The 72,089-nt window shown below is 41.9% G+C and overlaps 1 protein-coding gene and 1 long non-coding RNA gene across 2 annotated transcripts; both read right to left on the bottom strand.

The window, feature by feature from the left end:
• Positions 1–10,988: 10,988 nt before the first annotated feature.
• LOC139158425 (uncharacterized) lies at positions 10,989–43,025 on the bottom strand. Its single transcript, XR_011557690.1, has 3 exons — positions 42,943–43,025; positions 20,603–20,674; positions 10,989–11,252 (listed from the first exon to the last, which is right to left on the bottom strand). It is a non-coding gene; the product is annotated as an uncharacterized lncRNA (long non-coding RNA).
• LOC139158423 (tigger transposable element-derived protein 1-like) lies at positions 39,337–41,771 on the bottom strand. Its single transcript, XM_070735731.1, has 2 exons — positions 41,548–41,771; positions 39,337–40,763 (listed from the first exon to the last, which is right to left on the bottom strand). Exons 1-2 carry the CDS (start codon positions 41,723–41,725, stop codon positions 39,343–39,345), a joined length of 1,599 nt encoding a protein of 532 aa, XP_070591832.1. The 5' UTR covers positions 41,726–41,771; the 3' UTR covers positions 39,337–39,342.
• Positions 43,026–72,089: the final 29,064 nt, after the last annotated feature.

The raw sequence follows: 72,089 nt of genomic DNA on the forward strand, positions 1-72,089 counted from the left end.
CTCCTGAACAAGAAACCTAATCCTCCCCTCTCCTTTTAATCACTTGCTCGCCACATGTCAGCATTTCTCTTTCAAAGTATCTGGGCTGTAGGGTTGATCATTGATTGTGATCTCAATTTCCCTACAGAGTTTCTCATTCCTTGTTGCATACGTATTCCAAGAAACAATTGCTTATCATCTTCTTTATGAAAAAAAAATCAGGAGCCTGGTCTGCGACCACAATTGAACCCCATATTTCTGTTTGCTGAGCAAGACAGCTGTTAAAGGAGCTTTGCCCCATTTTTACCATTAGTCTCCAACAGTTGTTAAATGAATCACTGCAGTTGTTAAGTTAGTAACACGATTGTTAAGTGAATCTGCTTTCCCCCTTGACCTTGCTTGTCAGAAAGTCCCAATAGGGGATCACATGGGGATTCCGGGGAGCTTTGCAATCGTCAATTGTCAAGCATCTGGATTTTGATCACATGTCTGTGGGGATGCTACAATGGTTGTAAGTGTGCTACATGGTCACGAGTCACTTCAAACAGTCACTAAATGAACTATTGTAAGTCAAAGATAATCCTGTGTCACCTTTTTTGTGAAAAGGACTAAGAAATTTCCTTAATATTTGATTTGATGTAGGCTTTCAAAAACATTCCAAACTACTACTACCACTATTACTACTACTACTACTACTACTATTAATAATAATAATAATAATAATAATAATAATAATAATAATTTATTTTATAATTATTTTATTCGAAAATAATCTTTATTAAATGATTTAAAAACAACATGAATATATACATATATATACATTTATAACTTAGCATACGTCTAACTCTACATGACATCAACCTCAACATATAACATATAAACAAAAACCATAAACCATCAATATTAATATTTTTGTAGCATTGCGCACCGTTATATCAGTACATTTTTTCATTTATCGTTTTGTTTGGCTTTTGTAGTCTAACCAATTGTACCATTTTTCTCAGATCTTATAAAATTCCGTTTCTTCTTTGTCTTGTGGTTCAAAAGTCAACTTACTTATTTTTGCTATTATTATTATTATTATTATTATTATTATTATTATTATTATTATTGATATTATTGTTGCTGTTGTTGTTGTTGTTGTTGTTATTATTATTATTATTATTATTATTATTATTATTATTATTATCGTCGTCGTTGTTGTTGTTGTTGTTATCTCCATACTAACCTACCATGGTCTTTCGAGAGTGAAGGATGCCAATGCAATTATTATTGCTACCATAGAGCAACACTGCTTTTGTCCATGATATACCTTCCTCTTAGCCTGCATGTAAATCCCCCTATCTAGGAGTCTCTTCTCCTCTGCCTTTGGTTTGGCTCTGTAGATGCTTTATAGCTGAATCACTGGATAAATAATGATTCTCTTGACAACATCTTTCTCATATTAGCCCTCTAGAGAACACTCAAGCAGCTCTTGGCTTCTTCTTAAGCCTTTTGAACTGGCAGCTCTCACCATTCTCAATAGACTTGGGTAAACAAAGGTAAGTAGAAACCAAAATGCCAACGCCCACCTCAACTTTCCTCCTTTCCAGGTTCTCTTGCCCAAGTCTTTTGAGCCTGCAATTTGCTAACATGCTGCCCGATCAAAAAGGCAGTAAACTGTTATTCTCACATCCAGTAATATAAGGTGACTTTTTCTCTTTCCTTTCCTTTAACACAAGAAACATTTTATTCACCCATAAATCTAGAAAGGAATTGAAGATTATCATCCAGCTACAAGCGTTTTTAAATATTGTTAACATGAGTTGAAAAAATTACAGATGTTGCCAAGGAAAGATCAAAATAAAAAGAGATCATACTGAGGAGGTGGGGGAAAGTCCTGAGATACCATTTTGTAGCAAAAGGTCATCCAAAACAACATTGTTCTTCACTGCTGATAGTTACCACAACTGGACCACCCAAACATTCCTTTCCTTCTTGAGTTAAATTTAGTTGGTTCATATTTACATTAAAGCAATGCAAAAACCTTTATGGCAATTTCTCAGACGCTTCCTTTGATTGAGACAAAGACACCTGTTTCTCTAGTTCATTCTCACAGTGCTTGAGAATTTATTTACTCTACTGCTGGTGTTTTTTCAGTGGTTTTATTGTGGGAAATATATTTTCCAGGCTGCTCTTTCTTCCAGAAGAATTCTGGAAGGGTTTACAAGAGAACAGCTAAAACAAACATGACTCTAATGGCTCTTATGTGCTACCAGGTGGACAGGTACATCTTGCACCAATTACCTATTACAAATGCTCTTCAGAGGCAGTCCCGTGGAGTTTAAACTAAAGTAGTCCAAATTTGAAGTGATTAATTTGTGACACTTGCTAGTGGCTCCATTCCAAAGGAAGTCACAACAGATGTACCAGTCAATAATGAGAGGAAGGGATCACTTTATTCTTCAGGGCACCAGAGGGCCAGACGAGGAACAACAGCTGGAAGCTGACCAAGGAGAGATTCAACATGAAGATAAGGAGGAACTTCCTGACGGTCAGAGTGATCAACCAATGGAACAACCTACCAGCGGATGTTGTGAACTTATTTATTTATTTTATTTATTTATTTATTTATTTATTTATTTATTTATTTATTTATTTATTTATTTATTTATTTATTTATTTTGTCCATTACACAATGAGGGTTTTAATGGGCATATATCTATATACACATAGTAAAATACATGATGAAGGTTATAGAGGAGATACTCATAGTAAAATATATCTAAGAAATAATAGAAAAGGGGATATAGTAATAGAACATATCAATGAAAGAATAGAAGAAGAGATATAGGAATAGAAGAAAGGTAGAGGAGATATAAGAGAGCAATAGGACAGGGAACGGAAGGCACTCTAGTGCACTTGTACTCGCCCCTTAGGGTTAACTTAACTCCAACACTCTGGACATTTTTAAGAGAAGATTGAATTGCCACTTGACTGGTGTACTATAGGGTTCCTGCTTGCGCAGGGGGTTGAACTTGATGGCCTTCATGGTCCCTTTCAACTCTAACAATAAATGAATGAATGAATGAATAAATAAATAAATAAATAATATTCAGCAAGGCTGTTTTGGCCATGGCTCCCATCTGTTCTTCTATCAGGGGCCAATAGTTAGAAGTTTCTGGACCTGCTTCTTTAAAGATCTCAGTCAGAACCAAAGGTAGAATTAACTTCGGATATGATCACTTGTGAATCAACAGTTACTCCATTTATGGTGGAATTACCTTTCGCTTACTTTTCCCCATCTAAACCAAGTTAACTTTTCCACTTGCTTCACCCCTGGGTGCAGATATATAATGTTTCCTACCATCTCCATCTGTCAGGTGAAATCAAGCTTACCTCAGCTCCCCATCAATATAATAATATCATGTTATGGGATCCATGGGACTTGCCTTGCTAGTGGTGGTACCTGCACCCTGGAATGACATTCCCCCAGAGATTAAAACTCTGGAGAAGGTGCAGAAAAGAGCAACAAAAATGATCAGGGGACTAGAAACCAAGACTTACGAAGAGAGACTGCAGGAACTGGGCAGGGATAGCCTAGAGAAAAGGAGGGCCAGAGCGGACATGATAGCAGTCTACAGGTATGCGAGGGGTTGCTACAGAGAGGAGGGGAACACTTTATTCTCCAGGGCACCGGAGGGCCGGATGAGGAACAACAGCTGGAAGCTGACCAAGGAGAGATTCAACCTGGAAATAAGGAAGAACTTCCTGATGGTCAGAACGATCAACCAGTGGAACAACCTACCAGCGGGCGTTGTTAACTCCAATACTCTGGACATTTTTAGGAGGAAATTGGACTGCCATTTGGCTGGCATGCTATAGGGTTCCTGCATAGGCAGGGGGTTGGACTTGATGACCCGCATGGTCCCTTCCAACTCTAACAATAAATAGATAGATAGATAGATAGATAGATAGATAGATAGATAGATAGATAGATAGATAGATAAATCTCTATTACTTCCACTTTAAAGACCTTCTAAAAACAATTAGAAACTTAGTTATTTTCATTCAAACCTGTGTAATCATGTGTCTTTCCCTCCCTTGATTCTCTGAATTTGTCCTATCCTCAACTACGTGTGGATAAAGTCTGCCAATCTTGTAAGACATACACAAGCACACTCACACACACACTTTTGCTAAGAATTTTTAATGACAAATGTTGTGGGAATCAAACTATAATAGAAAGATCCCCTAAATCCCCTATGTTATATGATGTAATAAAAACAGCAACACATCTTTTCTCTACTTTGAGAATAGGTTTTAGGTTTCTTTTTGACTTCACCCTAACCAAAACAACCATATTTCTCAGCCTGCCAGTTTCCAAGGTCTTCTGAATTAGCACTCTTAAGTTCACCACATCCTTGTGTAATGCTTTTAACTGGAAGTGAAGTGATTTGCCTTTCGCCACAAAGTGAAGTTTATAATGTAGAATGGATTAGAGTCTAAATTAACCACACCCAGCTTCAACAGTCGGTTCCCTTTTTTCTCTCTCTACACACACTAATAATGCACAAATACAAAGACACAAATACTGTAAATATGCACGCACACACACAGTCACATACACAAAAGAAATGTAAGCCATTTTGTGTGCTGGCAGTGAGTTAAATCTATACCTTTTCTATTTAAATTTATTTATTTATCGATACCTTTTCAATTTAACCTCCAAAACCTTACCCTTAGACTGTCCACCCGATTCCTAAGAGGTCAGTAAGGGGCGTAAATAAGCACACCAGCATGCCTACCATCCCTGTCCTAATGTACTCATCTTATGTATATAAACAATGTTATGTTTATGTATATTACCAATACATACTTATCAAATAAAACAAACAAACAAACAAATAAATGAAATAGGTCCTTGAAGACATCTTTGTAGATATCAGTCAGTTGCTTATTGAGGGCTGGTGTGCATTATATTTATAATAATAATAGTAATAGTAATAGTAATAATAATTTATTAGATTTGTTTGCCGTCCCTCTCTGACCTTTATTCTTTTTACAAATAATTCAAAGTATTATACACATTTCCAACACATCTATTTTCAAGTCAACTCTTTGAGATGGGTGAGGTTTTGGAAGTAGTTTGCCCTTGCAACTTGCCTAAGGTTAATGAAGAGTGACTGATCCCAGGTCACCCATTTAACTTTGTGCCTAAAGCAGGACTAGAACTTGGAATCTCCAAGTGTCTAGCTTGATGTTTCAGCACTATGTCAAACTGGCCCTCTACAGTGTATAAGAGGTTTGTAGTAATTGAATTGAAGGGGTGAGTACAAGTGCACTGGAGTGCCTTCCGTCCCCTGTCCTATTGCTCTCCTGTATCTCCTATACCTTCCTTCTATTCCTATATCTCTTCTTCTATTCTTTCATTGATATGTTCTATTACTATATCTTCTTTTCTATTATTTCATAGATATATTTTACTATGAATATCTCCTCTATAACTTTCATCATGTATTTTACTATGTGTATATAGATATATACCCACTAAAACCCTTATTGTGTATTGGACAAAATAAGTAAATAAATAAAAATGAATTGTGGGGGGACAGCTGGCTTTATTTTCTGATAACTGGGGCCTGGGGAGGCATTCTAATATCGATAAACAATATCAAGGATGCAGATGTAGAGGTGGTCAATAGTATTAAGTATCTGGGGGTGCAGATAACTAACAATCTAAACTGCAGCATACGTGCAGACCTGCATTTCCTGCGTCAGATGAGTAGAGCACATCTTTCTCCTTCTGTCCTGGACACATCTTACAGAGGCAAAATTGAGAGTATTTTAACAAACTGCATCGCTGTTTGGTTTGGTGGCTGCAATGCCTCAGATAGAAAGTCCATACAGAGAGTGGTAAGGACAACTGAGAAGATTATAGGAAGTTCGCTTCACATCATTCAGGATACTGCTTATGAGCACTGTATGCTTAGAGCTCAAAGCATTGTTAGAGACCCTACACACCCACTTCACAGTCTGTTTCTGTTGCTTTCCCCTAGGAGGAGATTTCGAGGTATTTCTAGCAGGATTACCAGATTCTGTAACAGCTTTGTTCCCCATGCCATCCATCTGGTAAACTCGCAACCAAAATTATCAGGGGTCTAGAAACCAAGTCTTACGAAAAGAGACTGCGGGAACTGGGCAGGGATAGCCTAGAGAAAAGGAGGGCCAGAGTGGACATGATAGCAGTCTACAGGTATACGAGGGGATGCCACAGAGAGGAGGGGATCAATTTATTCTCTAGGGCACCGGAGGGCCGGACGAGGAACAACGGCTGTAAGCTGACCAAGGAGAGATTCAACCTGGAAATAAGGAAGAACTTCCTGATGGTCAGAACGATCAACCAGTGGAACAACCTACCAGCGGACGTTGTGAACTCCAATACTCTGGACATTTTAAAGAGGAAATTGGACTGCCATTTGGTTGGGATGCTACAGGGTTCCTGCTTAGGCAGGGGGTTGGACTTGATGACCCGCATGGTCCCTTCCAACTCTAACAATAAATAAATAAATAAAAGATTCGTTTCTCTTGCCATGTACATGTATACATATGAACTACACTGTGTTGTTTCTCTGGGTCTTATAATATATGTGGGTATATGTATAATTTTGTATTTATTTATTTTGCCATGTTTGTGTATACTGGAGGTAAAGACCCTTTGAGAACTGTATGCAATGAAATTTCATTTTAATGTATTTTGATTAGTGTACATTCAAAGTGACAATAAAATTATTCTAAATCTACCTGTTGTACATTTTCGGCATGGCAATAAGATATAAAAACTGCCCTACATTTAACCTTTGATTTATGCTGCATAACCATGAATTGAAAAAGAGTATTTCTAAAAAATAAAAAAGAATGATTTATTAAAAATCCCTAATATAAAGCAGATGCAGGAAAAAATGTAACATATTTTATTGGTAACAATTAATAATTAAAGCATTGGCAGGATATATACAGGATAAAGATAATGTTCCTGATGTTTCTGAATCTGTAACTTTTGGGAAAAGAGAGAGAATCGAAGATCCTATTTTACCAGTGGTAGGTTCACCACGAATTGGGAGAACTGGTAGCGGTGCTGGCAGGAGGCTCCGCCCACCTACCCGGACATCTCTGTGCATGCACATAAGCTCCTGCCCATGTGCAGAAGCACCATATGTGCAAGCGCATACACGCTCTGCCAATAGCAAATCTATATTTAAAACTCACTACTGTATTTTAAAGCATGAAAATATGGAAATCTGCAGATCTGCTTCCAAATAAAACAAGGTGAATGTATCAGGTATTATTTCCTGCTGGAAAAAAAAACATAATGTTCTGACTTAAGAAAGTAAATTTTGAAAGATTTGGCCTGTGCAAACATCCCCTGGACCTGGCAGGTATCCATCTTTAGAATAGTGATTTTTTTTGTGTCAAATGAATTTCCCGTCATTGATACTTAACAAATAATCAGGTTTCTTTTAGGTAATGTGTTCCAGCTGAATTGCTACAGGTCAATTCTTTTCTTAGATAGGGCATATTGTTAAAAGAGTTCCGTGTGCATTTGAAGCAGCTAATTTCCTGGCTCACGAGAAGCCCAAACAATTTTTAATCTTTTGCCAAGCAAAAAAAAAATATCTGTAAATATTTCATATGAATCTACTTACCATTTGCAAAGAAGAGGGGTAGAAAAATAAATTTCCATCAGGTAAGTAAGGATAGAGGTTCTGGGTGTAAAGGAGAATGAGAGGAAGAAAGGGCCATTTAAAAAATATGATTTATTGATTGTATATATTATTTCTATTATTAAATTTTTGAAGTGCCTGAGATACTTTTCCCCACCCTGCATTAGCTTGGAATGACTTTTGTTGGAGAAGAATCAACTTAATACGGCAGAAATATTTGCACTGTTGGTAGAGGTTGTTGGAATGCAGAGACAGGTTTAAATTGCTTTTACTCCACTGCTTCTGGTGGGTTTTTTTTATTTCTGCTTGAAAAATGGGCTCCAAAGCTCTCAAAGCTTCTATTCTATTTATTTAAATAAAGCAGGGCAAGGAAAGTTGCCATGCTATTAACTAAATATCACTTCTTAAATAACTTCTGCTGAAAAGAGCATTCAACAAGTTGAATAACTCCACTTAACTGGCTTAACAAAAGTAAGGGAAATCTTATAGTGCAAGTATGCACTAAACAGCCTTATGAATATATCACCATGACTTTGACACCATTTCATTCCTCCAATTAGACTGGTCTCTCATAGTAGTTTTTGTATAGATTGAATTTCTGCAAACGCCATCAGACCTGTTTGATATAGATAGAATTATAAAATAAGAATCTGAGTTTGGACTGTTATTGTTGGAAAGTGGAAGAACCTGGGTTTGTGGCTTTACACGGCAATCACCTTAAACTAGACAGTTGGAATACACCTTGACTCTTGCTACCTATTTCTTCATTCAGTTGAAATTACCCTCAAATGATGGCGAAGATCTTGCAGCTCTTCCAAAGTGGGTCTGATCTTATTTCCTTTCCTTCTGTTTTTACTTATACAGTGGTACCTCATGATATGAACCCCTCGTGATACGAACTCCTCGTGATACGAACCTGGGGTTCGGAAAAATTTTGCCTCTTCTTATGAACATTTTTCGGCTTATGAACCCACCGCAGATCGCAAAATGGCGCTCCGCTGGGCAGCGCCGCCCAGCTGTCACCTTTTAAAATAGCCGGGGTCCTTCTCGGCATTCTCCTAAACCCGAACCTGAACTTTTCGCGTTTGGGAGGCCGCCGAGAAGCGCCGCCGCCCGGCTGTCACATTCTGAAACAGCCGGGGGGCTCGGGTTCGGATTCCGGAGGCCGCCGAGAAGCGCCTGGCTGTTTCAGAAGGTTACAGCTGGGCAGCGCCGCTTGGCAGAGTGCCGTTTTTGCGATCGGCGGCGGCGTTTTTGGCCGATCTGGAGGCTAGAAAGGAGGTGGGGAATCCCAATAGGGAATTCCATGGGCGGAGCTTTGACGTCACGAAGACGTCCGACCATATAGATATTTCCCCCCATAATGTTGTATCCCTAACCTGATCATTCGGCTCTTAAAATAATACACCCACCTCCACTGAATCCATCTTGTTACCTTTTCTTCTCATTTCTTCCACTTTTTCCCAACATTAGACATTTTTTCCAGACAGCTAGATCTTTGCATTTGTGCATTGAGTGAAAACTATGTTCAAGGATTCATTTTTTAAATTTTCTGGCCTGTCCATGGTATCGACACCTGTTTGGAGAAGACTCCACAATTCCAAAGCATGAACACACTTCCTATCCAGCTCCTTGAAAGTCCAACTTTTGCTTACATAAAGTATGACAGGGAATATCATAGCTAGTATAGTTTGTAAGTAGGGACATCACAGCATTTGAATATCTTCATTTCTGCTCTACCAAGTGCTAATCTGTGATGTATTTCTTGAGTACCTATTCCTTTGTTGATTATTAATCCACTACTTTGATATTCAGTATTCATTGTACATTCTAAGAAAGGTTGTTGTAATTTATTTATTTATTTATTTATTTATTTATTTATTTACTCATTCATTCATTCATTCATTCATTCAATTTTTATGCCGCCCTTCTCCTTAGACTCAGGGCGGCTTACATCATGTTAGCAATAGCACTTTTTAACAGAGCCAGCATTTTGCCCCCACAAATCTGGGTCCTCATTTTACCCACCTTGGAAGGATGGAAGGCTGAGTCAACCTTGAGCCGGTGATGAGATTTGAACCGCTGACCTGCAGATCTACAGTCAGCTTCAGTGGCCTGCAGTACAGCACTCTACCTGCTGCGCCACCCCGGTCTTCTTTATATTTAATTTTAGTCCCATTTTTCACTTTGCTTCTTGACTTTTACAACAAGGGCTTGCAAATTCTTTGCATTTTTGGTTATCAAGGTAGCATCATCAGCAGACATAGGTTATTGATGTCTCTTCCTCCAATTTTAAAATCCCATTCATCTTTTCCCAATCCATCTTCTCTTAATACGTACTCAGCATACACATTGAATAAATATAGGGGAAGCATATAGCCTTGTCTCATTCTTTGCAAACCTGAAGACAGTATGTTTCATCATGTTCTAACTGTACTGTGGCTTCCTTACTTACCTGTAAGAAGATACATAAAGAAAATGAGATGTTCTGCAATTCCTATTGTTCTGAGCACTTTCTACACCTTGAAATGATTGACATAATAAAAGGCCTTTCGATAACCAATGAAACACATAGTGATTCTTTTTTGATATTCTTTGGCTCTGTCAATTATTCAGTGGGCATCATCTATAATGTTTTGTGTTCCTCCATGTTTTTTCTAAAGCCAGGTTCAATTGCTGGCATCTCTTTTTTCCATGTGATGTTCTAAGCAGTGTTGGATGATCCTAAGTACAGTGGTACCTCATCTTACGAACGCCTCTTCTAACGAACTTTTCAAGATACGAACCCGGTGTTTAAGATTTTTTTGCCTCTTCTTCCGAACTATTTTCACCTTACGAACCCAAGCTGCTGCTGCTGGGATGAAGGGGTTTCTCCCCCCCCCTTTTTTTTTGAAGAAAGAAAACGGAGGGGCCGCTTGGAGGAGGAAAGACTGCATTTTAAAAACTAGAACAGCTGTGCTTGCAGGCACTGAAAGAGTGTCTTTTGAAGAAAGAAAAGGGAGGGGCGGCTTGGAGGAGGAAAGACTTTGCAGAGAACAGCGTGCTTGCAGAGGCACTGAAAGGGTGTCTTTTGAAGAAAGAAAAGGGAAGGGCGCCCCCCTTGCCTTTCTTCCTTCCCACTCACCCTTTAGCCTAGCCTTGCTTCTTCCACCCGCCCCCTTTAGCTGCTCCTCCCTGCCCTCTGTTCACCTCCCTTCTAAAGTTTGGGATTTTCCTGAAGAATTTGCACGCATTATTTGCTTTTACATTGATTCCTATGGGAAACATTGTGTCATCTTACGAACTTTTCACCTTACGAACCTCCTCCTGGAACCAATTAAGTTTGTATCATGAGGTACCACTGTATTATCTTGTTACCATGTGAAATTAAGCATATTGTACAATAGTTTACACATTCAGTTAAGACTCCTCTCTCTCCCTCTCTCTTGAAATAGCTCTTCCAATCTGTTGACCACTGTGTCTGTTGCCTCATTCTCATTCTCTGGATTGGCTGGAGAGTAAAAAAGGCTGATCAGAAATTATTTTTTTCTTTCTTGCCCTTCTCTCGATTCCTTCTGCTGACTCAGAAACCTAAGTGGAAAAAAAGAGAACAATTAGCAGTAAAATGACTAATTCACTCATCTCTTCAGAGAGAGAAACCAGGTATTAGGGGCTCCATCAAGCTTGCCCTACATCTTGCCCAACTAGGACAGGACTTTGTATTCACTGTTTATGCTGAATTATTAGAAAACACAGCTGGAAAAACGGCCTTTCTTTCACTCCCAGAGAAGCTCATTGTCTTAACCAAAGTTATTACATAATTTCCAAAGTTTTCACCATATATTCAATAGGAGAAAACTCCTTTCATTGACAGGGCAGGGCTGCAAAAGTTCAGACTTGTATATAATTGAGGTATTTTCTCTCCATTGTGACAATTAGGGCAGCGCCGGACTTACCCGGCAGGCAGGCTTTGCTGGAGGGACCGGGAGACACGGTCCCTCATGGCGGCCGCCATTTTGGATCCCGGGCGAAGTCTTGCGATGCGAGACTTCGCTCGGGAGAGCAGGGCCTGATTGGCTAAGGCCCTGATTGGTCCGGGCGGGGCCTGCTTGCCCTATATAAGGGCGAGCAGGCCCGAGGCTCTTCCTTTTCGCCCGGACCGATCTACCGAGCAGACGTGCGATCGTTCTGCTCCGGCGGCCATTTTGTTTGGCGACCTCGTGCGAGGCGCCATTTTGTGGCCTGTGGGGGGTGAAAAGCCTGCTTATTCATCAGCGGAGCCAGCATCGGCTGGGCTCCGCTCCGGTTTGGAGCCTCATTTTCCTTTTTAAGGGGGAGGGAGGTGCTGCCTCCTGGTGGCCTCGCGGGGGTCGCTGGGGGATCGAGGCCTGGGATAAAGGCCTGGTGTTTGGGCCTTGTTGCCCTCGGGGATAGGGGGGAATTGGCTTCCCGGGGGGTTTTTTTGGCACCGCTGAGGCCTGCTGTTTTGAGCAGGCCTTGTCCCAGTGGTGCAGGGCCCGTTGGGGGAGGGCTTGGTCCCGCCCTATTCCTTCTTGTTTAAACAATAGATTTTAGTGGTATGGCCCCTAAAAAGCGGCCAGCTAAGGCCCTCCCGGCCCAACCTGTGGTGCGGCCTAGGAGGGCTGCCAGGCCGTCTGCCCGGGCTCGGGCGGCGGCAGAGGGGCCCCCGGGGGGGATCCCGGTGGGGGGGGTGGTAGGGTTTATGCCCACAGTCCCTCAACCCGAGGTGTCCCCTTCTCTCTCCTGGGCCAGGGTCCTGGAGCGGCTCGACGAGTTGGAGAGGTGGCGGTCGGGGGCAGGCCCGGAGGGGCTTTCCTCGGCTGCCACCGCAGCTTGGGGCGCAGACCCCGAAGAGGAGTCGGCCCCAGCTGGGCAAGTGGCCCACGAAGTACAGATGGCGGGAACCGGACAGGCGGGCAGCACCGGGCAGACGGGCCATGCTGGACAGATGGCCCAGCCTGGGCAATGGTCATCTTTCCAGGGCCCAACCAGGATGGGCCCACCATGGATGGCTTCTACCCCTTACGGGGCAGGTGAGGTTGCACCACATGTAGGCACATCTCCGCTACTGCCCATCCAGGGTCCCGGGTTCATCCCGCCAGCTATGGGGGGTGGCAACAGTTTCACGGGGGCTGCTGCAGGCACCTGTGGTCAGGTTTGGTCCCCGCCAGCTCCGCCAGTGGGGGCGCTGGGGGTGCCTGTCCCACCTGGGGCGGGGGTGGGGGGTTGGATTCCTCCTCCACCGGCCATTATGCCACCGGTCCCATTCATGTATCCACCGGGGCTTGGGGTGCTGGGCTCGGGGGCCACCACGGTGTGGGACCCGTTCGCCAGCATCAAGCCTGGGGCCATCCCTTGTGGGTTGCCCGCCACACCTTTAGGGTACCATCTGCACCCGTCAGTTAAGGAGGCAATCTGGCGGGGGGAGTACGTTGATTTGTTCTCCATCTTGAACAGGGAGGTCCCTAAACAAGATAAGGAGGTTGTCCCTGGGGAGAAGGTGAAAAAGACAAAGGTCACGAAATGCTTCAGCTCGTGGCTGTATGCATTTCTGACCTTTGCGTCGGTGGTCATTCAGAGGCAGCCGGGGAGGGCCGCTGCCTTGCTGAAGTACATCGACCTGATAGCGAGGGCCCATTTTGAGTATGGGGGGACCATATGGAGGCACTACGACAAGGGCTTCCGTATGCGTATTGCCCATGACCCCTACTTGCCTTGGGATATGGTGGTTCCGGACCTGTGGTTCCAGGCCACTCATATGTCAGGGAAGGAGGGCTGTGATAGGACCGATAGCGGTCACTTTATGGAGGAGGAGCCTGCGACGCCCGCGCCGGCCAAGGCCGTGGCGGGTGCCGTTAGTAAGGGTGCCTCTTTAATATGTCACGAGTTCGCTGCAAAGGGGGCGTGTTTTCGCCCCATTTGCAGGTTTCGTCACGCCTGCGGAAGTTGTGGGGGAAACCATTCCGCAGCCGTGTGCCCCCGCCCCAAGAAGGGGATTGAAAAGAAAGGCTCGGGTCCCCCAAAGCCTCCCCCACCTGCTGGGGGAAAAGGGGCCCAGCCCAATTAATTTAGGGGTGCTTGAGGGTTGGTTGGGCGACTACCACCCTCGCTCGAGAGCGGCCGCTCTCTTGCTAGGTTTTGCAGAGGGATTTAGGATCCCTTATCAGGGTGTTAGGAAGGCCTTCATGTCTGACAACCTTAGGTCGGTTGTTGGTCATGAAGACATTGTTAGGGAGAAGATTGGGAAGGAGGTTGCCGAAGGCAGGGTCCTGGGGCCCTTCTCGGAGCCGCCCTTCCCGAATCTTCGTGTGTCTCCCTTAGGTGTGGTCCCCAAAAAGGCGAGTGGTGAATTTAGGTTGATTCACCATTTGTCTTTTCCGAAAGGGGAGTCAGTGAATGATTTCATTCCTGACGAGTTGTGTTCAGTCCGGTATGCATCCTTTGATGCAGCCGTGACTATGGTTAGGAAGTGTGGGGTGGGAGCCCTTATGGGTAAATGCGACATTAAGTCGGCATTCCGGCTCCTCCCCATACACCCAGACGACTTTGAGCTGTTGGGCTTCCATTTCGAGGGGGGCTATTACGTGGACAGAGCTTTGCCCATGGGGTGCTCTGTCTCGTGCTCTCTTTTCGAGAGTTTTAGCACCTTCTTGGAGTGGGCGCTCAGGAGGCAAAGTGGCCTGGGTACGGTCGTTCACTACCTTGATGATTTCCTTTTGGCGGGGCCTGCGCATTCGGAGCAATGTTTTGCTTTGATGCGGGACTTCGAAGCCCTTTGTGCTCAATTAGGGGTGCCTTTAGCCTCTGAGAAGACCGAAGGCCCCGCCACCAGGATTACCTTTCTGGGTATTGAATTGGACTCAGAGGAGCAATCTTCCAGATTGCCCCTAGAGAAGTTGGTAAAGATTAAGCGGAAGCTTGATGAGGTGCTGGGCTGCCGGAAGGTGACCCTACGGCAGCTCCAGGAATTGGCAGGCATTCTTAATTTTGCCTGTCGGGTAGTTGTTCCTGGAAGGGCTTTTTCCAGGAGGTTGTATGATGCGATGAAGGGGCTCCGTTTGCCCCATCATCGTACCCGCCTTTGCGCCGGGGTCAGGGCTGACCTCGGCGTGTGGCGGGATTTTTTGGATAGATTTAACGGGTTGTCTTTCTGGAGGCACGAGCTTCTGTTGGAAGCTGAGTTGCAGCTCTGCTCTGACGCCGCGGGGACTTGTGGTTTCGGGGTAGTGTTAGGTGACCAGTGGTGCTGGTCGGCATGGCCTCCGGAATGGAGTGCCTCTTCGTTGGTTAAGGACCTTACGTTCCTGGAGCTCTTCCCCTTAGTAGTGGCCTTAGAGCTTTGGGGGGAGCAGTTTAGGGACAAGACTGTGCACTTTTGGTGTGACAACCTAGCGGTTGTCCATGTGGTGAATGCCCTGTCCTCGAAGAGCGACAGGGTCATGCGGCTTGTCCGCCATTTTGTGCACAGGTCCTTGTCTCTAAACGCATTGTTTTTGGCTAAGCATGTCCCCGGGTTAGATAACGGGGTTGCTGATGCCTTGTCCCGTGGTCAGTTGTCCAGGTTTCGGACCCTGGCCCCGTGGGCCCGAGAACTGCCAGAAGCATTCCCCAGCCACCTCTGGAGTCTGGGAGGGATTCAGAGTGGTGGAGAGGCGAGGCATCCCGGGCAATCTCCTTGTCTGTAGCGCCCGGCACCCTCAGGGCATACCAGCGTGCAGGTAAGGAGTTTGGGGAGTTCAGGCAGGGCAGGGGTTACCAGCTTAGTTGGCCTGTCCCTGTAGAGCATTTGGCCGAGTTTTGCGTCCAACTTAGGCAGCGTGGCCTGTCAGTTAGGACGATCCGGTCCCGGTTAGCCGGCCTCGCCTTTCTGTCCAAGGCGGGGGGGTTTGCAGATCTTTCGGGTGACTTTCGCATCCGGAAGATGCTGGAGGGCTGGCTTAGGGAGCAAGCGGGGGCCCCAGGTGACACTCGTCAGCCCCTGACGGTGGAGCAGCTGTCATCAATCAACGTGGTTTTTGGCAGTCTGTGTTCCTCATTGTACGAGGCCCGTCTTTTCAGGGCAGCGGCTTGTGTCATGTTCTTTGGGGCCCTTCGGGTCAGCGAGGCCATGGCTTCGTCTCAGGCTGACACTTCGCTCCGGGCCTTCCAGTTCGCTGATCTGACCTTTAGACAAGGGGGGGTGTCCCTTGTAGTGAGAAGGTCTAAAACGGATCAGCTGCACAGAGGGGTTGCCTTACACCTTAGTGCGGCCACCGACCAGTCGGTGTGTCCGGTGGCCGCCCTACGGCTTTATTGTGGTATGAGGGGGCCAGGCCAGGGGTACCTGTTTAGGCATTGTGACGGTACCCCTCTGACCCGTTTCCAATTCTGGGCTTTAGTATCTAGGGCGATGGCCCAGGTGGGCATGGATCCCGCCGGTTATGGAACGCATTCGTTCCGTATCGGCGCCGCCACTAGTGCGGCACTTTCTGGTTTCCCGGCCCATCGGATTCGGGAGATCGGCCGCTGGCGGTCAGCGGCATATTTGGGTTATGTTAGGCCCGCTGAGGATCCCAGGCAGGGCTTAGGCTAGGTAACCTCTCTGTGTCTGTGTCCTCTTGCAGGTCCCCAGGCTAACACGAAACCGACGGCGCTGCTGTGTGGCCACAGCATGATTTTCTGGGCCGGCCGCGCGGCAGCCAGGAGCGCCATCGGGACCCACCTGTCCCTGGGGCGGTGGGTCAACGTTACCTGGATGGGCCGGAGAGGTATGCGGTGGGAGGGTCTCCTACCGGCGTTGCTGGGCGGTCAGCATTCTGTGGCTGCGCCCGGCAATATGGGGGGCGGCTCCTGGAGTCGCGCCCAAAGGGGTCTGGGTGGGCAGCGTCCTGTGGCCGCACCCAGGTGGCTGGTATTGCACTTAGGTGGCAATGACCTGTGCATGCTGGGAGGCCTGGCGCTGCTCATCCAGGCACGCGAAGACCTGCGAAGGCTTCGTGAGGTCTGGCCCACCACGCAGGTGGTGTGGTCAGACATATTACCTAGGATTGTGTGGAGGGATGCCTCTTCCCTTAGGGCCATCCACCGGGCTAGGAGACGGGTGAATAGGGCTATGGGGAAAACGGTTAGAGAATTGGGTGGAGTGGTAATACCTCATCCCCTTATATCAATAGATAAGCCATGGCTCTACCGTAATGATGGCGTTCACCTGTCTGACCAGGGGAACGCCATCTTCTTACAGGACCTGCAGCGGTCTCTGCGTGAGCTGGCGCAGCTAGAGGGGGGAGTCGGGGGGCCAAGATAGAGATCTGACCCCCGCTCCTGTGGCAGGTTAGGGGCGGAAAATTGGGTGGTTTAGCAACCGCGCGTTCTCCCTTGGGCATCTTTGGGGATGATTGACAGGTTCTCCGCAAGCTCATGGAGGGAGTTTCTGCCTGAGCAGCTGGGGGGAACCTGTCTTTGGGTCCTACACCTTTAATTCCCCGATTCGGGTTAGCCGGTGGGACCCCCCTCATGCACAGCATGGCAGAAAAGGTCACAGGTGACGGCCTGGCCCTCACCTGGACCTTGCATCGAGATACGCCCATGAGTTGCCCAGGAATGTTTGCTGGCATACGTCATTTCCGCCCCGGAAGTATTTGTTTGACCCTGCAGGTCCAGTTCCGGGTCATAGTTGTTTATGCTAATTTATGCAAAAATATTTGAATAAATTATGCAAATTTATGTTAATAAAAATGACCCAATTTTAAATCCAGCTCTGGTGTCCGTGTCGTTACTCCGTCTCTCCAGCAAGGGCAGCGCCGGACTTACCCAGCAGGCAGGCTTTGCTGGAGGGACCGGGAGACACGGTCCCTCATGGCGGCCGCCATTTTGGATCCCGGGCGAAGTCTCGCGATGCGAGACTTCGCTCGGGAGAGCAGGGCCTGATTGGCTAAGGCCCTGATTGGTCCGGGCGGGGCCTGCTTGCCCTATATAAGGGCGAGCAGGCCCGAGGCTCTTCCTTTTCGCCCGGACCGATCTACCGAGCAGACACCCGCCCGCCCTCCACTATTTTGCAGTGTGCTTCGGGGTCGCCCTTAGGGGGCCGAATGGGAATTTTTTGCAGTTCTGCCTCTTAGCTGGGCTGTTTTTTCGCCCATTCCACACTGGGGTGATGGCTGTGCGGTTAGGGGGTGCTTGCATTAATTAGGTTAATTGGCTTACCTTTGGTCATTTGGGTAGGCAGGTTAGGGGCGGAAAATTGGGTGGTTTAGCAACCGCGCATTCTCCCTTGGGCATCTTTGGGGATGATTGACAGGTTCTCCGCAAGCTCATGGAGGGAGTTTCTGCCTGAGCAGCTGGGGGGAACCTGTCTTTGGGTCCTACACCTTTAATTCCCCGATTCGGGTTAGCCGGTGGGACCCCCCTCATGCACAGCATGGCAGAAAAGGTCACAGGTGACGGCCTGGCCCTCACCTGGACCTTGCATCGAGATACGCCCATGAGTTGCCCAGGAATGTTTGCTGGCATACGTCATTTCCGCCCCGGAAGTATTTGTTTGACCCTGCAGGTCCAGTTCCGGGTCATAGTTGTTTATGCTAATTTATGCAAAAATATTTGAATAAATTATGCAAATTTATGTTAATAAAAATGACCCAATTTTAAATCCAGCTCTGGTGTCCGTGTCGTTACTCCGTCTCTCCAGCAAAAGTTTATACTACAAAAGTTGGTGTGGTATTTTTAAAATGCTGTTGTAGGAAAGGTGACTGTTGCAAATAGTGGGGGAAAGGGTATTTATTTTATAATGCTTTGTGAATAAAATATGTTGATACCTGATCTTAACCTCAGCTAATAGGGGTTTTTTTAAAAAAAAAACAAAAACACAGATCAGGTTGTGTTTTTCAGTTGATTTTATTTTTACTTAATTTATGGAACTGAGGCCGAAAGGCATATGTTTAATTGCTTGAGGTTTACTGTATCGTTCTTTCTTTCTTTCAAAAGTAATAGAAGCAAGAGAAAGGGGAAAGGATATTATTTACATCTCAGAGAAATCCGAGGGATTTAACGTCAGGATATTGTTGCCAACAACTATGTTAACAGGAATAGAAAGGATAAAAGCCTTGCTGTGGGAGTTTCCCACTGCTGACCACCCGATGAAGAAGATGTAGCATTCCTAAAGTAAGCTGCAGAAAGAATTATGAGGTAGTAGTGATGTGGAAGATAAACTCTGCCATGCACAATCTTTCCAGGAAATTCATTACCTGTCTGAACCACAAGCTTCTCCTTCTAAAGATGGAGAAGATCACAAGGAGCTAAACTATCCTTGACTGCATCCTAACCAAACGGGGAGAAAGGGTAGTCAAACCCTAACTTTGGGGGGAAAAAATCATAGAATAGAATAGAGCAGAGCAGAGCAGAGTAGAAGAATAGAATGGATTTATATGCTGAATTTGAGATCACAATATCACAAGCTGCACAATTCGCAAGTGTCTAAGACTATGTGATGTATTTTCGTATGTTGCATGCAAATTTAAGTATGGTGTGGCCTTTTGCAATTGACAGATCGTGATTTTTGTCAATGTTTATTGTTTCCAAATGCCAGCTGAGATCTTTTGGCAAAGCACACCTGTATTGGTTTATGCCAGAGTCATTGGAGTTCGGTTTTAAGATCCTGATATCAGCTACGTTTTTCTTGTTTTTCATCAATAATCCACACTTTTTTCTTTAATAATAATAATAATAATAATAATAATAATAATAATCATCATCATCATCATCATCATCATCTAAGGCATAACACACCAGACATCCTGATTGTGGAGAAAAAGAAAGTATGGATCATCGACATCGCAATCCCAGGAGACAGCAGAATTGAGGAGAAGCAGCTAGAGAAATTAGTGAAATACGAAGATCTAAAAATCGAGCTCCAACAACTCTGGCATAAGCCAGTGAAAGTGGTCCCAGTGGTACTTGCACGCTGGGCACAGTGCCAAAGGATCTCAGCGAACATTTGAAAACCATCGGAATTGACAAAATCTCCATCTGTCAATTGCAATAGGCTGCTTTACTGGGATCGGCAAACATAATTCGCTGCTACATCACGCAGTCCTAGGTGCTTGGGAAACACCCGACTGGTGATGAAATATGAAATCCAGCATATAGCGATCTTGTTTGCTGTGTTGTATTGACATAATAATAATAATAATAATAATAATAATAATAATAATAATAACGATGACGATGACGATGATGATGAAGATGACGATGATGATACAATAAGGAAAATGAAATCAATTAGCAAAAAGAAAGCAAGTGCACAGGAACACAATTGCCTTCCAAACACTGTATGAGAACAATCTTAGATATATAAGATTATAGGCTGAATGCCCACTTAAGCAGCCAGATCTTCAAGAGCTTTCTAAATGTTAATTGTGATGATGTTATTCTTACTTCTGAAGATAGTGGGTTCCACTGGAGGAGAGCTCCAACAGAGAACACTTGTTTCTGAATCCCCTCCAGCTGTAGTTGTAACACTAATTGTTGAGAGACTTTAATCATTGATTGAATTTATCCACCACAATCAGCTGGACTCTTAAAACTAATCCAATCATGCAAAATGTAATAGTACATTTTGACCCAAGAATGTATATTAGAGTGGTCGCCCTTAAATACATATTAAGAGTGTGAAAAATGGAGCTGAACTCTCAGTTCTAATGAACTCTTACTCCCAAAAGTATCATTGACTATTAGTGAATTAAATGCATCAAAAGATGAAGTCCATTTTTAAATATGCTCTGAACTTATTCAGTTAGATTGCCAATCTACTGAAATCAAGAATCAAACTCAGTTGTCTACAGATCAACTACAACAATCCATCATCCATGGGCATATTTATTTCCTTCTATGAATATGCTTTTAAATTAGTGGCAAGGCAACCAAATTTTGATTTCTGAGATCCTTACCTGAAAGCATGGAACTACTGTATTTTTCGGAGTATAAGCCACATATAAGACGCATCAGAGTATAGGACGCACCTAGATTTTAGAGGAGGAAAACAAGGGGGGAAAGTATTTTGAACTAAATGGTGTAGTAATAAAATAGCAGTGTAGCAGAATACTTTTTACAACCATGTACACTTTTTACAAATTTCAAATTTGAAAGCTTTATACTTGTGGACTACAACTCCCAGAATTCCTGGACTTGTGAAGTCCACAAGTCTTAAACTTGCCAAGTTTGAAGACCCTTGCACCCCTAACCTCTAACCCAGGGGTCTTTCAAACTTGACAGCTTTAAGACTGCTTCAACTTCCAGAATTCCTCCTCCAGTCATTCTAGATAGGTAATTAGAAGGCAAAAACACCTCTGTTTTCGTGAAAAATTGGTCATTTTTTAACCTATTTTTCACCAACAAATTGGATGGGCAAAGTGTCTGGGACGCCTACAGAGAACTCCTGGGTGCTGAGGGATGGCAAAAATGCCCCATTTTTGCAAAAAATGAGCCTTTTTTACCCATTTTTCCCCCACAAAAATTGGGGTATTTTTGCCTTCCCCCAATTCCCATGAACTCGCTGCAGGCTTCCAAGACCCACAAAAATGTGGTGCAGGGTTGGGACTTTGGGAGACCAAAAATGGCTGTATTCAATGTATGTGATGCACTGACATTTCAACCCTCATTTGGATGTGTGTGCATCTTGTTCTCAGAAAAATACGGTATATTCTAGCTTGCATGTCATTGATTCTGCAAAATATTAACATAGTTTATTTTGTAAGAACATAACAATATTAGAACAGTTTTCATTGTGGCCCATCCTCATCGGATCCTGAGGACCGAGAGGTGCTGGTGGCATAGTACCAGTGGCCCATTTTCCTGGCACCTGAGACTCAGAGTGAAGAGGATGTGGTGTCAGAGGCTGAAGATTAACCAAGGCTTTCTGCACCTCCCAAGGTGCACATGAGTGAGTCAGGAGAAGAGGAGGAACCTCTTCTTGATGCTAGGATTCGCAGGGCTTCTAAGAGGCAAGAATGGCTACTCAAGAGAAGGTCTCCTCATGAGTAGAACTGCAGGCCTTTAGACTATTTAAGGCTCAGCCACGCCATGCTTCAGTGTAACGGACAACCCTGTTCTTCTTCCAGAATCTTGTTTCAGTTCTTTGTGTTTTCGGCTTGTGATTTTCAACCAACATTTCTCACTTTGCTAATTACCCTCCAGGCTTTCTGCCAAATTTAGTAAGTCTTTGAGAAAGATATGTTTGACTAAATTAGATATTCTTGTTTTGCCTAGTGCTTGGGCTCTGGCCAGTTGTTAAGATACAGTATTTATTAACAGCTCACCAAAAGAATTATTAGGATTTCCTGAACTTTGATAAAGACTTAAGACTGCTAAGAAAATATTAGTAGTAAAACAGTGAGAGTTTCAATCCATTGCGTGTGCATCTTATTTGGTGGGCTTGCCACTGGGACAGAACAAGTTTAACTAGGCCTGACCAAAAGGGAGCATTCTGCTTCCTACAGTGAATAAATGGGGTGCTTCTAAAAAGCTCAAAACCAGGCAGAAGTAAAATAACGCTTTCTCGTGTCCAATTATTTCCCTCCCTTCAAGCTTAGTATTGTAAAGCAAACAACTTTAATCATGGAGGTATACTTAGTCATCCTTTGGGAAATTATTTTGCCTTTAAATCTGTCCAGGTTGGTGGTCTTCACTGTAACTTGAGGCAATAACCTCCCCATGTAATAAAACACTGAGTGTAAATTCTTCTGTCAGCCCAGAATCAAGGGATGATCTTGGATTCTGATACAATGACAAAGGAAGGAAAACATATTTCTCTAAGCATGGATGCATGGCTTTTATTTTCTTTGGAGAGGGGGTTGAATTGACAGCACCATGGAAGCCTTCTGGAATATAGGATGGACTGTATGTGACTGGCCAAGTGCAACATGAATATACAGTATTCCCAAGACAGAAAATTGGGGTGTTTGTAAAGATTGTCTTTTCTTTTCTTTTTTTTTGTAAAATTTATTTATTTATTTCAAATATAACAAAAAAAAGACATACACAAAACATATACATACAACATTTGGGAAATGAAAGTTTCCCCACTTTTTTTAAAATGTTTGATCAGAGAATTTTGCTTCTTTCACATAATATTGGTTCTTTAATTCTTTTATTTGACATGTTGCTTTGCTTGAATTTTTATTTAATTCTTCGCTGTTCTTTCCTTTAACCCGTCGTAAAATTTTGCCCATATTTTATAATAATCTGAATCTTCCTTTCCCTCTAATTTTTTGGATAACCTGTCCATTTCCTCACCGTCCAATATTTTTTTAATTACTATATTTTCTTCCGGTGCTTTATTTAAAGATTGTCTTTTCAAAAACCATGCTTTTGACTGAATATCTAGGGCTTATTGTCCTTTTGCCTATGTGTCCTAATATCTCTTTAAGAATAACAGCAACAACTCCTGGGGCTTTTGTTCTTTTTGACTGATATATCACAAGAAACCCAGATTAAAGCAATTGTTTAACACACTTTTGAAGATACTGACTTTGTCACCTTGCTTTGTTAACACTGAAGCTTTGCCATCCTCCAATGTCCATATTTCTTCCTTCAACAGAGAAATTGGTGGGGGAGTAAAATCGAAGAACCAAGGTAGCCCTGACTATTGAGTTCAGAGGCATGAGAGTGGAAATGAGACTTCAGCTCTTTATTGGTTACAGTGAGCAAACATCAGCCCCTACCTGCTTTTGGCAGGGGTTTAAATAGGGACCCCTTTTGGGAAGGAGCCAATCAGAATTTCCCAGCTGCATTTCCTTGTCGGACTGGAGTGAAAATTTCCCAGCATCTCAGGACATAACATCCCTTCCCCTTTAATTAAGTGCACAAATTAGCATACATAATCATCTAAATACGTAGGATGTTTACTGCATTTATACTTAAGTGCACAGACCCATCACTCTTTCTACTAAATCTGCACTTCTATTCTACTAGTTTTTCTCATCATTCCTATCACCCATTTCCTCCCATGTTGACTGTATGACTGTAACTTGTTTCTTATATCCTAAGATTTTTATTAATATTGCTTCTTCATTGCTTATTTGACCCCTATGACAATCATTAAGTGTCGTACCACATGATTCTTGACAAATGTATATTTTATTTTATGTACGCTGAGAGCATATGCACCAAGACAAATTCCTTGTGTGTCCAATCACACTTGGCCAATAAAATTCTATTATATTCTAAAATTCTATTCTTTAATATTGGCACCATTGGGGTTTCCTATTTAGCATGAACTACCAGTTCTAAGACTCCCTGAGTTATTAGCCTATCTAATTCTTTGTTGATCAATGGCTTAAGGGCAAAGGGGACTCTATGGGGTTTTAGCTTTATCAGCTGTATATTGGGGTGTAAATTAAAGGAAATAGGCCCAGCCAAAGGTATCTGGAACTCCTGTAGCAGGCCATCACAGCTGCCCATAATTGTTGCGTTAATTGTCTCAAGTCACCTTCATTTGGAGAGTTCTGAAGCAATCTTCAGATCTTCAGGGGAAGAGCCTTCTCTGTGGCGGCACCGGCCCTCTGGAACCAACTCCCCCCGGAGATTAGAACTGCCCCTACTCTTCCTGCCTTCCGTAAACTCCTTAAAACCCACCTTTGCCGTCAGGCATGGGGGAACTGAAACATCTCCCCCTGGGCATGTTTAATTTATATATGGTATGCTTGTGTGTATGTCTGTTAGTTTATGGGGTCTTTTTTAAATCTTTAAATATTTTAAATTTGTCAGATTATTTATGATTTGTTCCACGTGTTGTGAGCCGCCCCGAGTCTTCGGAGAGGGGCGGCATACAAATCTAAGTAATAAATAAATAAATAAATAAATCTTGACCCAGTAAGCTTGGAATGCGGTTACAGGCAATTGTCAGCAACAGGCTTGCTTCTTGGTCAGCAGCAGGCTTGCTTCTTGGTCAGCATATTTTATGGTCACCCTTTTGATTCCCAACACTGGGATTCAGTTTCCTTGGCAATATGAGATCATCACCCATTAAAGTTGGCCCAGGGTGAGGTTAGGCTTGGCCCGCTTGGCAGTTTTCCAGGATATGATAATTATCGATGAGCCGTATCTATCTGCATTTCACAGGGAGAACCTTCCACTGTCATAGTAATGCAGATCAGCGTACTGCTCTGATCCCTAACTTGGTTCACCCTGATGTAATTTACCCCTGGTTGTGGAATATGGCTGCTGGCTCATCTGGGCCTCTCTCATCTCTCCATAGCTCAGTTGGGTAGTAGTTTTGCCCAGAACCTCTGGACGGGAAATGCAGTGCCTTGCAAACTCTCACTATGTTTCCAAATTTTCCACATCTGCAGCAAACGGCAGTGCAGAACTGGCAATGTGCTCGGGGGGGGGGGTGTTGCCCCCACAACTAAAACAAAATACTGGCCCTGGATTCTGCGCTTCCCTTCTCTGGTCCATCTGGTGTTGTGGTTAGCTCTGGCCCAGCTCCTGCCCCAAGGACTGTGGATGTGGGGGAGACATCCACATGCTGCAGGCCTGTTTTGTCCCCAGTGGAATCTGCTGATGAAGGCTCCTCTGACCAAGAAGACATGAGTGACAGGGAGGAGGAGAGTGTGGCAGACAGCTCAGAAGGAGATCAATTATCTAGCTCCTCCTTGGATTCGGAACAAGAGTTAATGATACAGCCACGCATGCGGAGAGCGATGCATAGGCAACAACAACTGAGAGATTATTATAAAAGAAAATGAGGCCACCTGTGGTTGGGTGGGGCTGTGGTAATTAGTGAGGCTGCTATAAATAGCAGCCTGTGGGTTTGGCCATTGTGGAGGATTATCTGATCGTTGTGTTTCGTGACTGCTTTACTGACTTTGACTTTTTGTGTGCTGATTTTTCCCCACTTTGAAACTAAACCAGTGTGTTTCACTTTGTGAAAGAAGAAGGACTGTGAATTACCTCACAGCTGGAAGCTAAGTATCACAGAACTGATAAGGGACTTGTACAAATTACCAGTTTGTTTGGAGACGAGTGCTCTTTGCTATACCAAAAGAGGGCTTAATTTAAGTGAATTGTCATTATAAAGAACATTGTTTTGAATTTTCAAACGTGTGTGAGTCTGAAATTTGTACCTGTGAATTTTTGGGAGGAGTCTACCAGAAAGCCCGACAGGACATCTGGTATACCTCTTCATCATTTGGATTGTTCAGCAGCAATGTCCTTTTCTAGAATCTCTCAAACTTCAGCACCCCCTTTAATTGGAGTGGTCCTTCACGCAGTGCTTCAGCAGCCTTATGAGATGTCTCGGCTGCCTTGGCTTCCTCTACTGCTACCTTCAGGGTTAATTCATCACTCTTTGTTAAAATCTTTTTTGTAATCCCATATCATGCACACCACGAATGAGCTGGAAAGGTAATGCTTCATCTAGATTCTAAAATTTGCAATGGATTGCAGCTTTTCTCAGTTCAGCCATGTAGTCATTTGTGGTTTCTCATTCCTGCTGTAAGTGTTCACCGAATTTGTACCAGCTAACAAATTTTGAAGGTGGTGGATCATAGTGCTTCTTGAGTACCTCCTGTAGCTTCATCCACGTAACTAATAATAATAATAATAATAATTTATTAGATTTGTATGCCGACCCTCTCCGGAGACTCGGAGTGGACTGTTTCTATAGTTTTGGGCTCTGTTAATGCTACAGCTCTATCAAAAACCTTGGGCCCGCAATGGCTCAGGAACATGTCCTTTTTCCTGTTATCTGTAAGATTCATCAAACCATTAGCTCCAAGAAAACAGCCTAATCTTGCTATATAGTTGTCCCACGATTCATTTTCTCCATCAAATGGTGACAGCGGATCGTAAGATGACGTTACTGTGCTCTAGTTGGCTGCTTGTTCTTTCATTGGTTTGAATCTGCGCCTCGTGACACTTCCTTCCAGGCAGACTGGATTGCCTTAGCAATAGCATTTAAATTTATATACCACTTCCCAGTCTTTACAGCCCTCTCTAACCGGTTTACAGAGAGTCATCATATTGCCCCCAACAATCTGGGTCCTCATTTTACTGACATTGGAAAGATGGAAGGCTAAGTCAACCTTGAGCCTACTGAGATTCGATCTGCCAAGCTGCTGGCAGCCGGCGATCAGCAGAAGTAGCTTGCAGTACTGCACTCTAACCACTGCACCACTGAGGCTCTATATGTTTAAAAATCTTCTTCAGTATCCCATCCTCGTCGCCAATATTGAGTTCAGATACTGAAGAGGCAGGAGACTAGCACTTAGTGAGCCTTTAGTGGTTATAGTGAGCAAACATCAGCCCCTGCCTGCTTTTGGCAGGGGTTTAAATAGGGAGCCCTTTTAGCCAATCAGAATTTCTCTGTTCCACTTCCTTGTCGGACTGGAGTGAAATTTTCTCAGCTTCTCTGGACGTAACACTGAGGAATACATCTATGCCAAAATGTTCACCTGCACCATAGAATCAGCCTTGTGGGTTGCCACTTAGGAGTTGCACATTTCTGCTGGCTGAAAAATAAACTGGAAAAAATGAATAAAAAAGATACTTCCTGCTAGTGTGAAAGGTTCCATTTGGTGGAAAGTCCCACAAGGATTCAGTGAGACATTTTGACAAGAATCTCTCCACAGCTCAGGAGCAGTTTGGTTTGTCAATTATCAGCTATTTAACACCCCCACTCTATTTCCTTCTTTGTGTTGAAAAGTATTCCAGGGAGCTTTGATGGCTGACAAAAAGAGTCCTGAAAGAACCAGGGTTAATCCTTCCTATTTCCTGCCATGGAATATATCTAAGGAATTTCTTGCCAGAATTGTCAGAAGTAAGAAAAAAAGTATCATTATCACTTTATAAAGCCTTAGTAAGACCACATTTAAAATACTGCATCAATAAATGACAAAAAAGATGTTGGGACTCTGGAAAGATTGCAGAGAAGAGCAACAAAGATGATAGGGGACCAGAGGCTAAAACATCTGAAGAAAGTTGCAGGAATTGGGTGTGTCTAGTTTAGTGAAAAGAAGGCTTAAGGGTGACGTGATAGCAGTGTTCCAATATTTGAGGAGCTACCACAAAGAATGGGTTAACTTATTCTCCAAAGCACTTGAAGGCAGAACAAGAAGCAATGGATGGAATTTAATCAAAGAGAGCACCCACTTAAAATTAAGGAGAAATTTCCTGACAGTTAGAACAACTGATCAGTCAATGACTTTACCTCCAGATGTTGTAGATGTTCCAAAACTGACGGTTTGAGATATTGGACACCCATTTGTCAGAAATGATATAGGGTTTCCTGCCTTAGCAGGAGGTTGGACTAGAAGATCTTCAAAGTCTCTTCCAACTATGTTATTCTGTAATTCTGTTAAGAGCTCCCTACCACACTTTTTTTTCCCTTTCGAGTATAGGCTGTCCTTCAAAACAGGTTTTTCATAAGGGTAAAGCGTATACAGTATTGGCTTTCTGAATCAGAATACTATATTTTACATGAGTCCATCATGATTGAGTTGCAAAAATCTGCATGACTACTAGATGGCAATAGAAGATGTGGAGTGTGGGTTTCTCTTGTAGTCATTGAGTAGTTGTCCAAAGGTTTGAAACCAACATATGGCCATTCATATACACCTGGCTGATGGTTTCTGGGTTTTAGGGTGTGGAAATACACTCAGAACTTCAGCTCTGCAGTGCTTTGAGTTTTGATGCCTAATCTATGAACACTCACTTTCTAGAATGACTTCACTAAATAATTATTTATTGCAGACCATAACATCAGTATGAAGAAAGCCATTACTGTTTGGCAGGCCTGTGTCATTATTACATCTTCAAGAACACTTGTTCACACAATAATCTCTAATTGCTTAGAGAGATTGCACAATGCTATTAAGAAACCCAATAGCTATTATTTGTGCTAAAATATATGTCTATGTTCTTTTAGAATGGGCACATTATTGACACTTATCCAACAATTTAAATTCAGAGAAAATAAGAAAATTACCTCCACAGGGAAATGGCCATTTAAATAAGTTGAGAAAGATCGCAACATCAAATTAATAAGATCCAAACATTCAGAGACTGAGCACATAGCAGTGGAGTATAGACATGTATAAAATTATGCCCACACAGCAAGAGATTCAACATTCCCAATCAACTCTCACAAAATTTACCAACCAACAACAGTGGAATATGTTCCATAAATGTAACTAGCCCCTGGGGTTGCTTCCTGTTGTTTAAATTATAAATTTTCATAGTTAGCAAGCATCACAAAATGAATACTCTTGTAAGGAACTGTCTTTCGAAAAAGTTTGAATCAGCTCTGCTTTAAAGATCACATATAAAGTTCAAATGCAAAGCATCATTTATCAATACTGTAGAGATCACCAAACTCTTGGCATTTTCTGAAACACCAATGGGATGTTGTTTTACATCCCCCTTATGGATGTTGGACAAAGAAGGTCCCATCCAGTGATGGGCTGCTACTGATGCAGTCAGGTACGCAGAACCGGTAGAAAAAATTTGCTCAGGTATGCAGAACCAGTAGAAAAAAATTGATTCCCCCCCCCCCTTCTGGGCTCTGGGTATGTTTTTCCTATCACAGTAAATGAAGTTGAATGTGTATAATTTTGGAAGAACTGTGTGTGTGTGTGTGTGTGTACGCATACAGTTTATATACAGTATGTACACATATGGCATATATACATAGAATTAAATAGTATATTTTGGATGTTCAGTAATAGTAAATAGATAGGGAAATTGTATCTCTTTGAGGCAAGGAGGCACCCTAACCTACGGTGACCTCCTTTAAGCCAGTCACATGACCTTTAAGCCATTTGCGGTCACATGATCATCAAGCCACTCCTACCTAGTCACATGGCTGGCAAGCCACACCCACAAAATAAACCATGCCCACAGTGTGGTAGTAAAAATTTTTGCAGCCCTTCACTGGTTACATCCATTATCACCCCAGAAAAGAGATCATTTTGGTTTATATTTTAAACGTGATCCACTGAAGAAAAACACTGAAATACTTCCATTCCTTTATGTCAGAAGTGGGCTTTCATTACTTTTGCTACTGGGGCATGAATGGGAGCGCGTGGGTGCACACAATGCTTCTCACATGCACAGAGCATTTTTGATGATGTCCGAGATGGAATCTCCCGCTGCCGATGCTACCAGTTCTGTTGCGAACCGGTAGCAACCCACCACTGCTTCATCTATATTATAAGTAAGTGCATCTGCACGAATATGAGAGTTCTGAATTAATAAGGAGACTAGTGCCCAGTGTTTTAAGTCTAATATTTGCTGGTTCCTAATTAACCAGATTACTAAATATTGTCACTGAGTTCTGATTTTCTTTTCTTTTTCTTTCTTTTTTTGGCAAAAAAGCCAACAAGTTCTCAGTCTGTCAGGTTTGCAAAAGCAAAGGAAGTTCTAAAATAGAAAGAATGAGCATATTTATGGAAAATTCACAATGTTTGAAGGAGGGATCGAAGAGAATTAGTACAAGGACATGTTCAGAATTTTTCTTTCGAAAAGGAAGGAAAAGGAAGTTTGCCAAATTTCTAAATCATGTTGTGTAATTACGGATATCTAAAGACACAGACATCAAAAAACCATTAAAAAAGATACAAACGTTAAAAATGCAAAAAGCATACGCAAATGAAAATTAAGAGCTGAAGGAATAAGAGATTCAGTTGAGAGTTTTAACATAAATATATTGTAAATCAATCACTGAGAATGGAAGAAGATGGAATTTCACACGCTACCATGATGATGATATTTCAGAATTAAATTTGAATTAAATCACTTTCCATATTTGCAAGTATAGGTTGAAGACAAAGGTGGGCTTCACATATTGTAACAACTTGTTTGTCCAGCACCAGAATAGTGAGTGTGCGTGCGATGTCACAAAACATGGCAAATCCGTTTTCATCATCAACTGGTGGAAGGTCTTAAGCATAAAACGTATCAGGAAAGACTTCATGAACTCAATCTGTATAGTCTGGAGGACAGAAGGAAAAGGGGGGACATGATCGAAACATTTAAATATGTTAAAGGGTTAAATAAAGTCCAGGAGGGAAGTGTTTTTAATAGGAAAGTGAATACAAGAACAAGGGGACACAATCTGAAGTTAGTTGGGGGAAAGATCAAAAGCAACATGAGAAAATATTATTTTACTGAAAGAGTAGTAGATCCTTGGAACAAACTTCCAGCAGACGTGGTTGGTAAACCCACAGTAACTGAATTTAAACATGCCTGGGATAAACATATATCCATTGTAAGATAAAATACAGGAAATAGTATAAGGGCAGACTAGATGGACCATGAGGTCCTTCTCTGCCATCAGTCTTCTATGTTTCCATGTTTCTATCAGCACATCCATGTGATGTCAAAGAACATAGCAATTTGCTCAAGTGCACTATACATGCATATGTATCACAGTGATATAGGATGGGATTGCACCTGGGCAGGTGGGGTGGATGGGTGGGGCCACCTGCAGGTCACTACTACCAGTTTGCCTGAACCGGTCTGAACCGAATGAATCCCACCTTTGGTTGAGCCTACATTGTGCAGAGGAAAATTCCTCTCTGACAATCACATAGAGGAGGAGGTCAGTCTGTTTTCCAAGGCACCAGAAAGCCGGACAAGGAATAATGGATGGAAACTGATCAAGGAGAGATCCAACCTGGAAATAAGGAGAAACTTTCTCACAGTGAGAGCAATCAACCAGTGGAACAGCTTGCCTGCAGAGGTTGTGAGAGCTTCAACACTTGAGACTTTTAAGAAGAGATTGGAGAGCCATGTGTCTGAAATGGTATGGGGACTCCTGCTTGAGTGGGGGGTTGGACTAGATGATCTACAAGGTACCTTCCAACTCTAGTAATCTAAATCTAAACCCAATCTTTCACTCCCTAAAGGATTTCACTGTGAATTATATTTGCTGAACTTTTTTCGCTGACCTACTTTTCAGCTATCACTTGCTATCTGTTCTTGATAGCATCACCAGGTTCTGTTTTAAATTCCTCTCATTCCTTTTCTCCCTAGGCCCCGGCCCTTGCCAAAATGTGTTGTTTTCCATTGATAGCCATATCTAGAATTTGCCCCTTCCTTTCCTTGACATCCTCTTATTATTTCCCACAGTCACTCTTGTTATGTTCTTCTTTATTGATCTTCCTGATCTATATCCTCTATTACATGAATGGTCATCTGTTTGCACAGCATAACTTCCCATGTTCTTCTCCATCCAGTGAAACGCCCTCAAATTATTATTATGTGTCCACAACAATGTTTTTTAGCTGTTGTTGGCCTTCCTATGCCTTGAATTTTCCCCAAGAATCTAGGATATCATAATGTATTGGTTTATGGTTACTATTAAGGTTCATTACTCAATAAGCCAGATGTTTACATGGGATTTGACACTTTTATCCACTATTGAGTCCTGCTCAAGGACTTGGGATAGGCAGATGTTACTATCTGATGGTGTCATCTCAGGAGGTAAGCTATTCCAAATAAAATTGCCTTCCATTTGCAATGGACTGGTAGTGTGTTTGTTAATACCAATGATGTTCAGTGGTACCCCAAATGTTATTGGATTGCATCCAAGATGCTATCACTGTTGGTAGTATCTTTACCTTGTTCTACTTCTATTTGCAGTACATTGTATTTTGTGATTTTTATTCTTTCTGTTCTCTTCTGCTGTCTCCAGCTACTGCCACACCCATTATCCACACCTTTTCTTATCAATAGTTATTAAGTAGGGGATGTGTTATGGCAGGCGCTTGTCTATTTGATTCCTAGAGTCCCAGAGAAATTTAGCTTCTTTATTTTCTCTTACTTTGCTTACAGGCAAATAGTATTTCTTGCCGATCTGCTAATGCAATGTTTCCCAACCTTGGCAACTTGAAGATATCTGGACTTCAACTCCCAGAAGACGGCAGCCAGCATTCGCTGGCTGGGGAATTCTGGGAGTTGAAGTCCAAATATCTTCAAGTTGCCAAGTTTGGGAAACACTGTTCTAATGTGCCATTGTTGCTACATTGTTATGCCATTGTTTGTAGTCAGTCAGATCTTCTTGCAACTGATACATCTGGCTTTGTATACATTCGATTTTGCTAGATTTGCTGTCTCTTTTTTCAATTTTCTTGTTCTTCACAAGGGCCACTTTTTTTTTGGTCTGCTATTTTTAAAAAATGTACTGGCCATGTAATACTTTGCCTTTCTGTGTCTCCGTATATTTATATTCTTCTTTTTCAACAGCCCTTTTTCAATCCTTTACTTTATTGAGACAACGTTTTTAAAATTCACCTAAAATTAAGCCTGTTTGTTTCCATCTTTTGCTTAGAACTAAGAGTTCATCCCTTGTATGTTTTATCCCTTGCTATTGGAATGTCCATTCTCTTGACATTCAACTTCCTTTCCTTTTACATGGACACCCACCTATTTCCTAAAGCTAAATCCATTCACTAAGGCTTATCCGAATGAACCTTCCTTTTGTTGATTTTTCTCCAATACATTATATTTTCCCAGCATTTTTAAATTGTTTTCTGATGCCAGATATCTCCTTCACGCTATTTAACAAGTCGACACACACAAGCAGCATAAAAACACATTTATTACTTTCATTGTCTCCAATTAAGCAATTTTGTAGCACTTTAATTATCATTACCATCCATCACATTTTGAGAAGTTCTGTTTATTTGTTTTAAACAACTCTGAAATAATTGGAGTTTGCAAGGACTTTCAAAGTGATATCCCTTCAAAGCTTTGCACAACACTATTCATAAAACATATAATCAAACTTGGGAAGGAGAAGGTGTTACAGAATCATAGTATCAGACTCTTGAAAGAGATACATGGAGGCTTTCTAGTCCAATCTCCACCCAAAGTAGCAATCTTCATACTATCCCAGACAAGTGGCTATTGAAATTTTGTTTGAAAACATCCAGTTTCCATGACTCCAGGAAGCCAAAATACAGTGATAGCTCGTCTTACAAACGCCTTATCATACAAACTTTTCGAGATACAAATCCGGGGTTTAAGATTTTTTTTGCCTCTTCTTACAAACTATTTTCACCTTACAAACCCACCACCGCAACTGGGATGTCCCACTTCTGGACTTCCGTTGCCAGTGAAGCACCCGTTTTTGTGCTGCTGGGATTCCCTGAGGCTCCCCTCCATGGGAAATCCCACCTCTGGACTTCCATGTTTTTGTGATGCTGCAGGGGAATCCCAGCAGGGGAATCCCAGCAGTGCAAAAACGGGCGCTTCGCTGGCAACAGAGGTGTGGAGGTGGGGTTTCCCATGGAGGGGAGCCTCAGGGGAAGCCCAGCAGTGCAAAAACGGGTGCTTTTGGCTGGCAAAAGGGGTGAATTTTGGGCTTGCACACATTAATCACTTTTCCATTGATTCCTATGGGAAACATTGTTTCATCTTACAAACTTTTCACCTTAAGAACCTCGTCCCGGAACCAATTAAGTTTGTAAGACAAGGTATCACTGTATTGAGTAGAGTCATGCTTGAATATTTCGTACTAGTTTGATTCATCTCAATTCCACACAAAAAGATGCAGTATAAGTACTAGGTTCTTATCTTCTTGCCTGCCTTTTTTTTAACACTGCATTCATTATCACAAGGGAAAACAATTGAACCAAAATAGTATTCTCTTTTCTCCATCTTTACATGCAAATTTTTTTTTTTACTGGCGATATCAACACTAAGATCAATTTTATAGAAGGTGCTGATTTGGGCACCTTTCATTTTTACAGAAATAGTGCAGAAAACAAGTTAAACAAAATATGATATTGTGTAAAACTGAGTCCTTCGGGATTGGGGGGCATAGGAGTTGAATAAATAAATAAATAACTCTGCATTTGTACTTTCTAACAATGCAATTTTATTACACTTAAATAAAATTCAGTTTGCTATCTCTTTTAACACTACTTTCTAATGCCACGACCCCTTAATACAGTTCCTCATCTTGTGGTGACCCCCAACTATATGTTTAGCACCAATTCTTCCAACAGATCTTTAAGCTGATTGGCAAGAGGTCAAGAGGGACACCCCCCTGTAAACACCTGATTGGTTGGATTGTAAAAATATGTTCCAAGATGCCAGAATAGAAGCTTTAGTTGCTAACACCATTGGAAATTTGTCTTTTCCCATGGTCTTAGGTGACCCCTGTGAAATGGTCATTCGACCCCCAAAGTTGCTAGTTCTTAGTGAGAACACTTCTGTCACTTCTGATTTTCAAGTCCAATTTGAACCTGGATGGTTTGCCCTCTCAAGTTGCTAGTTCTTAGTGAGGACACCTCCCCCACTTCTGATTTTCAAGTCCAATTTGAACCTGGATGTTTTGCCCTCTCAAGTTGCTAGTTCTGAGTGAGAACACTTCCCCCACTTCTGATTTTCAAGTCCAATTTGAACCTGGATGTTTTGCCCTCTCAAGTTGCTAGTTCTTAGTGAGAACACCTCCCCCACTTCTGATTTTCAAGTCCAATTTGAACCTGGATGTTTTGCCCTCTCAAGTTGCTAGTTCTGAGTGAGAACACTTCCCCCACTTCTGATTTTCAAGTCCAATTTGAACCTGGATGTTTTGCCCTCTCAAGTTGCTAGTTCTTAGTGAGAACACCTCCCCCACTTCTGATTTTCAAGTCCAATTTGAACCTGGATGTTTTGCCCTCTCAAGTTGCTAGTTCTTAGTGAGGACACCTCCCCCACTTCTGATTTTCAAGTCCAATTTGAACCTGGATGGTTTGCCCTCTCAAGTTGCTAGTTCTGAGTGAGAACACCTCCCCCACTTCTGATTTTCAAGTCCAATTTGAACCTGGATGTTTTGCCCTCTCAAGTTGCTAGTTCTTAGTGAGAACACCTCCCCCACTTCTGATTTTCAAGTCCAATTTGAACCTGGATGTTTTGCCCTCTCAAGTTGCTAGTTCTTAGTGAGAACACTTCTGTCATTTCTGATTTTCAAGTCCAATTTGAACCTGGATGTTTTGCCCTCATGTCCTCCTTCCATCCCTCCCTCCTTCCATCCCTTCTCTCCCTCCCTCCTTCTCTCCCTCCCTCCTTCCACCCCTCCTTCCTTCCTTTCGTAAAAAGCACTTAAACAATGACAGAATAAAAAACCCCAGCCCTCACCTGTGTTTGAATTTCATTCACTCAGTCATTCATTCATTCTTCTGTATGCCACTCAGTCCCAACACTTTCAACCCACAAATTACCATTTCCCATCCCCTTAATGTACTGTACTGTACCTCTACCTGTACCTGTACTGTACACATTGAATAACACACTTAGTCATCCTGATAGAAACAATAACAATATTTATTTACATTTTTACATTTTTTGGGGGGGGTTAGCATAACTAGGATAAATCAGGATCTTCTTCTATCACCATGTCTACAATGGACGCTGCAGGTGATGGTGTGACAGACCTCGTGGTTTTTGTGACAAACATAGTTATGGATTGTAAAAATATGTTCCAAGATGCCAGAATAGAAGCTTTAGTTGCTAACACCATTGGAAATTTGTCTTTTCCCATGGTCTTAGGTGACCCCTGTGAAATGGTCATTCGACCCCCAAAGGGGTTCCGAGCCCAAGGTTGAGAACCACTGCTCTAAATAGATGATAGACGATAGATAGATGATAGAGATAGATATAGATAGATAGATAGATAGATAGATAGATGGATGGATGGATGGATGGATGGATGGACGGATGGACAGACAGACAGGCAGACAGGCATACTGACAGACAGACATGCCCACTATCATTACCAATCTTTCTCTCTCTAGATATTGAAAGTAATACATTTTAAACATAATAGTTTATTTAAAAAAACCTTTTATCTATACAATAGATATAAACAATATTTTTAAAATACTTTTGGTCACTTAAAATATTTTAAACTGCTGCTAGGCCAGCAAGTTATGTATACTGTTTACATACCAAGGCATTCCATTAACTGTTGCTGGGTCATTCAATTGCAATATTTTATAGTTACTTCTGAGTTCATATCTGATAAAATTTCAGTTCTTTCAGTTGACCAACTGCAAAGTATGCCAAGAATGATATTTTTTAATTTTAGAAAATTATAAAATACTCAGATATATTAACTCTCCAAAAGATATACCATTTTTAGCATAGGAGGGTTCCTCCTGGCTTGGACCAGTTCTATAGAACCGGTAGTAACTTCATGATCTGGGTCACTGGATTTGGGAGTGAGCCAGGCCTGCCATACCCTTGTTGTGGTTGGCTCTGGCCCAGCTCCTGCCGCAGGGAATGTGGAGGTGGATGCAGGGGAAACTTCAACATGTCACAGGCCTGTGTTATTGAATTGTACTGAATGGCCTCCATTTGTGGTAATGCTGGACGAGGTGGAGTTGATTCATTTTGAGCGTGTGCAGTTCCATCTGAAGAACTTCGACATGGTCATCGTTTACAAAGACTACAACAAGAAGGTCACAATGATTAACGCCATTCCTGTGGCCTCACTCGATCCCATCAAAGAGTGGCTTAAGTGAGTATGTAACACAGGTGGCATATCCCTTGCATTGGTATAATTTCCCCTGACTGGTAATTGTTGAGCGGTTAAGAGACCTTAAGGTCCCTTCCATGCGGTTTATCATCTTCACGGCATCAATCCAGACTATCTGAGAAACCATCCCAACCAATGAGAGTGACCCTCCCCATTTGTACTCCCCAAGTAGTAGGATTTGCACCCACCCTCCTCAAAGGCTGAAGGCCACAGTTGGACTGGGACCACAATGGGGGGTACACTCTGGGGGTACACCCTGGGGTACACCCTGGGGTACACAATGGGGGGTACACCCTGGAGGCGGCGATCAGATTAACAGAAGAAGCCCATGTTTGCCCATATACTTTATGTTCCCCCTCATCTTTCAGTTGTAAATTATCATTGTTTGTTTAACCTATTGAACACCTTCCCACAGGGCAACTCTGGGTGGCGGGGTTGACATGCTCCCGGTTCGCTCGTGCTTGTCAGTTGTTCGAAAGCCAGTTGCAAAGGGAGCACAAGGCTCTGCCCACCTGCAACTGGACTTTCTGTTTTTTCTTAGAAGATGTTTGGCTTCTCCAATGCGCTGCTAAGGTGTTGTATGGTTTTTAAATTGTTGGTGTTTTTAAATATAATTTTAATATTAGATTTGTTCCATGGTTATACTGTTTTTATTATTGTTGTGAGCCGCCACGAGTCTTCGGAGAGGGGCGGCATACAAATCTAATAAATTGAATTGAATTGAATTGAATTGAGAGCAATCAACCAGTGGAACAGCTTGCCTGCGAAGGTTGTGGGTATTCCAACACTTGAGACTTCCAAGAGGAGATTTGACTGCCATTTGTCTGAAAGGGTGTAGGAACTCCTGCTTGAATGGGGGTTTGGACTAGATTTATTTATTTTATTTATTTATTCTTTGTCCAATATACAATACATATGGAAGAGAATAGACATTAAGTAATATATATATAACGATAGAAAGTAAAAAGAAGAGAAGTAGATGGGAGGGAGAGAATATATATGATATAAGAGATAAGGAGAGAATATATATGATATACAGTGATCCCTCGATTATCGCGAGGGTTCTGTTCCAAGACCCCTCGCGATAATCGATTTCTCGCGATGTAGCGGTGCGGAAGTAAAAACACCATCTGCGCATGCGCGTCCTGTTTTCCATGGCCGCGCATGTGCAGATGGTGGGGCGACGGCAGTTCGGAGGCTGGCAATGTTTTTTTTCATGCCGGCCACCCCCCCCAGCGCCTCCAGGCTCCTCGCCGCTACCCCCCGCCCGCCCGATTCGCCCCTCCCATCCCTCCCTCCTTAGAACGTGGATTTTTCACCCTCTCAAGTTGCTAGTTCTGAGTGAGAACACTTCTGTCACTTCTGATTTTCAAGTCCAATTTGAACCTGGATGGTTTGCCCTCTCAAGTTGCTAGTTCTTAGTGAGAACACCTCCCCCACTTCTGATTTTCAAGTCCAATTTGAACCTGGATGGTTTCCCCTCTCACGTTGCTAGTTCTTAGTGAGAACACTTCTGTCACTTCTGATTTTCAAGTCCAATTTGAACCTGGATGGTTTGCCCTCTCAAGTTGCTAGTTCTGAGTGAGAACACTTCCCCCACTTCTGATTTTCAAGTCCAATTTGAACCTGGATGTTTTGCCCTCTCAAGTTGCTAGTTCTTAGTGAGAACACTTCTGTCACTTCTGATTTTCAAGTCCAATTTGAACCTGGATGGTTTGCCCTCTCAAATTGCTAGTTCTGAGTGAGAACACTTCTGTCACTTCTGATTTTCAAGTCCAATTTGAACCTGGATGTTTTGCCCTCATGTCCTCCTTCCATCCCTCCCGCCTTCCATCCCTTCTCTCCCTCCCTCCTTCTCTCCCTCCCTCCTTCCACCCCTCCTTCCTTCCTTTCGTAAAAAGCACTTAAACAATGACAGAATAAAAAACCCCAGCCCTCACCTGTGTTTGAATTTCATTCACTCAGTCATTCATTCATTCTTCTGTATGCCACTCAGTCCCAACACTTTCAACCCACAAATTACCATTTCCCATCCCCTTAATGTACTGTACTGTACCTCTACCTGTACCTGTACTGTACACATTGAATAACACACTTAGTCATCCTGATAGAAACAATAACAATATTTATTTACATTTTTACATTTTTTTGGGGGGGGTAGCATAACTAGGATAAATCGGGATCTTCTTCTATCACCATGTCTACAATGGACGCTGCAGGTGATGTTGTGACAGACCTCGTGGTTTTTGTGACAAACATAGTTATGGGCAGTTGTTGGCGATTTTTCTTTTTCTTGGCTAACATGGCTCTGTATGGTGCAATGGTGTTGTCAAGGGAGGCCTTAAAGTGTATAGAGCGAGTCATGTTGGGGTCCCAAAGTTGCACCATGCATTGGAGATGTGCAGCAGTTCTGTTCAGTTCTGCAAGCCGCTCAAGCGTTAGGCCAACATCTTCTTCTTCCTCAGCTTGTTCAGCTTCCGCTTCCTCCTCCTCTTCTTCACTCGCTGACTTGGTCAGCTCCTCCAGATCTTTGCCTGTCAGCGGTAGGCCATGCTCATCAAGCAAACCATTGACTTCCTCTGGTGTCATGTCAACGAAGCCTTCTCCACCCAGTGCCTGTGCCAGCTTCACAGAGTTCTGGACTGCAGCATCTTGAATTTCTTCGGGAGCAAATCCCCTGTAATCATGCACCACTTCTGGCCACAATTTCCTCCAGCAGGCATTCATTGTCTGTGACTTCATATCCATTAAGGCATTCTGAATGTTCTTCAGACAAGATGCAATTGTGTACTGACGCCAGTAGGCCTTCAATGTGAAGTTTTCATCAGCATCCATTGCTTCCACGATGCTTCCAAGAGAATTGCGCATGTACAGTGCCTTAAATGCGCGGATAACACCTAGATCCATCGGCTGGATAAGCGATGTGGTGTTTGGTGGCAAGAATTCGACTTGCACCCCATCATGTTCATGTTCCAGGTCATCGTGGCCTCCAGCATTGTCCATTAGGAGAAGCACTTTGAAATTGAGTCCTTTGGCAGCCAAATAATCCTTCACCTGTGGGATGAAGCACTGATGAAACCAGTCCCGCGTGAGGGGTTTTGTAATCCATGCTTTAGGATTATGCATCCAGTACACTGGCAATGCATTCTTATTTCTGTTCTTGAGGGCTCTTGGATTTCGTGACTTATAAATTAGCCCTGGCTTCATCAAAAAGCCTGCTGCATTCCCACACATGATCAAAGTCACTCTATCTTTCATGGCCTTAAAGCCAGGGGCTTTGGCTTCATCTTGCATCAAGAAAGTCCGTGAAGGCATCCTCTTCCAGAACAGGCCTGTTTCGTCCATGTTGAACACCTGTTCTGGAAGGTAGCCCCCTTCTGCAATTAGATCTTTAAACGTGCGCTGGACAAAGTTTTCGACTGCACCTGTATCTGCTGAGGCAGCTTCTCCATGCAATGACACACTCTTCAGGCCATAGCGCCGTTGAAATTTGTCAAACCACCCTTTGCTTGCTGTGAATGTGGCTGGGGCTGAAGAAGCAGAAGATGTTGATGGCTGGGGGTCTTCAGAGTCAACAGCACCTTCATCTACAGAGAATGACAGGAAAGGGAGAGAGAAGTGACTTGAATGAAAGCATACAGTCCTTCCATCCCTCCCTCTTTCCATCCCTCCCTCCTTCCATCCCTCCCTCCCTCCATCCCTCCCTCCCTCCTTCCATCCCTCCCTCCCTCCTTCCTTCCTTCCATCCCTCCTTCCTTCCTTCCATCCCTCCCTCCTTCCATTCCTCCCTCCTTCCATCCCTCCCTCCTTCCTTCCTTCCCTCCTTCCATCCCTCCCTCCTTCCATCCCTCCTTCCCTCCCTCCCTCCTTCCTTCCATCCCTCCCTCCTTCCATCACTCCTTCCATCCCTCCCTCCCTCCCTCCTTCCTTCCTTCCATCCCTCCCTCCTTCCATCCCTCCCTCCCTCCTTCCTTTCTTTCTTCCTTCCTTCCATCCTTCCTTCCATCCCTCCCTCCTTCCATCCCTCCCTCCTTCCATCCCTCCCTCCTTCCTTCCTTCCATCCCTCCTTCCATCCCTCCCTCCTTCCCTCCTTCCCTCCCTCCTTCCTTCCTTCCATCCCTCCTTCCATCCCTCCCTCCTTCCATCCCTCCTTCCCTCCCTCCCTCCTTCCTTCCTTCCATCCCTCCTTCCATCCCTCCCTCCTTCCATCCCTCCCTCCCTCCTTCCTTCCATCCCTCCCTCCTTCCATCACTCCTTCCATCCCTCCCTCCCTCCTTCCTTCCTTCCATCCCTCCCTCCCTCCTTCCATCCCTCCCTCCCTCCTTCCTTAAAAAACACTTAAATACAGAATAAAAAACCCCAGCCCTCACCTGCGTTTCCCTCATCTGCATCGCCTCCTTCTGTGTCTTCAAGACGGTTGTACAATTGCTGCGCCTTGGTTCGTATAGTGTTCGTATCCAAAGCAATGCTCTTTTTGTGGCAGTCTTGTACCCACACAGACAAAGCAGCTTCCATCTTCATAAGCCGTTTGTTTCTAGGCGTCACCATATGAGATAAGGAAAGACAATTGGATAGGGGACGATAGGCACATCAGTGCACTTATATATGCCCCTTACTGGCCTCTTAGGAACCTGGAGAGGTCAATCGTGGAGAGTCTAAGGGAGAAGTGTTGGGGATTAGGGGTTGACACAATTGAGTCCGGTAATGAGTTCCACGCTTCGACAACTCGATTGTTAAAGTCATATTTTTTACAGTCAAGTTTGGAGTGGTTAATATTAAGTTTGAATCTGTTGTGTGCTCTTGTGTTGTTGCGGTTGAAGCTGAAGTAGTTGTTGACCGGAAGGACGTTGCAGCATATGATCTTGTGGGCAATACCTAAATCGTGTTTTAGGCGCCGCAGTTCTAAGCTTTCAAGACCCAGGATAGATAGTCTATTTTCGTAGGGTATTCTGTTTCGAGTGGAGGAGTGAAGGGCTCTTCTGGTGAAATATCTTTGGACGTTTTCGAAAGTGTTGATGTCTGAGATGTGGTATGGGTTCCAGACAGATGAGCTGTATTCGAGAATGGGTCTGGGATAGGTTTTGTAGGCTCTAGTCAGTAGTGTGAGATTGCCAGAGCAGAAGCTACGTAGGATCAGGTTAACAACTCTGGAAGCCTTTTTGGCGATATTGTTGCAGTGGGCTTTAGCAATTAGGTCATTTGATATTAGTATTCCAAGGTCTTTTACTGAGTGTGGGTTGGCTGCGAGATGACCTACAACTCTAGAAATCTAAATCTAAATGACCCTCCTTAGTTGTATGAAGAAAAGTGAAGGATTAGGGAAACACATTTCGACTTGCAAGATCCTGTAATAAAAGCTGTATTAGCCTGCATACTTTTGGTTTCTATATTTGGTCTACCTTGGAGGGATGATAGACAGCAGATATTACCAAAATTAAGGCAAGCCTATACAAGCAAAACTGGGTCTCTTTAAAAGAGAGTTGGTGTTGTTGTTTTTTGCTTTCCATTCAGCTTTTGGTATTTTTCTCCATTTTTTGGCTTAGCATATACTTATCTGCTAACTGAGTATTATTATACATATGTCATGCATCTAATACAAAGGGGTCATGACTCCATAAATTTCTATGCTGTCCTATCCTTTTTTTCCACCTGTACGGTGCCACAAGATTCTTTTATAACTTTGCTGTAAAAAATAATAATGAAATAAAACCCACGGTGGCTGTTCCTGAAAATACAAAAATAAGTAAATAAATAAACAAACCCACCTCTGATTTTCAGTATATCCTGTGCTGTACTATTTCCTGCTGATTATTGCATAAAGGCACCATATGTTCGGTATCTCTTTTATTTGACTTGGATTTCAACAATGACTCACCGTGTTAACTTGCAAAACTAGACATGTAGATTTCCTGACCATGCCAAGTGGGCAGGAAATCAATTGGCTAACGGTTACGGTTAGAGGGGGTAAATGTTTGAATAGCAGACAAAATTACACATGAAAGCCTCCACTCTTTTTTTTTTTAAAAAAAAGGCTCCTTCTCACAATAATACGTTCAATGGCTTTGATAGTTAATTTTAAAATACTTTCCTAAATTCAGCCCATTTAGAACTTACCCCAGAGTTTGTCGAGGTTAAAGTGGAGAAAATAATAGAAATTCTTTTCTTAGCCACTAAATTGACCATGTCTCCTCTATATACCTTCCCTCAGCAATGAGCCCTTCTGTAACATTCTTAGACTGAACCACATAGGCTTCAGTCAGGTCCTCCGTTCTGGAGGGAAAGTACTGACTGCTGATTGGCTAGACTCTCTGGCAGCTGCCTATAAAAGAGCTGAGGCTGACTGGCTACCAAGTCAACTGCATTCCACTCATTGGCTGCAGCACCTTCCGGTGGCTGCAGAATTTCAATGCCCCCCTCATGCTGACAGTGGTCAGTGGCTCTACCGAGGACAAAATAATCACCCACTGAGTGTTGAGGGGGTGGCTGAAGGGGTCTGTTGAGGCTGAATTTAAAATGTTTATGACAGTTATGACAGTCTCAAAACGGGTGAGCAGTGTGGTCGGGCAGTAGGAAAAGCAAGTAGGATGCTTGGCTGCATAGCTAGAGGTATAACAAGCAGGAAGAGGGAGATTGTGATCCCCTTATATAGAGCGCTGGTGAGACCACATTTGGAATACTGTGTTCAGTTCTGGAGACCTCACCTACAAAAAGATATTGACAAAATTGAACGGGTTCAAAGATGGGCTACAAGAATGGTGGAAGGTCTTAAGCATAAAACGTATCAGGAAAGACTTAATGAACTCAATCTGTAAAGTCTGGAGGACAGAAGGAAAAGGGGGGACATGATCGAAACATTTAAATATGTTAAAGGGTTAAATAAGGTTCAGGAGGGAAGTGTTTTTAATAGGAAAGTGAACACAAGAACAAGGGGACACAATCTGAAGTTAGTTGGCGGAAAGATCAAAAGCAACGTGAGGAAATATTATTTCACTGAAAGAGTAGTAGATCCTTGGAACAAACTTCCAGCAGGCGTGGTTGGTAAATCCACAGTAACTGAATTTAAACATGCCTGGGATAAACATATATCCATCCTAAGATAAAACACAGGAAATAGTATAAGGGCAGACTAGATGGACCATGAGGTCTTTTTCTGCCATCAGTCTTCTATGTTTCTATGTTTCTATGACCAAATAATATGAACTGTCAGTATTGTGGGGTTGCCTTCTCTGGGGGGACCAACTGGTTGTTCCACAGAAATTGTGTGTTACAGTATTGGAAGCATTGCATGTACAGTGGTACCTCTACTTATGAACTTAATTTGTTCCGTGACCGGGTTCTTAAGAAGAAAAGTTTGTAAGAAGAAACATTTTTTCCCATAGGAATCAATGTACTGGACAACTGCACCAGAGGGGGGGGCAGTAGGAGTCTGGGGAAAACTTTCCTCACAGTCATGGGCACATACTTGAAATGGTTAGAGATAGCCCTCATGTCCACCACCACAGCAGAGGTGATCATCAAGGTGCTATGGAGACTTTTCTCCATGCTCAGCCTGTCCGGTGTCCTGGTTTCAGACAATATCCCCCAATTCATGGCCTTACAATTTAAAGCCTATTTAGCAGAACAGGGGATCAGACACATTCTTTGCTCACCATTCCATCCCTCCAGCAATTGTTAAGGGAAGAGAATGATGAGATCAGCAAAAGAAGTCCTTTCACGCATGAGCCCAGGCAATTGGCAACTCAAATCAATATTTTTTAAATTAATGCAGCATATCACTCCTAGTGCAACCACTGGTAGACGTCCTTCCAAACTTCTAATGGGTTGCCAACAATGAGGGAAGTGTTTTTAATAGGAAAGTGAACACAAGAACAAGGGGACACAATCTGAACACAAGAACTAGGGGACAGAATCTGAAGTTAGTTGGGGGAAAGATCAAAAGCAACATGAGAAAATATTATTTTACTGAAAGAGTTGTAGATCCTTGGAACAAACTTCCAGCAGACGTGGTTGGTAAATCCACAGTAACTGAATTTAAGCATGCCTGGGATAAACATATATCCATCCTAAGATAAAATACAGAAAATAGTATAAGGGCAGACTAGATGGATCATGAGGTCTTTTTCTGCCGTCAGTCTTCTATGTTTCTATGTTTCTATGATCCCACCTAGATCTGCAACACACTAACTATTCTGCTGAGGCCCCAGTAGACTCCCATTGTCAGCTTTGACACTTTAGCGTAGGGGATCAATTATATGCCCACAATTATGCTGGGGGTCTTCTCTGAGTTCCTGCCATGGTCACAGCCCTCATTCTTACTGATAGAGCTTGAGGATGGTAGAAACTTGAGGTAGCATGTTGATCAACTCTGAGGCCAACTCAGCCACTCTGAGACAAAGCCTAACCAACAGGAGCAATCACTCACTCCTAACAGAGAGAACTCAAGCCAACCAAGTCTGGAAGACTTGCCTAGTGATGCTTATGCTGAAGGGTGAGCTCTAAGTGAACTGATCCTCAAAATTCAGCCATACCCCAGGCCAAAATCCAGAACCTTCCATTGGTCAAGGCCAGGAGCAACAAAAGTTCATCTGACCTGACCATTCACCCAGCTCCAACTGAGCTGTGAAGGTCTGAAAGACCAACGAAATGCCTTGCCTATCTCCATGACTATGCCTTACCAAACTGCATCGCTCATTGGGTTATCCCAACCAAGAGAGGAGGGGTGTTACATTCTCGGATTGGAGCACAAAGGCTTCATTCTGAAGGGAAAATGCTGACTGCTGATTGGCTAGACTGCCTGGCAGTCTCCTTTAAAAGGCTGTCAGGCAGAACCTTTGTAGGATGGTAAATAATTGCCAAATAAAGAGCTGTTGTTTTGAAGCCATTCCTGCTCACCTCTTCCATTCACCCCATTTAACACCTTCCATTTATGCTATATATCATTTCTAAGGAACAATATTATTTGAAGTTGCCAAGATTGAGGCCTGTTCTATAGCTTAAGCCAGGGGTCTCCAAACCCGGCAACTTTAAGACTTGTGGACTTCAACTCCCAGAATCCCTCAGCCAGCCATGTTGGTTGGGGAATCCTAGTAGTTGATATCCATAAATCCTAAAGTTGCCGAGTTTAGAGATTTCTGGCTTAGGCAATGCTGCATCTTTATGACTGCAGAATAAACAGAAAAAAAATGAATAGAGAAAAAATTGGAACAAAATGAGTAAAAAAAATGAACCTAGCCAAAATATTCAGTGTTAATTCAAAGGATATCCTGTTACTATTTTTTTAAGTGATGACTTCTTTGAATTATGTTTGATTCCTCTGTATTGGACTGATGACTTCATTGGCAATTCCATGTAGTTTTCTTGGCAACCATAAGGCAATGTTTTGCTATTCTTTTTGTAGGCTTTTAAAGTCCTATTATAGCCACAGCCTTGACATTCCCTGGTGATCACCCAACCATTAGACCCTAGGTCTGAATCAGAAAAGGAGCTACTGGAATTAAACATGTGAAACCTTGTGGGAGGAAAATTACTGGTACTTGGGACAACTGATTAAGAAAATTCATTTTCAAGGATGGAGAAGAGATCTGTTTGACTAGGCAGGGGCCTGAGCTCCAGGTAAGTAGCTGGTTGAGCCTAAAAGCAGCATGTAAAACCAGGCTCTCTGCTAACAAGGCCAGTCTCTTATCAACTACTTGAAAAACGTGAAAGATGGTTTCATACATTTAGGCAACAATGAAGATGGCATATCTCCTTTCCCCAGCCTTACAGTAGAATGTACCACTAATATGGGTGAGGAGGATTGGGATGTGCTACAAGAATGTAGACCTCCTGTAATATCGATCTACATCCTTGTAGCACATCTCATACATTTCTACCTGAAAGGGAGGACTAATTAAAATATAGTTCACAATTTTAGTTGCCTTATGAATTGTTTCAGCATAATGTCTTGAAGGAAATGCAATGTTTCATAATGTATGTTAAAATCTACCATCCACTTCCTTCTCAAAGAGATAAAACCAAAAGATTTCTTTCTTTTTTCAAATCAATGTTTACTACATTTTTTTTTTGTTCCCCCAGCCCACTAAATATACATATTTTATAAACAAAATGTTGTCCGGATTGTTCTTGTACATTCTTTCATAGACATAATCCACATTACATCATATCTCTGTTTCTAATTTCAGCCATAATATTCTCTTTCCATACTTCTTTGTCTTATTTTATTCTTAATACATAAACAAAATTACTAATCAGCCCACTCTCTTACAATAACATCAATTAATTATCTTAGTTCTGCATTACTAAATGTATTTCTCAAATTTACCATCCCACTTTTAAATATTTCAACTTTGTCTCTTAATTTTAATTATCTTCAAAATTACACCAAATTGCTATTTAAAGCCCTACATGGCTTAGAGCCAGACTATCTTCGAGACCGCCTTCTACCACATAGCTCCCAGTGACTAGCAAGGGCCCACAGAGTTGGTCTTCTCCAGGTCCCTTCAGCTAAACAGTGTGGGCTGGCGGGTCTACAGGAGAGGCCCTTCTCTGTGGCTGTTCCAACTCTCTGGAACCAGTTACCTCCCAAGATCTGGACTACCCTGACCCTACTGGTCTTCCGGAAAGCAGCAAAGATTTGACTTTTCCAGCAGGCCTGGGGCTGTTGATCTGATGGTGGTAACCATTGAGATCTGGTCATAAATGGTATGCATGGGTTTAAGTTGTATTTAAATTGGTTTTAAACTGTTTTTAGAGGTTTTAGTATTATTTGGATGTTTTATATTTTTGGTTGCGAGCCGCATAAAGTCCCTAGGGAGTTGGGCAGCATAAAAATTGAATGATATGAATGGATGGATGGATGGATGGATGGATAAATAAATAAATTTCACATTCCATCTGATGTTCTGTTTTACTATGAGCAATATATACTATCATATTCAAATCTTGCATAAAAACACTTTAACTTGGTTGACTATCCACATTCAATAATATTAATGCAATCCCCTTAAATCTACTAATAAATCTTATTTTCCTTCCTCCTTTTCACTAACATTCCCCCCTTTAACCATTTTCTCTTGGTCTCTCAAAAATTGCACTTCTTGATTTTTTTTCTTTTTATCCCATTGCTTTAATTTCTTCTTTTTAATTTTTAAATGTATTGTATCTTTTCTTCTGATTTTTTTTTCACTTTTAAATGTGTTATTTGAGTAATTCTCCCCAAACGTTCTCCTTATCTTTTCCCACTATTTCCCTTTTTATCCTTTGATTTACTCTTTCTCAGGAGACATTCTTCCCCGTCTGCTCTTTTTGTGCCACTGTAAACCCCAGTGAAATCATCTGTTTTTTATTTTCAATTCCTTCCTCATTTATATTCTTTCTTTCCATCTTCTCTCCTATTTCCTGCTCTGTATATTCCAACAAGATTTCTGACTTTTTATTACCCTTTCGCACGTATTTTTAACATCTCAAGTAACTCTTCATACATAGAGCTCCATATTGCCAATTTAATATTTTTTAGATTTTTATATTATATCACATTTAACTAAAAACTTAAAGTTCATATAGTCTCTTTTTATTTTCAATTTCTAATGTTTTAATTTCCCAAATGCCTATTAGCCACTAATTACAACTCTGGGACACCTTTTAATGTTCAAATTTAAAATCCTTTTACCAGTGAGTTGATCGATCACTCACCTGGTTCCTGCACTCTGTTTAAACAACACCCCCGCACCATAAAACCTAGTCCGGTTGCTCCAGCTTCAGAGCAGTCATTTTGAAAATGGCTGCCACTCCCACCACTGGTCTAAAGAGCTATCTCTGACAGCTTGGCCATCCAAGATGCCTCTCCTTCTTCCCCATTCCTACAGGATGATTCTGTTCCAAAGACACCCCCCCCCCCAAACAGGCTGGATTTTCACAGAGTTCATCAGTGCCTGTTATTTTTCCAACTGGTCTTACCACAACACTTCCAGTTTTCCAAACAAAAAGATTTCTAAGAGCTAACACCAAATGAGCTGAAGCTTTTGAAATATCTTAGTGTGTCCTCCTACAGAATTCTTTAATTTTTCCACCAAAGTTAAAATGCTAGGAGAAATAAAAAAAAATGCTTTGACTCTTTTTGCTCAAAATGCAGAAATAAACTGTGTGCCAATCCTAAAACACAAGGGAGAGTTGTGCATTGCAAGTCTTCAAAGTCTTCATTTCATTTGATTACACCAAAGAAACTAAAGGTAAACGTTTCCTTATCCAGTTATATTCAACTTTAAGAAATGCTCATCTGCATTTCTTAGCCACATGATCTAGTGTTGTCTGAAGACATTTTCCATGGCCATATTGCCCACACATGAAACTTGTTATCTTCCCACGGAAGTGGTACCTATTAATCTACTTGCATTTGCATGTTTTCAAACTGTTGGGTGGGAGCTGTGAGAGGAATGGGAACTCCCTCCATGGCATGCTCAGTTCTCAAACCCAGACTGTGAGCATAACAACCACAAACTCAGAATGTCTAACTGCTGAACCATCACTTTCCCTTTTCCAAAAAACTACATATCTGGATATACAAAGGAGTTTATTAGAGAAGGGGTAATAAATGTGGGGAAAGGGTTCAGGTTTAGCTCGGAACGCCAAATAAAACCAATAATGTAAATCTGAAAGTAATGTATCATCTCTTTTAGTACGATTTTAGGCAGTGAAGGGCTACCAAAATTTTTACTACCACACTTTGGGCGTGGCATATGCAGGACGCCCTGCATTTTCTTTCAACATCTTTCAGGGCAAATTGGGTGCTCTGGGGTGGAGCTCCATTTTCACTACCCCACTACATCCCCCCCCTCGGTCCAGGCAGTAGTCCACCCCTGATTTTAGATTTCAAAACTTGTGCAAAATTTACTGCTGTGAGAACGGTTCGAGAGATGTGAGCAGGGACATTGTTGGATAAGCTCCTCTTTTTGCTTCTTCTAGTTTTGTGGAAAATAAGTGACAGCAAGACTCTTTGGGAAATCTCAGTATTGCTTTACCTAATCAAATAAAATATTTATTTCTGCCTTCTAACCAGCAAATAAATGCAATAATGACCTGTCAGTTCATTCACCTTCCTAAAGGTATCCTTGTAGCAAGATTTTGTTAAAAAGTCGAAATGATCATGCAGTCAAAAATCAACTCTGGAATCAACTCCCCCCAGAGATTAGAACTGCCCCCACACTCCTTGTCTTTCGTAAATTACTCAAGACCCATCTATAACGCCAGACATGGGGGAGTTGAGACACCTTTCCCCCAGGCTTTTTTATATTTATGTTTGGGTATGTATATGTTGTTTGCTTTTTTAAATATGATAGGGTTTTATGTGCTTTTTAATATTGGATTTGTTTTAGCTGGAATATTGTTTTTATTATTGTTGTGAGCCGCCCCAAGTCTTCGGAGAGGGGCGGCATACAAATCTAATAAATTGAATTGAATTGAATTGAACTCCTCTTTTATATCTCAAATTTTGGTTGTGGACACCATGGTGATTTTCTCATCCCCCAGTGGGTAAAAAAACACATCTTAATCACATTATGGACCCTTGATAAAATTAACTAGTTGATTTTAACTAGTTAATTAGTTTCCATGATGTACAAGTAGTTTTCAATTTATGGTTGCTTAGGGACTGTTCAAAGTTACAGTACAACCTACCTAGAAAAAGTGAGTTTTGATGCAATTCCAAAGTTCTGACAGTTGGCCCTTGCCCTCTTGGTTATGTGACTGCCTTTTATGAGGAAAACTGGAAATTACTTCCAGTTTTCAACAAAACAATGGCATTAGCAGACTGAGTTTGTTTTATGACTAATGTATAGTCAAGACTCCATTATGGACATATGTTGATGGCTACCTATAGTCATCTGACATGACCTGAGGTGGACAAGGAGTACTCACAACATTTACTACCTATATAATACAAGAATTAAAAGGTAAATACTAGGAGCTAGAATCATGGAGATGTGTTTTAATTTATTCAAGCTTCTCAACATAAGCTCAATGTATCAGATGCTGTGATGAGGAACACATAGATTATTTTGCATACTCTTTTGAAAGAATTAAGAGTTACCTGAATTTGTACAATATAAGCCACAGTTCATGGTTTGAAAATCACAGTGCTTAGATGCCAAACTGAACAAATAATGCCACAGCTTAGTTTGATATAAGAACCAGATCTAAGAATTGCAATTTTAAGGCCATAAATATTTGTAGATTTATCTTGCATTTGGCTGACATCGCTGCAAAGAAACATTCCATATTTCTCCTGCTTTCTTCCATTAGGCTATTTCTACATTTGTTCATAAAGGATTCTGCTGGACCTCCCAAATAAGTTTTATTTCATACCTGGAACTACACCTGGTAAGAATAAAAGAAGATATTTTTTATTGTAATTTTTCTCCGCACAACTACCTACAGAGGTGGGTTCCAACAGGTTCAGATCAGTTATATAGAATAGGTAGCAACTTGTCAGCCTTTGTTGCAGTGACCCAAGCCTGCCACACCCCTGAGCCAGTTCTCTCAGCAGCCCCTACGGTCCTGCCATCTTGTTTTTTGCTTCTGTGCATGCACAGAAGCCTTTTTCTAATAATAATAATTTAATAATAATTTATTAAATTTGTATGCCGCCCCTCACCGAGGACTCGGGGCGGCTCACAACAACAATAACAATACAATACAATACAAATCTAATATTAAGAAAAGAACTAAGTTAAAAAAACCCCACTATAATTAAAAACATACTGCAGACGCAAGTATGTACGCATAGCATTAACACAATCCGGAACCCACCCCTGAACTACCAACATCTATGTTGAATTAATTTTGCTATATCATTGATAATTTGGAACCACTTAATATTGAAAATAGAATCCCTTGAATTGAAAAAAAAAATTCTACTAGGGTGAGTCATTTTCCCAGCAAAGGAAAAGTGAGCATTTCTTTCTGAACAGACAAATTGAACAGATAGAATTCCACACATCAGACAGAAGAATCAATAGAGCTAATTAATTAAACACCCTTCACCTTGTTTTGGCCTTGCTTTTCACAAGAGGAGGAACTCAAGTGGGTTTCACCTCCACCCCACTCCCATTTTGTTACGATAAATATTTATTATGATCCCGTGTATTTGCAGGCAGCCCTTAGTTATTAAATGTTGATTCTCTGTACGAATTCTATCAAATCGGAGGAGAGCAGATACGCGCTGGAAGCTTTAACGAATGCTCTGGCATTGCCAAAGAATCTCTGCATTAGAATTCCAAACATGCCAAGATTCTTCTATACATAGACGGAGAGCCTCTCAGCTCCCAAGTAAGACACTCCAGGTGCTGCTGGTCATATGACTTCGCAGCTGCTTCAGGGCTCCACGGCTGGGATTTTAAGAGCTGCCTTGAGCTTGTGTGGTCCTGCAGGAACACAGTTTACGTGCAACACACAGAGGCACAGCTGCTGCCAAATACATGCTTTGTCCCTACTTAAAGGCAGGGCTTGGATCGCAGCTGAGGTTCTTGTGCACACCCCCTTCTGTGCATGTGTGTTTTCTTTCCATTTTCTGCCTTCTGTACAAAACAGAAACGACTTGCCTTGTCCTCAGGAAAGCCAATTTTGCTAAGGACAATATTGTAGTAACCTCAAGTTGCCTCAGAAAGCAGCTTAGTGTTATGCTTTAGATACAACCAATACAATCAGAATATTGCTGGGAGGGACCTTTATTTATTTATTTATTTTTATTTATTTATTTGTCCAATACACAATACATATTGAAGAGAATAGACATGTAGTAATATATATAAAGAAAAGGATAGAAGAAAAGATATTGACAAAATTGAACGGGTCCAAAGACGGGCTACAAGAATGGTGGAAGGTCTTAAGCATAAAACGTATCAGGAAAGACTTAATCTGTATAGTCTGGAGGACAGAAGGGAAAGGGGGGACATGATTGAAACATTTAAATATATTAAAGGGTTAAATAAGGTCCAGGAGGGAAGTGTGTTTAATAGGAAAGTGAACACAAGAACAAGGGGACACAATCTGAAGTTAGCTGGGGGAAAGATCAAAAGCAACATGAGGAAATATTATTTTACTGAAAGAGTAGTAGATCCTTGGAACAAACTTCCAGCAGACGTGGTAGATAAATCCACAGTAACTGAATTTAAACATGCCTGGGATAAACATATATCCATCCTAAGATAAAATACCAAAAATAGTATAAGGGCAGACTAGATGGACCATGAGGTCTTTTTCTGCCGTCAGACTTCTATGTTTCTATTTTTCTATGTTTCTATATAAATATAGAGGAGAAGATATATGAAAGGAAGAAAAGATATATGAGATAAAGGAGAGAGAATTGGACAGGGGACAAAAGGCACACTGGTGCACTTATGCACACCCCTTACTGACCTCTTAGGAATCTGGAGAGGTCAATCGTGGATAGTCTAAGGGGAAAATGTCGGGGGTTAGGGGTTGATACTACTGAGTCTGGTAATGATTTCCACACTTCGACAACTCGGTTGCTAAAGTCATATTTTTTAGAGTCAAGTTTGGAGCGGTTAATATTAAGTTTGAATCTGTTGCGTGCTCTTGTGTTGTTGCGGTTGAAGCTGAAGTAGTCATTGACAGGCAGGACGTTGCAGCATATGATCTTGCGGGCAATACTTAGATTGTGTTTTAGGCATCGTAGTTCTAAGCTTTCTACACTTAGCTTAGTCTATTTTCGAAAGGGTATTATTAAGCTTAGTCTATTTTCGAAAGGGTATTCTGTTTCGAGGGGAGGAGTGAAGGGCCTTGGAGGTCTTCTGTTGCAATCCTGCTGCTCAAGCAGGAGGCCCTAGTAGTGGGTTTCACTTATCTTTGCTACTGGTTTGGGAACGGGAGGGTGTAGGCATGCGGGCACACCTTGCCTGAGCAGAACACTTCTGCGCATGCACAGAGCATTTTTAATGATGTCCAGACAAGTGGGTAGAGTCTCCCTCTACCACCACTACCAATTTGGGCAAACTGGTGCGAACCGGTAGCAACCCTTCATTATATCAGTGATAGCAACACTTTTTTTCCTTTGGGTGCCAAAATAGTGCAAGTACATGCTATTGCATGTGTGTGCATGCCCACACCCATATTCAGTGCCCCACATGTGCTCCTGCTTCTCCATTTCCTGACTTCTGGTGGGTCCAGTATGCCTGTTTTCATCCTCCCCAGGCTGCAGAGGCTCCCTTGGAGCTTGGGAAGGGCAAAAGCATTCTCCCCTGCCTCCCTGGAGGCCCTCCAGAGGCCAAAAAAGCCCTGCCAGAGCCTCTGTGTGAGCCAAAAATCAGCTGGCGGGCACCCACATGTACGCTGGAGCTGAGCTAGGGCAACGACTCATGTGCCAGTAGATATGGCTTCACGTACCACATGTGCCATAGGTTCATCATCACGGCCCTATACCATTTTTTAGACAGATGGCTGTCTAATCTTTTCTTTAAAATGTCCCATGATGAAGCAATTTCTGAAGGCAAGCTGTTCCACTGGTTAATATTCTGAAGAGCCTTGGTGGTGCAGTGGTTAGAGTGCAGTACTGCAAGCTGCTTCTCCAGGTGAGCTGCCAGTAGTTTGGCAGATCAAATCTCAGTAGGCTCAAGGTTGACTCAGCCTTCCATCCTTCCAAGGTCGGCAAAATGAGGACCCAGATTTTTGGGAGCAATATGCTTACTCTCTGTAAACCACTTAGAGAGAGCTGTAAAGCACTGTGAAGTGGTATATAAGTCTAAATTCTATTGCTATTGCTATAGTCTTTGCTATTAAGATGTTTCTCCTTAATTCCAGGTTGCTGTTCTCCTTTATTAGATTCCATCCATTGTTTCTGCCTTCTGCTTTATGGAAACCCTTCAAATACCGGAGAACTGCTGTCATGTCAGATAAGCCTGCAACTTTCTTCAGAATGTTGGATCATGAATATGTATTAGAAATGGAGACTGTGAACCTATATCAGCAACAGTAGCAACAGAAGCAGAAGGAGGGGAAGAAGGATTCCCACCTGAAAATAGAGAGAAACTCTGAATTTGGAGACAGAGACCCAGTGCTAAACCCCCTTCTGGCTTCTGCAGAACCTTTACAGCTCATTGTTCTCATAGTTGGACCTTTACCAGACAGCAAATATCCTTCAGTTTGATAGGGAGATAACAGAAGTGACAACTAGATTATTAGGCTTCCTGGTTTTTTGGCAGTGGAGCAAACTGTTGTAAGCCACCCAGAGTCCTCCGGGCATTGGGCAGCATAGAAATACAATAAAAAAAATAAAATAAAATAAAATAAAATAAAATAAAATAAAATAAAATAAAATAAAATAAAATAAAATAAAATAAAATAAAATAAAATAAAATAAAATAAAATAAAATAAAATAAAATAAAATAAAATAAAATAAAATAAAATAAAATAAAATAAAATAAAATAAAATAAAATAAAATAAAATAAAATAAAATAAAATAAAATAAAATAAAATAAAATAAAATAAAATAAAATAAAATAAAATAAAATAAAATAAAATAAAATAAAATAAAATAAAATAAAATAAAATAAAATAAAATAAAATAAAATAAAATAAAATAAAATAAAATAAAATAAAATAAAATAAAATAAAATAAAATAAAATAAAATAAAATAAAATAAAATAAAATAAAATAAAATAAAATAAAATAAAATAAAATAAAATAAAATAAAATAAAATAAAATAAAATAAAATAAAATAAAATAAAATAAAATAAAATAAAATAAAATAAAATAAAATAAAATAAAATAAAATAAAATAAAATAAAATAAAATAAAATAAAATAAAATAAAATAAAATAAAATAAAATAAAATAAAATAAAATAAAATAAAATAAAATAAAATAAAATAAAATAAAATAAAATAAAATAAAATAAAATAAAATAAAATAAAATAAAATAATAAAATATAAAATGGTTCCAGGCCTGCTGGAAAAGCCAGGTCTTCAAGGCTTTCAGGAAATCCAGTAGGGTGGGTGCAAAATAAAATGGAAGGCCAGGGACCGCTTCTATGTTTCCCTCATTTTGCTTTGCTGGCAGGAACCTGGCAAAGCCCAGAGTTTAGCCCAAGATAGCTCAGAGTCTCTCTCATATGGCCTCCAGGTATGCCAGATGTCAACCAGCTGAGTACTGCAAAAGTTTGGATTCTATATTGAATATTTGGGAGTTCAGTATAAATAATTGGTTCTGTTTTAGTGTGTAGGTGTTGGTAGTTGGCCTGCGTGCCTTCCTGCCTTTTGTTTCCAGGACTTCTGTCTATTCCAAAGTTTTTCAAGGAAAGATGGGATAAATTTGTACTTCCCAAAATATGTGCTACTTTAAAAACCCCATAGAAACCAGGCTACTGTGAGAGGTGGGGAATCTCTTTGCAGGTGCACTTTCTGCTTCTAATTTCTGTTGATCACAAAGATATTGTTTTAGACTTAGAGCCTTTCTGGAGAACAAGATGAAGATTAAAATGCAGATTTTTAATAGCGGTGTAGTCTTAAAGGATTTACTTTTTTATAGGTGCAATTTGTATTTGGATTACAACATTAGCAAGTAGCAATCCAAATGGACTGCAGAAGTGGGGTGTTAGCATTTGAAATTTAATTAAAATCTAAATATTTAGACTTTGCACTTAATAATTGTTATGCCGGGCATACACTTTCATGGATTTTCTTTAAACGGAAAAAAAATAATTAAAGCTGATACAGTTCTACAGAGGAATCATTGAGTCTGTCATCTGCACCTTTATAACTGTCTGGTTTGGTTATACAACCCAACAAGACCAACACAGACTTCAGAAGATAATCAGAACTGCAGAAAAATCTATTGCTGCCAACCTGCCTTCCATTGAGGACCTGTATACTGCACGAGTCAAAATGGGGTGGTAAAAAGATTTACTGATCCCTCACATCCTGGACACAAACTGTTTCAACTCCTACCCTCAAAACATCACTACAGAGCACTGTACACCAAGACAACTAGACACAAGAACAGTTTTTTTTCCCTGAACACCATTACTCTACTAAACAAATAATTCCCTCAACACTGTCAGACTTTCTACTAAATCTGCACTTCTATTCTACTAGTTTTTCTCATCATTCCTTTCACCCATTTCCTCCCATGTTGACCGTATGACTGTAACTTGTTGCTTATATCCTAAGATTTTTATTAATATTGCTTCTTCATTGCTTATTTGACCCCTATGACAATCATTAAGTGTTGTACCACATGATTCTTGACAAATGTATATTTTATTTTATGTACGCTGAGAGCATATGCACCAAGACAAATTCCTTGTGTGGCCAATCACACTTGGCCAATAAAAATTCTATTCTATTCTATTCTATTCTCTACTAAACAAATAATTCCCTCAACACTGTCAAACTTTTTACTAAGTCTTCACTTCTATTTCTACTAGTTTTTTCCTCACCATTCCTGTCACCCTTTTCCTCCCACTTAGGACTGTATGACTGTAACATGTTGCTTGTATCCTTAACATTTTTATTAATATTGATCGTTTCTTCATTGCTTATTTGACCCCTAGGACAATCATTAAGTGTTGTACCACATGATTCTTGACAAATGTATCTTTTCTTTTATGTACACTGAGAGCATGTGCACCAAGACAAATTCCTTGTGTGTCCAATCACACTTGGCCAATAAAGAATTCTATTCTATTCTAAGTTTGTCTGAAACTACACCATTACAATTACTTAATAATAACAGCCTAATCTTCAAAGCTGTCTTCAGATGCTCCACTGTGTGAGGTTTGCCTGCATCTCCTACAAAAAGCCCAGTTTACAGATAAGCCTGCTTTATGCTCTCCCCCAGAATAATTATCCACTACAATCTGAAATTCCTTTCTTTTGGTAGGCTTCATTTCTCTTGCTTGTCATTCTGTTCGCTTTATTGATGGTCTGGGTTTCTTCCTGACAGAGCATTTTATCAAGAAAAAAGCAATGTGGAGGCATTGGGATCAAAGCAGGAGTTCGGTGCATATTCTTCCCCTCCTTGACAGAATCAATCTACCTGCAACCCTGCCAGCTGACTTAATTTATGGCTAAGATGTGCAAACATTTCCCATCTACCAGAGCTATTTATATTGTAACCTTGAAGAGGTTTTTGGTTTATTACTGTGAAATTCTTCTATGTTGCTTGGTTTCATTAGAACAGATACTTGCTCAATAAAAGAATGCTTCTTGCCCCTCCCCCCATTCTTTCTGAATTTCGTGTCAATTTATATTTTTTAAGGCTACAAATCTCTAAGGAATTTCCACCCAAAAGGTTTGATATACTAAATTGAACAATCCTGAACATAAGAAAAATATAAATGAACTGAAAAAAATGATCCTTATTTGTTTATTTTTGCCTCAAAAGGGCCACTCCCCCCCTCGGCCTTGCTTTGTGCCATTATGTTCACTTTTTATATATATTTGGCTAGAAATATTTGGAATATCCTTTTGAAAATCAAGCACATTGTAGCCAGAGAACTAATTTTATGAAAGAAATCCATTTTACTAAAAACAAGTATGTAAAACTAGCAAAACTATCCATAAAGTGAAGAATATTTCACAAAAACGGGGGGGCACGCATTATATCAGCAAAATAAGCCAATATGCATCAATTTTTCCAGTTCAATTTTCATATCATTATGTTCAGAAATGTTCAAGCTACCAATCCCACACCAACTTTAATAAAATAGAATGCATTTTGCAAGCAAAACTATCCATAAATTGAAACATATTTCACAAAAACCCGGGGGGCACACATTATATCAGCAAAATAAACCAATAGGATTTACTTTTTTCATTTCAATTTTCATTTCAATGTGTGCAGAAATGTTCAAACTTGTTTCCAAGTGAAAAAAGCTTTCAAAAAGACCAAATATAAGCACTTCAAATGAAGGGTTTTCGGTCCGGGTCAGGGTGACCCGGGAACATAAGATTAAGGAGGTTTTTTGAACTGAATAGCAGGGTTAAAAGAAGATAATCTGGAGAGAGAGAGAGAATGACAAAGACAGAGACAGAGAGAGGTTACCTACATTATTAAATGTTAGAGAAAGTTAAGAAGTAAAAGTAGAGTCCACGAAAGCCTGTAAACTTTGAGTTCATAGGAAGTAACAGTAATTTATGTTACATATTCCTGTCACCATTAAATTATTCATTGCCAAAGTCACTGGAGCTAAAAGAGAATTCCCAACAGAGAACTGACTGGTTTAATGTTAAGACAGCAGAAGAACTTAATCAGACATGCAGGAGTTCAAATGTGGCCACTATCACATTGGAGAATTGGGACATACAACAAGAATTGGCACAACAGTCATCCTTGGTCTATATTTGATGCCCAAAATCTATAGTCAGTAATTTTCCTAAATTGATGGATTGAGGAGATGCAAAGTTTTGTCCTGTTTCCTTTAAAAACTGTAAGCTGTATTTATTCTCCCATTAAAAAAACACACACACAACACAACCTTTTCCCCTGAGTACTATTCCCTTTCAAGACCTCTATTATTCTGCTCTTTAATGAGAAGGCCAATATAGCTTTCAGACCTTTGTAAGGATGATGCTGAACGTGGGATCTGTGATCTCTTCTTAGCTATATCAATAGAATGCTTATGTAAATGACTGCCCAGTTAAAGGATAAAGTGGAAAAGAGACAAAACGCATCCAGCTGTTTTATGCTTAAGGCAGAACTAGAACTCACCATCTCCTGGTTTCTAGCCTGAGCCTTTACCACTTCACCAAACTGGTCCTTAATATCTTTTTATTTTTATTTATTCATTTGTCCAATACACAAATACATAGGAAGAAAAATAGACATGTGATAATATAAAAGAGGGTGAAAGTGAACTTAGAGGAGAGGATATATGAAAGGAAGAGAATATATATGATAAGTGAGAGAAAGGAAAGACAATTGGACAGGGGACGAAAAGCACACCAGTGCACTTATGTACTCCCCTTACTGACCTCTTAGGAACCTGGAGAGGTCAATCGTGGAGAGTCTAAGGGAGAAGTGTTGGGGGTTAGGGGTTGACACAATTGAGTCCGGTAATGAGTTCCACGCTTCGATAAATCGATTGTTGAAATCATATTTTTTACAGTCAAGTTTGGAGCGGTTCGTATTAAGTTTGAATCTGTTGCGTGCTCTTGTGTTATTGCGGTTGAAGCTGAAGTAGTCATTGACCGGTAGGACATTGCAGCATATGATCTTATGGGCAATACTCAAATCGTGTTTTAGGCGCCTTAGTTCTAGGCTTTCTAGACCCAGGATTGTTAGTCTATTTTCGTAGGATATTCTGTTTCGACTGGAGGAGTGAAGGGCTCTTCTGGTGAAATATCTTTGGACATTTTCAAGGGTGTTGATGTCTGAGATGTGGTATGGGTTCCAGACAGATGAGCAGTAGTCTAGGATGGGTCTGGCAAATGTTTTGTAGGCTCTTGTGAGTAGTGTGAAATTGCCTGAGCAGAAGCTGCGTGTGTGTGTGTGAGGGGTGTAGGTCTTGGTGTATTCAAGTCTTTTCCCATGTAAGATTGATAGAGCCTTGACGACATTTTGACGAGATCTCACTTTTCATCTTCAGGCTGGTACTTTTGGCTTCGGGCTAGGGTGAATTAGCATGAAGCACGAAGCCAAAAGCACCAGCCTAGCACAAAGCCAAAAGCACCAGCCTGAAGATGACGAGTCGAAACATCATCAAGACTCTATCAATCTTACGTGTGAAAAGACCTGAATATGCCAAAACCTATATACCTATACCTGAGATATCTATGAAAACATATGTCATATTTTTGCTGATAATGAAAAGGAAGGGAGACTAGTATAGACTATTGTATACTAGCCTATACTATACTATTCTATACAAGTCTCCCTTTCTTTTCATTATCAGCAAAAATATGTTACACATATAGAATATAGTTTGTCAGCTATAAAAATTTAATTGTCTTGGACATGGCCTCTGGAGAGGCCAAGAGGGAAAAGGGAAGCAGTATGCTCTCTCCCATATTTGGGTATACCAGGGTAACTCACTAAGTATAGATCTATTTTGACCTTGTTATGGTCTCATCAACTAGACATACCCTTATTGGGATTTGAACCTGTAGCGTTCTGCATGCAAGGCAGGATATTAACTTCTGTGCTGCAGACTTTTACCAGGGAAGAGCCATATGGTTGATTTTCTGTCGAAATCACCCTGCTATTTCTAAATATAGGAGGAAGCAACTTTGTTTTCCGTTTGCCTCTCGGCCCCATGCACAGGCCATTCCAAGGCAGATATTTTTTTTAATAGTGAACAACTATAATTTTACATGGTTACATATTTTTGCTGCTAAGTAAAAAGGAAGGGAGCCCAGTATATATCTATTTTGACTTTATTATGGTCTCATCAGCTAGACATACCCTTACTGGGATCTGATGTGTGTGTGTGTGTGTGTGTGTGTATACATGAGCAAACATACTATGGGCCCCTACTAGTTGTGGCAATACAGGCAATTATGTTGGTTTACAAGATAATTTTTATATTAGAGATTGTAGTTTACATAGATTAGCTAAAACATGCTTAGAGTTTGATTGTATCTATGGCTTACTGGCCAATGTATTTCAAAATGATATGTCTTTATTCTTAGCAGAGAATAAGATATCTGTCCAGGACAGGTAATATAATATATTGGGTTATTAATGTTGATGAGTTCAATATGCCTGTGATCTTGTGTTGTTGCTTATATACCATCAGCTGCTTTGTTGTAATTCTTCCAGACTTGCCAGAGTTGAGTTCTTGCAGAAATATCAGAATGCAAGCATCAGAAAAACTTACTCCTTATTTAAGTGTCTTTTGTTTATGTATGATGAGACAAAAAGGCCAGGACGGTAGTGATTAAATCATTGGACAAAAAGCAGCCCATCTCAAAGTTTGCTTTATCTCCAGAGAAGAAGAAAGGGCAATCATATTTGAAGTGAGTAAAGACTGCAGGATAGCTGGCTTTATTGGGAAGAGTACTGTGATTGATAGTACCACAGATCACTGGGCATTATAAACAGAGCTGAACCACTTCTTCAATGAAACAAGGTTTTGCTGAAATAAAAGGTGCCTCTTTATCGAAACTTATGCGAACAAGGTGTATCATGGATTGAAAAATTGAGCTGCTTTGCAGAACCTTTCAAAATTCAGCTTTGCATAAGTTTATTTATTTATTCGATTTCTATGCTGCCCAATCAATTCAATTCAATTTCAATTCAATTTATTAGATTTGTATGCTGCCCCTCTCCGAAGACTCGGGGCGGCTCACAACAATAATAAAAACAGTATAACAATGAAACAAATCTAATAATAAAATTACATTACAAAACCCCAACAATTTAAAAACCATACAACACATACATACCAAACATAAAATATACGAAAACCTGAGGGAGATGTCTTAGTTCCCCCATGCCTGGCGATATAGGTGGGTCTTGAGTAACTTGCGAAAGACAAGGAGGGTGGGGGCCGTTCTAATCTCTGGGGGGAGTTCATTCCAGAGGGCCGGGGCAGCCACAGAGAAGGCTCTTCCCCTGGGGCCCGCCAAATGATATTGTTTGGTCGACGGGACCCGGAGAAGGCCAACTCTGTGGGACCTTATCAGCCGCTGGGATTCGTGCGGTAGAAGGCGGTTCCGGAGGTATTCTGGTCCAATGCCATGAAGGGCTTTAAAGGTCATTATCAACACTTTGAATTGTGATGGGAAACCAATCGGCAGCCAGTGCAGACACAGTGGTGAAACTAAGTCAGGAGATTTGGTTCCAAAATTACTGGTTGTAGAGCATTTTTTGGTTACTGTACAGCGAAGGAGAAGAATCTATTGTGGTATAACTATCCAAACTTAACAAGATATCTGAACAGTTCACATGCGATTAAGGGCTAAAGAATTTCATTGAGAAAATCGTGGAATTTTTCAAAGGAAGTGCTAAAAAAAGGATTCTTAACAGAGGTAGATTTACAAGACTATTTGACACTGCGATCTCCATGGAAACTGCTGCTGTGGAATCAATGGAGCTGCATTAGCAATGAAAAGCAAATGTGAATAAGCTTCCAATATGGAGACAAATAGGTCGAAACGAACTTTGATATCATTGTGGCAGAGGTTCGTAGATATTGGTTCAATGCAGATTTAAAGCAGAACCTTCAAAAAATGCTAGAAAGTAGGTGGGCATTCAGAGTGCCAGCAGGTCAAGAAAAAGCAAACCATCTGCTAAAAGCAATGGTGGGTTGTTGCTGATTCTGATTGGCTATTTATTTATTTATTTATTTATTTATTTATTTATTTATTCATTCATTCATTCATTCATTCATTCATTCATTCATTCATTCATTCATTCATTCATTCATTCATTTGACTTCTATGCCACCCAATCCCGAAGGACTCAGGGTGGCTTACAATAATATAAAAAAGTACAGTTAACCATATAAAGAAGTCAAGTACAAATTAAAACAATAGCCCCAGTTAAAACCGGTAGCATAAATTTGCCACCCCTTGATGAACTGGCCACTCTCCCAAATCTGTCTGTCTGTCTGTCTGTCTGTCTATCAATCAATCAATCAATCAATCAATCAATCAATCAATTAACCTACCTACCTACCTATCTTCTATCTATCTATCTATCTATCTATCTATCTATCTATCTATCTATCTATCTTATCTATCTATCTATCTGATTTTTATGCCACCCTTCTCCTTAGACTCAGGGCGGCTTACAACATGTTAGCAATAGCACTTTTTAACAGAGCCAGCATATTGCCCCCACAATCAGGGTCCTCATTTTACCCACCTCGGAAGGATGGAAGGCTGAGTCAACCTTGAGCCGGGGATGAGATTTGAACCGCTGACCTACAGATTACAGTCAGCTTCAGTGGCCTGCAGTACAGCACTCTACCTGCTGCGCCACCCCGGCTCTATCAGTCCTCTGTTTGCTGCGGCTTGCCAAAAAATACCCCTCTGCGCATGCACAAAGGCTTCTGGGCATGCACAGAGGGTCACTTTTATGAAGTGATGTAGGTGCGCGCGTGAGCGAAGCGAACACCTCCTCACAAAATGTGCACTTTGATCGCAATGTGAATTGGTAGGGGAAGTAAGTGGACACCCATCCCTGGGTGCTAAAGGCAAACAATGAACAAAAATGACTTTTTTCTTGCATTAGGGAGATGATGAATTGGAGAAGGAAAGTGAAACAGAAATAGCTAACCTGCAAATCTATAACATAAAAAGGTGAAACTTAACAAGAAGTAAGGAATATTATATGTTATGAAAACAGATGGAAAGAGGCTCTGGGGTTATATTTGTCAGAGAAAGTTGCTGCTGGGTTGAAGTTCCATCTACAGACTGAAATTACTGTAGCGCAAGGCTGTCAAACTCCCAGCCAGCGGGCCAGATACAGGGACCTTCTAGTCCAACCCCCTGCTTAGGCAAGAAACCCTACACTACTTCAGACAACATCTGCTTAAAAACTTCCAGTCTTGGAACATTCACAACTTCTGGAGGCAAGCTGTTCCACTGATCAACCATTCTGACTGTCAGGAAATTTCTCCTTAGTTCTAAGTTGCTTCTCTCCTTGTTTAGTTTCCACCCATTGCTTCTTGTTCTTCCCTCAGGTGCTTTGGAGAATAGGTTGACTCCTTCTTCTTTGTGGCAACCCCTCAGCAAAGGGGGGGGGAGTTCCAATATGTCATGTGATGCCACCATCAAGCATAAGCTGCATAATTATTGAATAATGTGTGTATGGCTCTGGCACACCGAACTCCTTCAAAACCATAACAGTGATCCTGGAGAATTCCATATTCAAATTTTGCAACATATGCTCACTTCATATACCAAACACACACACACACACACACACACACACACACACACAAAAGAGTAGGAACTGAACCGAATTAAGTGGCATCTGAAGGAATTCTTCAAAGTTGACCAGAACCCAATCTGTATCTGAGATTCCTAAGGAATGGAACTTATCAAAATCATTATTAATTTTCTGTCCAAGAATGATCAATATATTATTTATTGATTTATTGGATTTATATGCCGCCCCTCTCCGAAGACTTGGGGCAGCTTACAACATATTAAAAAACAATTGAAATATCCTCAATCCATTTTTAAGGTTAAAACTAACTAATCTAAAACTCGAGTTCCTTAAAAATCAGTCACTCGCATTCAAACAATCAAATATACATTACATTCATCAGCCAGGGGACTATCATCTAATATCCCCAGGACTGTTGGTACAAATGGGTCTTCAAGTTCTTGCAGAAGACAAGGAGGGTGGGGGTGGTATGAATCTCTGGGGGGTGGGAGTTGGTTCCAGAGGGCTGGAGACCCTGCAGAGAAGGCTCTTCCTCTAGGCCCCACCAGGCAACATTGTCTAGTTGACAGGACCTGGAGAAAGCTGACTCTATGTCCCCTGACTGGTTGGTGGGACTCAGGCGGCAGAGATTATCAAGAATGAAGGAAATTCTTGCTAATATTGCTGGAGACATTTCAGTTGAAGAAACTTGCCAGAGACTTATTTTCAACTGGACGTGGAGGGAGACTTCAGGATGTGTTTTTTTCTTTACCATAAATACACAAAAAGGGTTATATCAGTATAAAAGATTTGTTTTGGCAAAGTAACTGGGCCAGAGGTTTGGCGAAGAGCCATGGACCAATTACTGCAAGGATGTTTAGGCATTCAGATCCATTTAGGTGACACTGTCGAAAATGATAAGCTGCATCTGCAGAACCTCAACTCAGTGTTAAGTGATTGGCAACCAAGCGTGACACAATACTCACACTACTAATGCATAAGGACTATACAAGCATTCAGAGAAGATTCAGATAGTTTTGCAGGCTCAAAGTTCACAAAATGTGTCATAGCTATAGTTCTTTATATGATTAGTCGGTATAACACTTGCTGCTCAAGTTTAACCAATGGGTTAAAACCACTTGAACATTTTATTAGTGGGTGAACAGGGCAAAGAAATGGGCAAAAAAAAAGGGTGAAGACATTTTCCCAGAAGCAGAGAAAATGGTGACAACAAACATGATGCTTATACATTACAAGCCCACATTTACAATGCCTTGGGATACTCATTTACATTCAGTGATGGGCTCTTACGGGCATGGCCAGGAACGCAGAACTGGTAGAAAAAGTTTGGTCAGGTACGTAGAACCAGTAGAAAAAAAATTGAATTTTTTTTCTTTTTTCCCTTCTGAGCTCTGGGTATATTTTTCCTATTGCAGTAAATGAAGTTGAATGTGTATAATTTTAGAAGAGCTCTATGTGTATGTGTATGTGTGTGTGTAAATACACATAAAGTTTATATAGTAGATAATGTATATTTTTGTGTGCCTGTGTGTAATATGTATGTACACATATGGCATATATACATAGAATTAAACAGTATATTTTGGATGTTCAGTAATAGTAAATAGATAGGGAAATCGTATCTCTTTGAGGTGAGGAGAGGCCAGGCACCCACACCCTAACCCAAATCCTTGACGTGAGTGACGTCAAGTTGGCCACCTTTAAGCCAGTCACATGACCTTTAAGCCACCCCTGAACACATGATCGTCAAACCACTCCCACCTGGTCACATGGCTGACAAGCCACACCCACAAATAAGCCACAGCCACAGTGTGATAGTAATTTTTTTTGCAGCCCTTCATTGTCCACAACAGATGGAGATTCCTTCAATGTGTATTTTTTTCCTCACAAACTTTTTTTTTTTAAAAAAAATAGTTTATTGAGTTTTAAATATTGAGGGAGAGAGGGAAAGGGAAAGGAGGAGGGTTTCCTCACAAACTTTTTAAAACAAAAATAGTTTATTGAGTTTTAAATATTGAAGGAGGGAGGGAAAGGGAAAGGAGAAGGGTTTCCTCACAAACTTTTTTTTTTAAAAAAAATAGTTTATTGAGTTTTAAATATTGAGGGAGGGAGGGAAAGGGAAAGGAGGAGGGTTTCCTCACAAACTTAAAAAAAAATAGTTTATTGAGTTTTAAATATTGAGGGAGGGAGGGAAAGGGAAAGGAGGAGGCTTTCCTCACAAAATTTTTATTTTTTAAAAATAGTTTACTGAGTTTTAAATATTGAGGGAGGGGGGGGAAGGGAAAGGAGGAGGCTTTCCTCACAAACTTTTTTTTAAAAATAGTTTATTGAGTTTTAAATATTGAGGGAGGGAGGGAAAGGGAAAGGAGGAGGGTTTCCTCACAAACCTGTATTGAGAGTCTTCCCGTTAAGTTTCTTACTCTGAAGTGAAGAGTCCAGAGACAAGGTCTAGGTAAAGACGGTTCCTTTATTTAGCTCTTAGAAGGAAGTGACAATCAGCGGAACACGTCTGCTCTACCTGGAGAGAAACCGCTCTTTTTATACATTTGCGGTTCCCGCCAAACGAGAGCAGCTCGCGTCTGAGCCAATCAGGCGTGACTTCCTGTTTCCAGCTCAGACAGCGTTTCTCATGGAACCAACTATTTACATAGGATACAACACCCCTCCCTCCTTAGTCAGAATACATCAATCAAGAAAGCCACGTGACGAAATCCTCCAATCTGCTCGGTGTCCATAGGGCTTGCTCCGACCTGCGCAGTTCATTTGAGTCCTTGCTTCCAACGGTGGAGGTCGGTTCGCCTGTACTTCCCCAGTGCGGCTGGGGCCTAGTTTGGGCTCCGGCCCGCTGAGTCGATTGGGCAGGTACAGCACCGACCTCTGAGGATGAAGATGGCTCAGCGTCGCTGGAGGACCCTTCCTGACTCGATAAGTCCATTTGAATGTCCATTAAGGCGGGTTGCGCGTTACAGTCTATTAGAGTGGGAGAGCCTGTTTTAGCGGTTTGCTCAGGGGAGGTTTCAATGCGCTTTCGTACATGGTCAATGTGCCGCTTCCACATTCGACCATCATCCAATTTTACAATGTATGTTTTAGGAGCAGTTTGTTGTACAATTATTCCCTTCATCCAATTCAAACCCCCATCAAAATTCTTTGCAAAAACACTTTGGCCCAAATACAATTGTCTTTCAGGGTTCACATACATAGGATTATGAGTACAATACCTTGGGTGTAATCTATCCAGTGGGGACCTAAGTTTCCTTCCCATTAGTATTTCAGCAGGGCTTATGTGTGTGGGGGAATTTGGTGTAATATGTTGTGTTAACAAAAATTGGTCCAGATGCTGTTGTACATCTCCAGGGCCTGACCTGCGCAATGCCTCCTCTGCCACCTGAACGTATCGTTCTGCCAACCCGTTAGCCCAGGGCGAGTAAGGCGAGATGAGAGCATATCTGACCCCCAAATTATCTAAGAATAATTCAAATTGCCTGGCTGTCAATTGGGGTCCATTGTCTGACACTAAGATGTCAGGACAGCCATGGGTGGCAAACAAATGACGTAGAACCTTAATTGTGGCACTCGTGGTTATATTATTCATTGCAATGATTTCCACCCATTTGGAAAATGCATCTACCACTATTAAGAAATATTGTGACCCCACTGGCCCTGCAAAATCAATATGGACCCTGGACCAAGGCCCTGCCGGTTGTTCCCACTCTGCTGGAGTTGTTTTGGGGGGGTTAGGCCGAGACTCTTGGCATGGATCACATTTGGCTACCCACTTTTCAATATCTGTATCCAGACCTGGCCACCATAAGTGCCCCCTAGCTAGGCCCTTCATCCTGACAATACCAGGGTGGCCCACATGTAACATTGTGAGTACTTTGGTCTTTAGACTTTCAGGAATGATTACTCTATCACCCCACAACAGGCAACCTTTAACATATGACAATTCCAATCTTTTGGTTTTAAAATCACTTAAATTATTTTCTACAGGGTCATTTTGCCACCCCTTAAGTACACAGTTTACCACCTTTTTTAAAATTGGGTCTTGCTGCGTGTGCGCAGCCACCTCCCTTGCTGTTGTTAGTGGGTTATCTTCGAGCTCTATCATTAAAACATCAGCAGATGGGGCAGGGTCCTCTACTAACTCTGCCATTGGGCACCTACTGAGACCATCTGCGTGGTTGATCATTTTACCCCCTTTGTGAATGAGCTCGTACTGGTATCCTGAGAGAAACAAAGCCCACCTGATTAATCTTGGAGACATAAATGGGGGAGTTGGTTTGTTGGGGGCTAAGAGGCCTAATAAAGGCTTGTGGTCGGTAACCAATTCAAAACTCCTGCCAAAGAGATAATTATGAAATTTCTTCACCCCAGCCACTAACGCTAGAGCCTCCTTATCTAGTTGGCTGTAATTTCTCTCCGTATTGGTCATTGTCCTTGAAAAGAAGGCAATTGGGGCCTCTGTATTATTTGGCAACACATGTGCCAAGACCCCTCCCACGCCATATGGGGATGCATCGCACGTAAGCCTGACGGGTAGTAAAGTGCTATACTGGACTACTACACTTGCGGAAGTTAACAACTGCTTTATTTGTAAAAAGGCTTCATGCTCAGTTCTCCCCCATGTCCAAAGGGTTCCTTTCTGAAGTAGTCAGTGTAGAGGCTCTGCTGCTGTTGCCTTCTGTTTTAAAAAGACAGAGTAAAAGTTTAGAAGGCCTAAAAATGCCTGCAATTCTGTTTTATTCTGTGGCTCTGGGGCTTCCCTGATGGCTTTTAATTTTTCAGTAGTGGGGTGGATGCCTTCCCCATTGATTCTATATCCTAAGAATTCTACACTGTTGGTTCCCCACACACATTTGTCAAGTTTGATCCTTAACCCTTTATCTTGTAGTCTATGTAATACCTCTCTTATTCTTTCGTTGAGTTGAGATTGGTTTTCTCCTGAAATTAAAATGTCATCAAAATAGGGAATGGTCCCTTTAATTCCTGACAACAACCGTTCCATTATGCTTTGAAAAATCCCGGGAGCTATGCTTACCCCCAAATTGTAATCTGGTACATTTAAATGCACCCCTGTGGGTGACAATTGTCTGTGTGAGTGCTGTCGGTTCATTGACAGGGAGTTGCTGGTAAGCTTGGGCTAAATCGATTTTTGCGAACACTTTCCCTTCCCCCAGGAAGTGAAGGAGCTGTTGTACCACTGGAATGGGGTAAGGGTGATGTTGGAGGGCTTTGTTGAGCGTAGACTTATAGTCAGCGCAAACCCTCAAAGAGCCATCCGGTTTAAGGGGCGTGACTATGGGTGTTTCCCATGGCCCCTGCTCTACAGGAACTAAAATGCCCTGGCTTATGAGCTTATCTAGCTGTAGGTCAAGCTTGGGGAGGAGCGGGAGGGGTACCCTGCATGGCTTGAGCTGGACGGGAGGGACCTTGGGGTCAATAGAAAAGGAGATAGGGGGCCCTTTATACGATCCCAAGGTGGGGCTAAACACTTCTGGGAATTCCTGTAAGAAGTTAGGCATACTATCAGAGTTAACAGTACAGATACCAGAAATTTCAATTCCCAATGGTTCCATCCAAGCCAAACCCAGGAGAGAGTGTCTAGCCCCTGCAACAACAATCATAGGAAGGGTATATTTAACAGCCTTAAACATAATAGGTACATTCACTTGGCCTAGAACAGGTATTATTCCCCCTTGAAAATCTCTAATTACCAATGAGGTTTGTAAAAGGTCAGACTTTGAGAGGCTAGGCATGTACATTAAAAGCTTTTCCCACGGCATAATGGTGTATTTAGACCCCGTATCAAGTTCCATAGAGCATGGCTTGTTGTTTAGGAGCAGTGAGATTACAATCTTGCCCCCATTTTTTGTTTCCGTGCTATTCACGGAAAATTGATTGAGTAGTTCTTGCGGCCCGAAAAACGGGGAAACCGGTTTTCGCGCGGTTGAGATGTTTGGGTCTCGAAACGAGGAGGCCGAGGAGTGGAGAAAGATTCCTCAGGCAAAGGTGCTCTGCAGGCTTCGGCGATATGGCCGCGTCGGTTGCAGCGGCGGCAAATGGCATCTCGGAAAGGGCAGCATTGGCGCGGATGGTTTCCTCGGCAGCCGGCGCAGGGGGCGACGGGGCGAGGGAATCTGGGTTGTCTCGGCTGGTCCTGTTGCAGCAGGAAACAGCTGTCCTCGTTGAGGGCTGGTGGGCTGAGGTCGTCAGGGGCCTCAGCGCGGGAAAACGTGGAGTCGATTTTGGTGATGACTTCTCGTTTGTCGTGCTCCTTCAGCTCTTTGGCAGCAGCGTCGGCGACCTCTGCGGTTTGTGCCAGCTTGATTACTGCCTGGAGAGACGGCTCGTCTTCGGTGAGGAGCTTGTTCCGGACCATGGCATTTCTCATGCCGAAAATTAAGGCATCAGTGAGGCGAGCTTCCGGGCTATCAAACTTGCATTTTGAAAGCACCGTTCGAAGACGCGTAGCGAACTGATTAATGGATTCGGATTCGAGCTGGGCCATTCTTGAAAACTGGTGCCGGAAAACGACGGCTGGTTTCGTAGGCTTGAAATGGCTCGCGAGCTTGGTTTGCAGGACGTCCCAAGCGACGGATTTGGCTGGGAGCGGATCGGTGAGAGTCTGGGCGAGATCGAATATTTCTGGGCCGCAGTAGTTCAGAAAGATTACCCGCTTTCGTTCGGCGTCGGCGTCCCTTATTCCCGCGGCTTCGAGGAAGATCTCGAACTTGGCTATGTAGGCGTCCCAGGAGGATTTCTCCGGATCGAAGAACTCAGGAGCCCGGCCGATTTGAAGGTTGTTCATTTTGCACGTGTGGTTCTTCCGTCCGTCGTCGCCAATGAAGAGTCCAGAGACAAGGTCTAGGTAAAGACGGTTCCTTTATTCAGCTCTTAGAAGGAAGTGACAATCAGCGGAACACGTCTGCTCCACCTGGAGAGAAACCGCTCTTTTTATACATTTGCGGTTCCCACCAAACGAGAGCAGCTCGTCTCTGAGCCAATCAGGCACGACTTCCTGTTTCCAGCTCAGACAGCGTTTCTCATGGAACCAACTAT

This window comes from Erythrolamprus reginae, chromosome 2 (assembly GCF_031021105.1).
Source record: "Erythrolamprus reginae isolate rEryReg1 chromosome 2, rEryReg1.hap1, whole genome shotgun sequence".
Classification (NCBI taxonomy): Eukaryota; Metazoa; Chordata; class Lepidosauria; order Squamata; family Dipsadidae; genus Erythrolamprus; species Erythrolamprus reginae.

Bases quoted from the DNA above. Each gene is read 5' to 3' on its own strand.
- LOC139158423 (XM_070735731.1), bottom strand. From the start codon at position 41,725: ATGGTGACGCCTAGAAACAAACGGCTTATGAAGATGGAAGCTGCTTTG. The intron at 40,764-41,547 runs GTGAGGGCTGGG...CATTCTCTGTAG, and splicing joins TGCAGATGAGGGAAACGCAG to ATGAAGGTGCTGTTGACTCT.